Raw genomic sequence first — 72089 nt, forward strand, 5'->3', positions numbered from 1 at the left:
AGTTTGTGCATGTGAGCATGTGTACCTTTATTGAAAATTTTCCTAGAGCATATCAAGGTTATTGTCATTCTTCTGCCTTTGAAAAAGTCATCTTTAGTCTCTGATGCTGCTGTCCACTCAGTGCTGGTAATGGTATCTGTCACCTTTGTGCCACCTGATTATTCTTACCCTTGATTCTGAACAACTCCCTTTCTGTAGAAGAGGAAAACAAATATTTCCATAGTTTCCCCTGAATTTCTAAATTTCTTAACATAGCATTTGAAAAAAAAACTTTTCAGCTTTATAACGAAACAGTTATAATAGTGAGCTTTTATTCTGCTCTGATATTTGTCAATGTGTTACAGACACAGTGGCTATTTTTCTGTATTCCTAAGAATCTTTGCTCTTCCCCTTATGTCACATCTTATTTTAAAAGCATGTTCCTTGCAACAGTACTTTTGACAGGTAGTCCATGAAAACCACAATCTGTTGACAAGAACATTATGAAATATTATGGATTATGTTCCTTTGTTAGAGATACCCAAGATACGTTAACTACTAGGGTCTCTGAGCTGTTCTGGAGAAACAAAACATCCTTTTGTTTAATCCAGCTTTCCTAAACATACCACTATGAAACACTTTCTTTATTAAGCATTTTTTAATCTCAGAAAAATGGTTTTTCAAATTCTGTTTTGAGAAGCCTCTCCCTAGATGAATGCAGTCACTAAAATTATACTATGTATTCCCTCATTTTCATTGTTATAATTGCTCCACGTTTCTTCGTGCTGTGGGAAAACAAGGTGACTTTCTTGTAGTTGCCACATTCTGTCTTGTACTGACTTTTATGTACCCAGTGAGCTCACTTAAAGTAGTACTGTATTTTCTTCTTTGTCACTTGACATTTTCTAATATAGGATATATAGTGGATGACCAGTGATTATATTTTATATTTCATCATTTTTGTGGTACTGAAAATGTATTATTTTAAGAAATAAAATGTATTAAGACAACTAAATGTCTTTAAAATGGTCTGATATTACTTGGCTACATAATTCCTCCACTGACCATAACTTTCATAGTGCTTTATCAGTATCCCCATTTATGTGGATCAGTTTTAAAGACAAGAAATCACAGAACTAGTTTCAACAGAAAAGGATTTTATTTTTAAAGGTTATTAAGTGACTTGGTAGGGTTGAATAAAAAGTCTAGACTGAGCTGTCCAGAATGAATCATAAAGCCCAGCCACTGAGCTACCCAAAGCAGCTAATGCCACTTTTATAATCAGAAGCCACTGGCTTGAGAACAACCCCACTGAGCCATGATGAGGACACATTCACAGTCCAGTAGCTACTGTATTTCAGAAACCACAACGATCAGGAAACTAACTTCAGTACTGCACAATTCAGAACTTTGCCAGATTTACTTCAATCAGCTATCTCTAGTCTCTACCCAGTTCCAAAAATGATTATGGGATTCTTAAAACTTGTTTAATGCTGCTGAAGAAAAACAAAAACATAACAGGATTTCTCCATGATCATGTTTGAAAGTGGAAACAAACACACAGATGCTGCCTCACTTTCCCCTCTCAACCCTTTGCTCATATCTGGCAGAATATGAATATCACCTAAAATCCTAGATCTAGGAAGTTTAGCTCTTCTGCTTCTACTATAGAGAAAGACAGACAAAAGGAAGAGGAAATGGATGTTGGGGACAGTTCAGAGTCTATTATGGTGGCTAAAGATCTCTCATAGATAATGTCTTCCCTGTTCACATACCTGCTCACCTTTTATATTTGGTTTCCTGTTCCCATTTTTTTGCTCCCTGGAGAAATTGCAACTTTAGTTAAAAGTGAGATTTCCTTTCCCATGTAAAGGCACTATTTATTTCTATTTTCAGGTTTTAACTGATGCACAAAAACGTGAAAGTTGTTCATATTAATTAAGGTACCATGTAATATTGGTTACATATATAGTTCATGTAATGCTTAAATCAGGTTAAACATATTTATCTCCTCAAAAATCTTTTGTTTATTTTGGTGAAAACTTAAAATATCTTTTGTACCAACATTTTGAAATGTACAGTAATTATTGTTATCAGTATTCACCCTACTGTGAAATAGTGCCCCACAATATCCAGCTCTTATATAAAACTGTCATTCAGTACCTGTTGAGCAACATTTATCCTTCTTTTCCTCCCTCTTACTCTCCCTAGCTTCTGGTAAGTACCACTCTACTCTCAACTTCTGAAATAACCTTTTTAAAAAGTTCCACATAAGAGTGAGATCATGCAGTACCTGCATCTGGGCTTATTTCACTTAACATAATGATCTCCAGTTCCTGCTGTAAATGACAGTATTTCATTCCTTTCTGTGGTTGAATGGTATTCCATTATGTATATCTACCACATTTTCTTTATTCCTTCATCAATTGATGGATACCTAAGTTGTTGCAATTCCATAGCTATTGTGAATAGAGCTGCAATGAACATTGATGTGCAGATGTCTTTTCAACATACTGATTTCATTTCCTTTGGGTATATACCCACGCATGGAATTACTGGATCATATGGTAGTTTTATTTTTTGAGGAACCTGCATACTGTTTTCCATAATAACTATACTAATTTACATTTCCATGAAGGCTGAAAAAAATTTTGTACAACAAAGAGTAAAGCAGTGGCATGTTACCTAATCAAAATATGGTGGAAAAACTAGCATTTCATGAAGACATACTATCCTGAATGTTAGAAACACTATTGAATTTATTCTTAAATAACCATCTAGTTCTAATTTATACTCCTCAAGAACTATTTTGCAGATATTAATCCCATTTTACTAGGCAGAAAACCAAGGCACTTTGAATAATTATTTAGCAAAACTCACACAATCTGTAAATTTAGAACCCTGTGTTCTGTTCTTAATACTTTGCAGTCAAAGATTGTCTACAATTTGAAGCAAACTGAACTTCATTTTCACACATTTTTCCTGGAAAATAAAAGTAGAGAGTTTAAATTATAGCACAGTGTGCGGAGTCCATATTACTATTTCTGTCGTGGGACCTGTTTTGTGGTGAACAGCACAATTTCATTGATGCATACTAATCTATTCTTCCCTTATGGAAGGTGATGTTACATTCTCTGAACCTCAGCATCCACTGCAGCTTTTGATTGCTTTAGTCTCTGAGGTTTCATATTGTTGGTTAATTTACATGCTCTGTCAAGTCGTGCTAGAAAAATCACACACTTATTAGTTCAGCACAAAGGAAATTGATGTGATCTTCAAGTAGAAAATTCCTTCACTTTTATTCACTCATGTTGCCCTTACTTGTTAAATATCCATTCTGTATGATAAAAATGTAATTAAATGAAATGCCTGTCAGTACAATCTGTCATATTATGAATATACTCTTCCTGTATGTTTCCAAATTACACTAAACACCAATAAAATGGATATTGAACTGTGGATATTTAACTGCAGTTTAAATCCCTTTGCAATGCCATTGCAGGGTCAGGTGAAAGAATAATAGAGGATAAATCTCTTTTGAAATATCAAATCCATCTTGATAGATTAGATTATAGTTCCCAAGGATACCAAAATTTGGAAATCATTTAACAAGTCCAGTTATATAATTTTGCTATTTTGTATTGTACTTATGTACTCTGTACTCTACATGTACTTACTTAATCAAAAATACTTTCATAAAAATGTAGAAAAAATAAATAGCTCTTTAAACTAGCATAAACTATTGGTGATATTTAAGCACTTGAAAATACTTGTTTGACAATTAAATGTAAAATATAGTATGAAAACCTTTCTAGCTTCTTCTGAAGTCCAAAATTTAAACATAAAATTGAATCCATCACTAATAAGAGAACTATGAAATGTTATAAAATAATAAGATAAAATAAAAGAACAGTTAACATCACATTTTTAACAGTTCCTATTAAGTTAAATGAAAAAGTTAGAACTTTATTTTACTTTTTAATTTGATCTATTTTAAAGAAGCTATAATGACTTTATTTTTTAGTTAGTAATCATCTGGAAATATATTTTTAAAATAACCCAATTTGTAGGAGTGGAATTTAAAGTAAAATTCAGAGGTTTTTTTTTTTTTTTGGTAATTTTAGGTGAGGTATAAGCCATTAAATGCTACTAATAAGTCAATGTGTCTTATTTACACATAGTTGCACAGGGACTCATTTAAAAAAATATTTTAAGCCCTGCTATGTATCATATACCTCAGAAGGCTAAAGATAACTAGACTGAACAAGAAAATGATCCATGATCTCTCTGAATTTACAGAAAACAGTGAGAGCTATATTAATAATAATAAATATAACTAAATTTTAACTGTATTCATAATATAAGGAGAAACTACAAGGGCCATGAAAACATGTAAGTAGCATTAACACAATCCAATCAAGGCAGAAGATGATAGCAACCATATAAGGCCTCCCTTTATGCTCAGACTGAGGTCGTCAGGAGTTGCAGAAGATTCCAGGGGTGAGTGAGGAACACATGGACTGTGGATGGGGAACACTGTGAGGAAGAGGAACAGCTGAGGCTCCACAGACCATTAGCAGCCCATGACCTTGGAGAGAGGACTGGCGGGTTCTAGTCCATGTAGAGCTCGAGTCTGGTTCTTGGAAAACTTTGAAGAAAATCACCAGTCTACCTTTCCTTAGTCCTGTATTAGGTATGTATTATGTGGTATCATGAAGACTAAGGATGTTCAAGGGGCATAAAATTATCAATACATTTGATAGGAATGAAAAAAAATGAATCATTTCATTTTTATTTCTTTCTGAAGTTTTATAAATATTCTAGACCTGTTTTGTCTGGTCCAAGTGTCCTCTTAGAAATTACCAAGTAGTTTCCTAATCTGCCCATTGTTTAGGAATAAGCAATGCTTATTTAATGTTGGATATATTTAGTGTGGAGACAGGACTTGGAAGAAGAACCATCTTGTCTGTAAGGCTACAAGATTTTCTTTCTAAAGATTCCAAAACCAGTGTTATTGCACAACATTTCACTTTTTAGCAAGCCATGAGTTATCATTAGAGTTGGAATGACTTATACATTATTCTCTAAATTACTCAGAATGCTTAGGAGTTATTAAGAATTGTTTTTCAAATTTCAGAGTGAATTTTTATTCAATGCCTTGGGATAGAGTATGGGAATCTGCTTTTAAAAAGTGCCCTTGGCCAGTTATTTTGAAATGGATTAGTGGAGTAAAATTTTGACCTCCATTTCCTTAGAAGCAAAATGGATGGCAAAACAAACAAACAAACAAACAAAAACCTTCAAATGACTAATATAGAAAGAAAAATCCACATGACTCAGAAAATCCAAGTTTACCTTAGCAATTTGAGCCTCAGACCAGTCATCTAACTGAGGCAGTTAATTCCGTCTCAGCCCTCTTAGAAAAGATCTATGCCTGCAATGGGCTTTCTGAGGTAGCAAATGAATATACAAACTCCTAGAGTACATTCTAATTATAACTAAAAAGTTCTGGGTTTTTTTATTCATATTCCAGAGGGTCTTAAGTCTTTTTGGTTTACAGGGACCCAGGATATTGCTAGGAATCCTACAGTTAGTTGGCATACAGCTTGTAGCAAAATACCTGAATACTTGGCAATGTTCTGACTTTCTTCTAACTTGTATACTTTTTAATATTAAAATCTTGGACCAACACAGGGGTTTAGTTTAATTGTCAGATTAATCACTGGCCTTAACACATGACCTCCTCTGTCAGAACTGTCAGCTTCCAGACCATTCATTTCTTGTGTCCAGACCCAGAAAATGATTAATGTTCACAACAAAAATGGGGTTCATTTTTTAAAACTACAAGTGTCATTTCACATAAAGGATATTTGTTAATGCATGTACTATGTTTAAGAATTGAGTAAGTTCAGATACACTGTCACACTGAAGATAATTTAAGAATCAATCTTTGAGGTGCTACAGGAATGCCATATAATCCTGTAAAATTAATAGATATTTTGGTTGTCTCAAAGCTTTTTTTTCCTTTTATGTAGATTAAGAAAAATAATTGGGGTGTGTTTTTAATCTTTCATTACTATAAAAATAATTTTCAAACTGTGCTTATTAGATATGATGTAAGTAGACTTTGTAAAATAAATAACTTCTGTGAAATATTGGATGTTCTTACTCTACAGGATATTGATGTGCTGATACAGAAAACCAGTGGCTGTATTATGTGTTTTAGGTAACATCATGGGCCCCACTTAGATGTACTAATTTGTGAGTGATATTTATTCAGCATTATAAACGGTCTTTTGTGAGTATTTTTCTTTCAGACAAGAATCGAAGAATTAGAAAGGGATACACAAATGCATCTACATATAACCACCCTGGTGAGAGAGTTGCTGTGTATGGGGGTGGGGAGTGTGTTTTAGGTTAGCATTGAGTTCTTAACTTGCATACTAAAACTGCTAGATTCAACTAGATTTGTTTCCACTTTTCATTTTTAGCTATTATAATTAAAGATTGCTAAAAACTGCCCATAGACTAAATGTGCTGTCAGGGAATGTTAGCACCTCATCTCAAAATGTTGCTTTATCCCTCTACAGGAATTACTCTCTATTTCAGTAGGAAGACTATGAAAATGAAGGGGCTCTGCTACCATTTCCTTTAAAACGGAAAAAAAAAAGCAGCTTTAAGATAATAAGGAGCTGAAATCATTGTAGGGCATAGGACTGAAGGTAGTGTACCTATATGTCCCTACTAAGAACAAAAGAAAAATTTTTTCTGGAACTTACAGAATGTAATTATGTAAGACAGCAAGAAAATAAATGATATGATGTGATCGTAAATAATGAGTGAGGAAGTATGTGAAAAACTTTCATTACATAATTAGAAAATTATTGGAATAAGTAGACATGTGGAATTGATTTCTTCTGTGGAAGTGTGTGTGTAGAGAATAGGTATTTCTCCACCAAACATACTAGAGAAGAGATTCCTGCTTTTCATGGGGAAATAGGAAAAATTGCATTGAAATCTCTTATAGTTCTAAGGTTTGATGGTTCTAAAAATGTATCAGTATACTTTCTAGTACTGTGTTGAATTGATTTCTTTGTTACAGCTTGTTTGTTACTTATAATTTTTAAATAACTAGTTTTTCTGCCCTTTCAGGGCCCTATTCCTTAGCTCAGATAGTCATTATGTTTACTTTGTAGTAGTTTGAGAACCTCATACTAGTCATCTTGCCTCCATATTTTCCTCATTCAGTCCAAACCTGCTTAAAAGTTGTCAGTGTCCCACCTCCTGCATTTGTTGCAAAGGAAATATTAAATCCTTAGTACTTCAGTACAGAAGGACTTAAGGATCTGATCCTGCTTTTTCTTTTCAGTCTCACCTAATGCATTGCTTCTTAAAGGGGATGTTGTGGACTGAATTGTGTCTCCCCCAAATTCAAGTCCTAATGCATAATATGACTGTTTCTGGAAATAAGGTCTTTAAAGAAATGATTAAAATTAAGTGAGGTTTAAGTTGGAAGCCTTAACCCATGATGTCTAGTACCTTTAGAAAAGATGAAAAGAGACCAGGGATGTTTTTGCACAGGAAAGGCCATGTGAGGACACAATGAAGGTGGATGTCTATAAGACAATGAGAGAGGCCTTGGGAAAATATGAACCTGCCAACACCTTGATATCAGACTCCAAGCCTCCAGAATTGTGAGAAAATAATTTTCTATTGTTTATGCTACCAGTCTGTGGTAATCTGTTCTGACAGCCATAGCGGACGAAAACTCAGGGCCTGTCGCATACCCCTCCTGCAGATATCTGGAGACATAGTTTATTCTCTCCACTCCAGAGGTGCCACTGGCATTGTGTGGGTAGAGGCCAGGGGTGCTGGTACAACATACAACACACAGGACAGCCCCACATATGCTCCTGCCTCTGAACTACCTCTGCCTCTCCCTCCACTCAGCCCCGGGGTGAAATAAACATCCTGCTCATGCTTCCTCCTCAGTGAAAACTTTTTCATCTCCTCAAATTGCCTTCCAGCTTCTTCAATTTCTCTGTGAACTTTTTGACAATATGTTTGCATGAATTGTTAAGCTTTATATTCCTTATACCTGTTAAAGTAATGTTATGATTTAACCGAGTATTTTTATAACTCTGCTGACTTTCAATGATTATTTCCCCTAGTGTTAAAAATAGAATACCTAGTTTCCTTTCATGTACATTCTGGTTGACTAGGTTCCCTGGTAGGTTCAAAGAGCCTAAAAAAGCACATTTTTAATAAGTAATCAGGTAATTGCAACAAACTGGCAGACTAAGGAACAATAATTTTATTCAGTCCTAGTATACAAAATAGCGTGTATGTCAGAGATAGCTAATAAATTATTATAAAATCAAATGTGGCATCTGAAAAAATTTGGCAATCATAAATTTTATAGATTTGTGGAATGTTAAAGTTATAGCACTACGTTAAAATGTGAAAGTTGCAGCACACAAGGACTAAGACTTAATTATAGTCACAAAATTTTCTTAAGACCAAATCCAATCTAGTGTTCATTTGTAGTTTTCATGTGAAGGAATCATCAGAATAACATACAAATATAATGCTCACTCATGTCTTAAAGACAATCTATTCTAACCTCTTATTCTGTAAGGAAGCTTAATTATCAGAGACTTCAATGAGCTGACAAGTCATTCAGTTTCTAAGTGTGATGTCTAGGCTAGAGTGCTACATATTCTTCCAATCATCATTTCTGTTCATATACTGAAAATTGTACTGTCATATCCACCAGGCGACCAACATGCTGGTTTCATTAAAGAGGTTCGGGGCATAGAAGTTAACTAGTGAGATCAAAATAAACACACAGACTCAATTGTCTTTTTTCTATGACCAGGTCCGAGACGGCTCTCACCTCTCTGGCTTTCACCTCCGAACTACCAGGTAGGGCAGCAAGGTTTACTCAGGGCTAGCAGGAGAGAGAGAGAGAGCACACCAGGGAGTAGCCTTTTATTGGGGAACAAGAAATTCAGGGGGAAATTCTATCCAATGAAGGTTGAGGGGGGCAGCATTCCAAGGTCAGGGTCAGTGATTGGCCTAAGGGTCAGTGGTCAGTCACACCCCCACATGGACAGGCTCTCACACCTGGAGAGGGTGGGGATAGCTCCGACACAGTTTGACCAGAACGCCTCACACCCAATCCGGGAGGTGCCCAATCATGTGGGAGAATGGCTTCCCATAGTCATATATGTAAAATGTAAGTTAATGTAAAAATTTTCAATATTCACTTACTCTAAATATGAAATTGTGGAGATGCTTGAGAAGAGTAATAATAATACTTATTTTGGATTAAACAATAACATTCTACATTTATTAGTCTCTAATTAACACATAAATGTGTGTAAGTGGTCACATGTATGCATTCACATGTATGTATGTGTGTGTTTTATTCAGTGTGCTTTCTGGAATGAAATCAGTGTTGAAGATTAGGTTACACATGGATGCCTTTATCAAATAACACAAGACAAAGTTTCTGACAGAAATATGTTGCCTAGATTATCTTTCATTTTCATAGGATTTTATTTTTAATGTTTGGAGTGAAAATTGATTAATATTTGATATCACTGCTCTCTATATTACTTAAGAAATTTTCAGATTGTTTTAAATTTATTTTTAGCCACCACAAAAGAACACAGAAATTTTACCTATTGGTAAACAAACTTGTTATTTTATTAAAAAACGTGTTATTTTAATAACATGTTACTTCAATACATGTATACATTTGTATAATGTTCAAATCCATTTAAACATATTTATCTCCTCAAATGTATATCACTTCTTCAAGGTAAATTTTGTCCAAATCATTTCTTCTAGCTTTCTGAAATGTGCAAGTATATTGTTGTCATCTATATAACCCTAATGTGTAATAACATACCAAAACTTCTTGCTCCTGTCCTACTGTAACTTACAAGCCATTGTTCCATGTCTCCTAATCCCTCCTTTCATCGTACTCTCCCCAGCCTCTGGTAACCACCATTCTATTCTATAAAATAATCAACTCTTTTAGATTCCATTCATGAATAATATCATGTATTACTAGTCTTTCTGTGTCTGGCTTATTTCTCTTAACATAATCATCTCTAGTTCCATCCATGTTGTTGAAAACCACAGGACTCCATTCCTTTATAGGGCTGGATGATGTTTCTTTTCTGTTCAACAGTTAGTGAACACTTAGGTTGTTTCAGTTTCTTAGCTCTTTTGAATAATGCTGCAATAAAAAAATGGAGGTACAGATGTCTCTTGAATATACTAATTTCATTTCCTTTGGGTATATACCTCAGAGTGGGATTGTTGGATCACATTTTTAATTTTTTGAAGAACCTCCGTACTGTTTTTCATAATGGCTCTAATAATGTACAGTTGCATCAAGAGCATTCAAGGGTTTCCTTTTCTCCACATCCGAACCAGCATTTTTTTATCTTTGATGTTTTTTACAGTACCCCTTACTGGGGATTAGGCAAGATCTCATTGTGGTTTTGACTTGTAGTTCTCTAATGACTAATAATGTTCAGCATTTTTTCATGTATTTATTGACCATTTGTTTTTCTTCTTTTGAAAAATGTCTACTTAGATTTATTGTCTAGTATTTAAATCAGGTTATTTGTTTTTTGCTATTGAATTTTTGAAATGCCTTATGTATTCTGGATATCAACCCCTAGTTGAATGTATAGTTTGCAAATATTTTATCCCACGCTGTGGGTTGTGTCTTCACTCTGTTCAGTATTTCCTTTGCTATGTAGAAGCATTATAGTTTGATATATTCCAACTTGTCTATGTTTGGTTTTGTTTTCTATGCTTTTGTTCAAAAACTTCTTCCCTGTACCTGTGTCCTAAAACACTTCCACTATGTTTTATTGTGGTAGTTTCATTTATTTTATTGAAATCTTTAATCCATTTTGAGTCAATTTTTATGACTACTAAGGAAATAACAGTTTAACCTATAGGAATTTAAACCTATGAGCATTTATTTTCTTAAATGATAATTATCAGAATGATTAGTAGTAAGCATTTCTACAAGCACAAATCACCTGTTATAGTTTGAATATGAGATGATGCAGCAATGTTCAGAGGTAAAATGATCAAATTTTGAAAGCCATAACCTAATCAGTGGATTAATCTATTTGATGAATTAATAATTTGTAATTACCACATGGTGGTTACTCTGGGTACTTGGGATGTGGCTGCAGGAAGTAGGCCACAGGGGACATGCCCTTTGGTTTATATTTTGTCCCTATTTCCTTGTCTCTCTCTCTCTCTCTTTCTCTGCCTCTCCCTCTCCCTCTCCCTCCCCCTGCTTCTGGGCTTCCATGAGCCTAGCTGCGCTGAGCAGATTTTCTCCACCATTCCCTTCTGCCAGGATGTTATATTCTGTTCAATGGCATCAGGCAGCCATAGATGGAACTTCTGAATCCATGAGCCTACATAAACTTTTCCTCCTCTATGTTATTCTTGTTAGATATTTTAGACATCGTGACAAAAAGATAACTAACACAGTATCAGAAAGTAAGTTTCATCTCCAAACTATGTCATCTTCATTTTGAACGGGAAATTAAAGAATAGAACCAAGAAAAGAAAGGCTTGTTCAGATAGCTGCTTTCTCTTAATGGATTTTTCATTAAAAATCACTGGTGACATCCACTTGCATCTCATTGGCCACTTCTAATATGAGGGGAGGCTAGAAGATGTAGTCTTTCAAAGGAGCCATTGTCATCTGGAATAAAATGGCGGCCTTATTACTGAGAGAAAATATATACATTGGCTACTCAGTTTGTTGTCATTGCCAATATCTTCTTTATTGTTATTTTTGATTCTCTTTAGCAGTTTTTAGCTTTGATTAAGAGGATATGTTCATGAAGTCTCATTTGGAATAAGATGTTTCAATCATTGGTTACACATGTTTAACTCTAGAATGCAATAGTGAAAACATTTGGCATTCACCTCAAGAAGATTAACTGGAAGAAATGGGGGAAAAAGTATCAATTCTATTACTAAGAAAAAAAATTTATCTAAATACCAGTATTGAGTGGGACACAGTGGCACATGCTTGTAATACCAGTGAATTAGGAGGTTGATGCAGGAGGATCACAATTTTAAAGCTATCCTTGGTAATTTAGTAAGACCATGTCTTCAAATAAAATATAAAAAGGCTGTAGATTTAGTCTAGGGGTTGTTGTGGTTTGGATGTTAGCTATCACTCAAAAGCTCATATGTGAGACAATGCAAGAAGGTTCAGAGGAGAAATTATGAGAATCTTAACCCAATCGGTTAAATTAATCTCCTAATGCAATTAACTGAGTATTAACTGAAGGTAGGTAGGGTGTGGCTGGAGAAAGTGGTTCACTGAGGGAATGCCTTTGGGGTACATATTTTGTATCTGGTGAGTGGAGTCTCTCTCTGCTTCTTGATCATACTATGAGCCTCTTTCCTTTGCCACCCTGTTCTGCCATGATGTTCAGACTCACCTTGAGCCCTGAGGAAGGGGCCAGCTGTCTATGGACTGAGACCTCTGAAACTTTGAGCACCCAAATAAAATTCTCCTCCTGTACAATAGTTCTGGGCCTTTTTAGTCACAGCAGCAAATAAAGGAACTAGAATAGCAGGAGAGTTTCCCTGGGTTCAATCATTACCACTGCAAAAATAAATACATACATATATATATACATCCATATATACATACATAAATACAGACCAAACACGGCAGCTTGGTGCACTAATCACAGTATGTAATGCCAAAATCCTTCATTTCTAACATGTAAAATCTAAATCATATAGTTTAGAAACTGATTATCTACAGAGGAATCTGTGGTAAATGTCATTAATATATGATTTGGTTTATTGGTCAGATTCCTTTTTTTTAAGTTTAGTTTTGCGCATTATATTTTTTGTTTGTTTTGTTTTCAGGAACTTGGTTTGAATGTTTGGAACAAAAATGTATTTTGTAAATTTAATATCCTTAAATACTATTTTCTAATGCAGCCTGTATAACTTTATCAGGTGTGCCTATTTAAAGTCAGCTGAAGAAATCATCAGGATCCTTTTTAAATCATGATGCTTTCTCACAGGTATCTTATCTGATGTTCAGTGGTTATATATAAAAGTCTCCATTTTTCTTTTCTGGCTTTTCATTCTATGAAGAATATAAAAATTAAGACTTTTAAATAAAGGAAGCAGAAGAAAAAAGGGGTGAGAGAAGCCATATTTTGAATGAGGCAAGTAAGTTTTCTTGTTGCAGATCCTTTTGCTAGTAGACCTCAAGGTTCCCATCCTTTAGGAAGAAAGGGCGAATAAGGGTGTCTTTCAGATGAGTAGCACCAACTAGGTTTATGTTCAGCCAGTGGCCTGTTAATCCCCTGTTCAAGGTAGTGAATATTCTCTGTGTATTTCCTCTCCTACAGTCAGGCTGTGCACGCATGATAATAGAAAACCGAAGGGATTAAAACTTCTTTTTATGCCTTCTGATCCTATATTTCTGTGTGATCAGCCATCCAAATATTTCATTAAATACTATTCTTTTTCTAGGGCACTGAGAAATGACTAGTATGCTTCTTCCTAAGGATTTTTGTTTTCCTTTACTTTCACCCAAACAAGAAGTACAAATATCTTTTACTATAGTTATTAAGCAAATTTGATATTTTATATCATACCAAATATATACGTTAAAAACAGTTAATGAAAGTTATCAAAATCACTTAATTGGAATAAATACTGATGCAAGTTTGCACAATTACTCCCCTGTTGTTTAATTTAATTATTTTAAATATTCCAGAGATTGAAATCTTCAAAGTGACTGAAAAAAATTTCAGCCCAATATTACTTACAATATATTAAGAAAGGAAACTTCAAGTGGTTAAATACATATATTAAATGGGGTGCTTTTAATAAATTTTTACATACAACGATTTCACATTTGGTAAGGGCATATGTAAAATTAATTGAGCTATACAGTCAAGATATATTTACAAAATGTCTGTTATATCTCAACAAAATTTAGAAACAGATAAGTTATTCCTTGTGGAGTATTTTTTTTTCCTTCATAAAACACATGATATGCTCTGTGCAGTGACACATACCTGTAATCTCAGCAACTCAGGCAACTATAGCAGGAGAATTTTGAGTCCAAAGCCAGCCTCAGGAATTTAGCCAGGCCCTAAGCAACTTAGTGAGACCCTATCTCAAAAATTCAAAATTAAAAAAAAAATGCTAGGGATGTATCTCAGGGATTAAGTGCTTCTGCTTCTGCACTCAATTTCTGGCACCAATAAAATAAAATAAAATAAAATAAAAAAAAGATAAGTTGTACTTATCTGCTTATTTTTCTTGTTCTTGTTAAGGAAGTGGACTTTTTTCAACTTTTTTAATGGACTTTTTTAATGTGTTCTAATTAGTTATTCATGACAGTAGAATGCATTTTGACACAATGTACACATGAAGCACAACTTTATTTCCTCTGGCTGAACATAGTGCAGAGTTATACTGGTAATATAATCATACATGTATATAGGGTAATAATGTCCACCTCATTCCACTGTCCTTCCCATACCCACATCCCTTCCTCTCAACTCACTTCCCTCTGCACAAGCCAAAGTTCCTTCACACTCCCCCCCCCCAATTATTGATTAGCATCAGCTTATCAGAGAAAACATTCAGCCTTCAGTATTTTGGGTTTGGCTTATTAAGCTTATCATGATATTCTCCAGTTCCATCCATTTACTGCAAATGCCATAATTTCATTCTTCTTTAAGGCTGAATAATATTCCATTGGGTAAATGTACCACATTTTCTTTATTCATCTGTTGAAGGGCATCTTTGTTGGTTCCATAGTTTAGCTATTGTGAATTGAGCTGCTATAAACATTGATGTGGCTGTATCACTGAGGAAGTATGTTGATTTTAATTCCTTTAGCCATAAAATGGAAAGTAGGATAACTGAGTCAAATGGTGTTTCCATTTCAAGTTTTCTGAGGAATCTCCAGACTGCTTACCACAGTGGTTGCATCAATTTGCAGTCCCACCAGCAATGTATGAGTGTACCTGTATGTTTGGTATATGGATTCCAATGGAGGCTTCAAAAATGTATGCTTATTGAAAGAAGGAAAACTTCATTGAAAAAAAAAGTTGTAATTTTTTATTACCATCAGTTCACAGATTATGTACAATATATCACTTTCAGACATGCCTATTGCCTTCAAAGGGCTTAAAATATGCTCATTTATGTGAAACTAATTTTTCTTTATAGTAAAATTTCTACAGAAATTTGGGTTTTATTTGATACTTTGAGAACTCTTCTAATATTTCTTAAAATATTATTTTGAAATAATATTTTTGCAAATGCTTCTGTTATAGGGTCTTTGCACTCTTTTTATTATCATTATACTTTTAAAATTGAGTATACTTTGCTTTAAATGATAATTTTACCAAACCAAGAATATGGAAAATATTTTGTTATGCTCGAGTTCAGGATCCTCAAAAGACCACCAGAGACCAAGATCGATGTAAACAGCAAAAAGGCATTTATTTCGAGCTAGCTCAGTCCTCTGCTCACACAGCAACTGGTGACCCTGAGAGGCCACAAACCCAGGGTTTGCAGCAGTTTTATACACTCTCTGTGGAAGGCAGGGACTTTACATGCATCATAGCCTCTCTTAGCAAATCATCACACACCACGAGAAAATCATAAAACAACTCTAAAACATGATTAGCACATTCACTGGCAGGAACAAGTTGGGTAGGGGTGATTTGTTAGTACAAGAGGGGGATTCCTTTGAACTGATTGATTTAAACCACGAGGGGAGTGCTGAACTACATGGTTTCCCAACATGTTATCAACCACCATAAACTACTGGGGGGTCAGCTAGCATCCCAAGTATTTTCCCTGTCTCATGCTGATTGGAGGTTGCTAGAGGGTTGCTATGGGTCCTCACCCAGCCTAACTGAGTCAGGGACAACACCTGGACACCTCTCCTGCTATTTACAGACAAACAACTCAGTAGGGTGGCTATCTGCCTAGAAGTGCTCTGTGGGTTTTTCCAAGGACAAGGGTCACGCCCCCTTCCTTGGACAGGCTTTGCTCTGAGGTAGAGGCTGGTTTCTCAAAAATGGAGTCACATCAGTTTCTCAATTTTCCTATCCATATACTCATCTGTCTACTTTTTACATTTCTTTTAACTATATCCATCTATAAAACTGCTACTTGAGAATTAAAAATAGGCTTCCCAATATTCTTTATCAAAGCCTATCCATATTATTCATAGAGAATTCTCTAAAATTTTTAAAGTGTATTTGCTGCTCATTCATAATTTTAACACTTTATTAAGTTTTCAAGCCAATGCATTTAGATAGTATCTTGAGGTTTCCCTGGAAATGCTTGACCAGTGATGGAAAGATCTACAGCAGTATGCCTGATATATAGTGAGTGGGAAAATAAGGTAATGAGAAAGATAGTTGGTGGCCTCAAGGATTCAAAATGGGATTTGTCAAGGATGAGGAAGTGGTTCTTTGGAGAGGTAAAGTGGATTTGTGGAGATTCGGGTCTTCACCTTCACATGAAATATAAATTACTGTTCAAAGAGGTGATAGAGAGTGGGACTATTAAAAAAAAAATGTTAAGTACCAGTGTTATCACTGTTTACGGGTGAGAAGTCCTTGCTTCCCAGAGAAGCACACTGAGGCAAGTGTGGAGTAGAAAGTGGAAGGCTTTATTAAAGGACAGCAGAAAAGCCTTCTCCCCCAGGAAGAAGGGGACAGGAATTCATGGAAGTGGGAGGTCTTCCTTTTTTATAACTAAGGTCTTCTTTTAGTCCTCCCACATTCCTATCCTTTGTTTCCCTCTAACCTGCAGTGATAGAAGGCAGGTGGGAAGGCCAAAAGGTGGGAGATAGTTGGGCTGAAGGAGTTATCTGGGCAGAAAGGGCCTGGGGTGATTTGATTAGCACCTCCCTGTTTGCTGGGAGCTGCTTCTTTAACAGTTCCTTAGGATGGGGTCCAGGCCTTGGAGACATTAAGATTTCAATTTCCCCAGGTGTTATTTCTGGTTTCCTGGACTCCATTTTCAATAACGGTCTCCATTTTCTTTATCTTATTCAATAATAGACCCAATTTACCTAAGTATATTAACTACCTATCTTTAAATCTGCCTTCACCAGATATTATCATTGAAAAGTCTGAACAAAATAGCTTGTAGGGTTAAAGATCCATAAGTAAGCCTAAAGTATTGAATAGAATCAACTTATTTTTCTTAAGTGTTTTCTCAATTTTTTAAGTATTTGTTCACTTAATTCCATGTCATTAGATTAAAAGAAAACCTACAACTTTATATTCCCATTTTAAGAAGTTTTGCTAATGGGGAGAAATTCATTTTGCCACTAATCAATGTTTTTTTCCCTCAAATGTTTCTTGATATTACATCTACCTAAAATCTACCTCAGGAATTATTTTATCTGACATGGTTTGTTTTATGATGATACCAAATTTACACATTTATATCACATATCAACATACTGAATTTAATTCTATGGATGTGGATAAGAGCACATGAAGGGAGTTTCTCATTTTATCATCTTCAGCTCAATATTATATGTAATTATATAGTCTTCAAAAAGTTTTGAAAGCACATTTCTAAGCCAATATCAAATTTCAACTCAGTTAAACATTTTTAAATAAACAGTTATATATGATTATTTTATTTATTAGTTTATGATAAGTATACTGCCCTGATAATCCCTGCTGACGTCTCAAACCAATTTAATGAATGACTACAATTTTCTTTTCCATAGTTTATTTTGTCACCTCTTTGGGTCTAGGTAAAGGGTTTTCTTCCATGCTTTCAGAATATAAATGTCACCTGTTGTCAAATGGATCTACTCTAAATGTTTTGAATATTATAATTCTAAACCTCTTATCCAACCTTCACATTTCCAGGATTATTAGAGGTAGTTAAAGGTCAATATTCATAACCAACTACCTACTTCTAGGAAAAGCATTATACCCATGTCCAACTTGGAATGAAATCCATATGCTTCAGTGGTAAAGTGGTGTGATAACCACTACCCTATATTGTTGGGACCATTTAAAGCATCATGTATGGCTCCGAATCTTTTACTATCCAGTTAAATAAAATTCCTGCTACTTGCTTTAAAATTAAAACACTATGTATAAGAAAGGTTTAATGATGGACTGGGCTGTAGCTCAGCAGAAGAGTGCTTGCCTAGCATGCATGAGGCAGTGGGTTTGAATCTCAGCTCCACATAAAAAATATACAAATAGGGGCTGGGGTTGTAGTTCAGCAATAGAGTGCTCACTTATCATGTGTTAGGTGCTGGGTTTGATCTTCAGCACCACATAAAAATCAACAAATAAAATAAAAACATTGTGCCCAACCATAACTAAAAAATGTTTTTAAAAATATACAAATCAAATAAAGGCATCCTGTCTATCTACAACTACAAAAATTTAAACACCAACAAAAAAAGTGAATGAGAATTAATACCTCTGTTGTCACTGAGGTTGATCTTTAATTCTAGTGGCTAATTAGTTAAATCAAAAGGGCATTTCAATTTTTCAATCTTTTCCAACTATATGGAATGGAACATAGAGATGTAGTGACCTGAAATGACAAAAATGCATTTCAGGGAGATGATATCACAGAAGTTTTCAGGGCAGAATCTTGGAAATGTGGGAAAAATATAAGCACATACATATACATTTATATAGAGAAAAGATTAATGATCAGTGCATAAATGTGGGTGTGAATTCAGTATGCCACATGCATTTTAGGTAGAAAGTAATGATAACATTCAAAACATGAAGTAGTAATTAATGTGATCGAGAAATCTATAATTGTGGGAAACATTACTAGCAATTTAGTTAAAAGAAAATAAAGCTAAATCCTTCTGGCTATGCCTCTGTCCTCTGTTCTTCATCCAAATTTGATTCTCTTAAATGAATGTAGGTGGGTATGATGTTTTCTGAATTTTTGTTTTGTTTTTATATCAGGATTTTATCAGCTATGTCCTGTAATGCCCTGTCCTTAATTCACTTTTATAACTCTTTTATGACCTGTTCTGGTCTCCAGAGGCAGAAACTCATCTCACTTATTCTGGGACATGAACTGAGTTTTGTCAATCTTTGCAAACAATGTTTGAAAGAACAAGCCTATTGGAGGGTCTTTCATATCATGCAATATGGTTCCCATATCCCAATATGGTAGCTCCCTGTTGGGTTAGCACTATCATTAATATGATAGGGACTTCTCTGTCTGCTTTATGTTGAAGGCCTCAATAACACAGAAAAGAAAGATTTGTGGTCACAAGATAAGGAATGCTACAAGCCATCAGATTTGATAAAATGCAAAAAAATATTTTTCTCTTAGAGCCATTAGAGGTAGTATGGCCCTTACATCACTTTGATATCAGTGCACTCACAGTCATTCACACTGAAAATCTTATATTTAAGTCATTCATAACTGGAAGAGAAAAAATTCTGGTTATTTTATTCAAATGAGTGCCTAATGCTTTTATTATTTTGCAGTAGTAGAAAATCAGGCATTATTGCAAATTACATCTCCTATGTTATCAAATTTCCATTATGATAATGTGATCAGCATTAAGTAGTAGTTATGAAAAATTGACCAAAGCTACTGGAAAACATGATTGTGGCTTCACTGACTTTTCTGAGAGTCAGCAACAGCTTGATCAGACAGCCTTTAATTTCAGATTGATAAGTAAATGTATTCTTTGCTTTAATACCAGCTTCCTTGTGATGTGAACTACATGGTGTTCCATCAAGAACCTATTCCCGTGTGCTATTATCTATAGTGACCTCTTTGCCTTCAATTATTTCTGGTAACTTCTGTTTTAACATTTATTTTCTTCTGAACCTAATCCCATTAGAAGACACATTATTTTTTGTAACTAAGAAGACTGATTTCACAGAAAATTTTCTAGTGTTATGCATTTCTTGAACATTCTTATTTTACATTTTGGAGGTTGGCTGATAGCTTTTCAGCTTTCTTTCCTACTCAGTTTTAACCTGAGTATTTTTTAAATCTATTTTTTATTTATTCTAATCAGTTATACATGACAGCAGAATGCTCTTCAAATTGTACACAAATAAAGCACAAATTTTTGCTCTGGTTGTGCATGAATTACACACAAAGTAGGGTAACACCATGTATTAAATCATACACGTACCTAAGGTAATGATTTCTGTCTCATTCCACCAACTTTCCTACACTAATTTCCCCCTTTCGTTCTACAAATCCAAAGTTTCTTCATGTATCTCATGCCTCCTCCATTATGGATTAGCATCCACTTATCAGAAAAAAAAATTTGACCTTTGGTTTTGGAGGATTGGCTTACTTGACTTAGCATGATATTCTTTAACTCCATCCATTTACATACAATTGCCATAATTTTATTCTTTTTAATTATGAGTAATTTTCCATTGTGTATATATGCCACAGTTTCTTTATCCATTCTCTATAGAAAGGCATTTAGGCTGGTTTTTATTTGGCAGTTGAAAACCTGGGCATTTTATTGCCTGGTTATTCTATCATCTCTTGCATTAAGTGAATATGGTTTGGTCAAGGGTTCTATTCTCTAGTTTTCTAGCTTATAGATATTGGTGTCTTCTAAGTTTCCCATCAAACCTTTGACTATTTATTTATGTATTTATTTATTTGTTTATTTATTTATTTTTTGTGGTCACAAGCTAAGGAATGCCATTTTATTTAGAGATTAGGCCTTAGTGAGTTGCTTTGCATCTTGCTTTTGCTGAGGCTGGCTTGGAACACATTATCCTCTTTCCTCAACCTCTTGAGCTCTTGGGACTACAGATATGTGCCTCCTCTCCCAGCTAGATCTTGCATCTTTTAAATTGATATTATGAAAAACTTGTATATGCAACTATATTGCACTTACAGAAGATATATTTCATCAGAGTATATATCTATTGATGTGATAACAAAATTTTTGTGTAATGTTTCTCTATGATTTTTTTGTTTTATTTACTAAAATAAATATGTGATTCATCAAAATGTTAGTTTCATCTCCTTGAAAGAGTTTCATATTTAATTTTTTAACCTATGTTGTAATTAAAAATAAATAAGCTCCATATTTCTCTAATATTGTATGATTCCAATGTAGGTAATTTAAGATAGACTTTTTAGAGCAGATTAATGACAAATTTTGCATTCATTAAAAAAGTGAAGTGGATTTATCTAGGTCATCATCACATCTTAAAAGCCTATAAAAGTCATAAGAGTGTGACTTATTCTTAGTTGATTTTGAGTCATTTCATTTTGATTCTGCTTAGTAGTTAATGTGTCACTGCAATGTGTCCCTTAGAAGCATAGCTCATAAGTCACTCATAATATATTCATTAAAATATGATTCTTTAAGAGAATTTTCAGCATGACACCATGAAGAGATCCATGAAAGTTCAGCAAAGAAAAATTGATGAACAGAAAAACAAGGGCAACAAATTCAAACTATTTATATTCTCTCGTCCAGAAACAGAGGAAATTCTTTAAGTAAAAGTAAAACAAGTAAAAGTGAAAAAAAATATAAAAGGAAATCGAAATACACATTTTTTCTTTTTTAATGGATCTTGAAAGCAAAAATATAAAACTGCATATATAGAAATGTATGTACCTTGGACCACAAAAATAAAGATAGAAAGATCTCACACAATGTGGGAAGGATACTCAAGATTCTTCATTGTCTTCTTTGAAACATCTATTTAGATTCATGATGAAAAACACATAAAAGAATAGAAACTCTATTCAGATTCAAGTGTTTAACAAATTTATTAATCACCAATACACATATATTTGGCTTGGTTCAGAAAATACCGGTTTAATTTTATGAATGGTTTTCAGGGTACACTCAAAGCTTCAAGACTATAAATTCTCTATATCAACAAACTTAATTCAAGTACTGATTAATTTATTTTATTTTATTTACTTTGGAAATTAATTTAGTAAATTAGTGGTTCTCTCCCTTACATTAGATAGTTGCTCTTATTTGTTTTTAATGATTGTATTTCTTTGTTTTCATTATAAAACAATTTTTTTTATTTTATTCTTCTTATTCTTCTTCTTTTTTGTACTGGGGATCAAACCTAGAAGTGCTCTATTACTGAGGTATATCATCTCTGGCTAAGTTGCCCAATTGGTCTTGTTATTTATTTATTTATATATTGGACCAGGGATTAAACTCTAGGGCACTTAACCACCAAGTCATATCCCAAGCCTCTTCCCCCTTTTTTATTTATTTATTTTTTAATCCTGAGATGTATAACCATTAACCACATCCCCAGATCTTATGTTTTTATTTTGATATAGTGTCTCACTAGGTTGTTTATAGTGTTGCTAAGTTGCTGAGGCTGGCTTTGAAAATGCAATCCTCTTGCCTCAGTCTCCTAAACCACTGGGATTACAGATGTGCCACAATGCCCCGCTTATTTTTTTTTCACTTTGAGACAAAGTCAAACTAAGTTGCTTAGGGACTTGCTTAATTTTGAGGTTGCTTTTAAACCTGAGAACTTCCTGCCTTCGACTTCTAAGCTGCTGGAATTACAGACATGCACCATCAGGTGCATTTATGTTTGGATGGCCTCACAATTTCATCTTACTAAAATTATAGATATACACCACCATGCCTGGTTTAATTTCTTTTTAAATTCATTTAGTACTTATGTGTTACCTTCTTATTTATTTATTCCATCATTCTCTTTTTAGAATTAATTGGTGGTTCTTGTGGGCAGCTCAAGGTATACTTTAGGCCGTTTCTTGACCACTGAATGTAACTATTTTGATCTGATTAAAAAAATCTGAAGGGTTGTGCTTTTAGCTCAGGGGTAGAGTGGTTACAACGCATGTGTGAGGCACTGGGTTCAATTATCAGCACCACGTATAAATAAATAAGAAGCCAGATACAAAACTGAATTTTTTTATTACTTTATTACTAAATTAATATTCACTTGTGGTTATTGACCCTGTGTTATTATAATTAGTCTTCATGGCTCTGGATAATGAACAAAAAGAAATGTATAATTTCTGGCCTCAGAGGAGTACTATTCTTTGGTTATTTATTATGTTTGTGATTTTTGACTTAAGTTATCACCTTCAAATAGGAAACAAAAGTGAGGCTAAAGAAGGCATAGGTTAGGGGCTGGGGCTGGGGTTCAGCATTAGAATCCTTGTCTTGCATATGTGAGGCCCTCGGTTTGATACTCAGCACAGCATAAATAAAATAAAGATATTGTGTCCATCTATAACTAAAATATATGTGTGTATGTATGTATATATATATAAATATATTAAATATAATATATATATATATATATATATATATATAAAACTGTAGGAAGAACTCAGTGCTGATTTTGTAATTTAAAGGACAATTAGATAATTCATCAATTCAACTTCACAAAATTGCAGGAATTAAATTGTGTGGGGGGGCATTGGTCATGAACCCATTGATATTTTACCAATGAGTCAATACCTGAGCCCTTTTTATTTTGAGTCTGGGTATCACTAAGTTGCTGAAATTGGACTCAGACTCACAATCCTCCTACCTCAACCTTCCATGTTGCTGGGATTACAGATGTATAATAAATTGTCTAAATTGGGGCTTTGTGTATTACTCATATTACCAATGTGCAAGTAATAGGGCAGGGATCTTTATGCTCAAGTTCTTATTTCTCAGCTTTCATTTTATCTTCAGTGAATACCATGTAACCCCCTTCCTTTACATCCATCTGAGTGTCCCTTTGAATAGTTTCTTCTCTTTGAAAACATGGATATAGATGAAGGTGAATTTTTTGTTATTTTAACATAATACTGTGCCTTGCTGTTCTAAACTCAGAATCAGGGCTAGTGCACTAGCACAAGTAAAGAGATTCTCGTACTCAGGACATATGTACAGCATAGGTAAGGGAGATTTGTAACACTGAACTAGAGGTAAGAAGGAATGAGGAGGCTGAGATGGTCAGAGAACTGAGGACTCTGAGACTGAGCACACTAATCAGCAGGCCAATTAAGTTTGAATTCAAAATAAGGGCTGGGGATGTGGCTCAAGTGGTAACACGCTCACCTGGCATGCACAGGGCACTGGGTTCAATCCTCAGCACCACATAAAAATAAAATAAAGATGTTGTGTCCACCAAAAACTAAAAAATAAATATTAAAAATTTATCTCTCTCTCTCTCTCTCTCTCTCTCTCTCTCTCTCTCTCTCTCTTTCGCTCTTTCTCTAAAAAAATTTTAAATACAATAAATAGGCAATAGAACAAAGCACATGTGTGAAGGAGAAGATTATGGTTAATAATGGGGAATTTTTACTCACTAATATAACAGCAACAACAATCATAACAGTGTTAATTAGGATGTGCTAAAAGTTCACTTTAACAATAAGAAATACATACAATGAAAATAAATAATGTGTCATTAGATATTCTTTTAAAATAAATTAATAGCCAGCCATGGTTGCCCATTTATTTAATCTCAGAACTTAAAAGGCTGCAGCTGATTTATAAATCTGAGGCCTGACTAATCAAATTAGCTAGACCCTGGGTAACAATAGCAAATGAAAAGGATTGGTAATGTAGTTCAGTGGTAAAACTCCCCTGGGTTCAATCCATGTTACAAAACAAAGAAAACAAACAAACAACCACAACAAAAACAACAAAGAGAGACACAGAAAGAAACACACACATACACACACAAAGAGAGAGAAGCAATCAAGATTAGAAATGTACATTTGTATTTGGGATGTGACCAAACAGTAAAACATTTGCTATGCTTATGTTTGATCTCAAGTACTGAAAACACACACACACACAATCAAAAAATAATGCATATTAATTATGAAAGTATAGTAAAATCTTGACAACTTTACAATTGTAGTTTGCATACAGACATATTTTTCTCATATATTTATCACAAATTATAAACAAGCAATAAGGAAATAAAAAATAATCATCATATACATATAGCCACAGCATATTCAAGTAAATGTAAGTGGAAGCCATAATAAAAAGAAAATCAGTTACATTTTTTTTAGATCACTTGGAAGTCATTTATTTTTTTTTAATTTTTTTTTATTGGTTGTTCAAAGCATTACAAAGCTCATGATATATCATCTTTCATACATTTGACTCAATTGGGTTATGAACAACCATTTTTACCCGAAATACAAATTGCGGAATCACATCGGTTACACACTCACATTTTTACATAATGACATATTAGTGACTGTTGTATTCTGCTACATTTTTATTTCCCTATTTTACTGGCTGGGACTGTGGCTACTTTATTTATTCCTCAAAAAATTTATCTGTTCTAGTAGTTTCTTTGTAGACCCTTTTCGGTCTTCTAGGTATAGAATCATGTCTTCCACAAATAGTGATAATTTAAGTCCTTCTTTTCCTATTTTTATGCCTTTAATTTCTTTCATCTGTCTAATTGTTCTGGCCAGTGTTTCGAAAACTATATTGAATAGAAGTGGTGATAGAGGGCATCCCTGTCTTGTTTCAGATTTTAGAGGGAATGCCTTCAATTTTTCTCCATTCAGAATGATGCTAGCCTGAGGCTTAGCATAGATAGCTTTTACAATGTTGAGGTAAGTTCCTGTTATCCCTAGTGTTTTCTAATGTTTTGAACATAAAGGGATGCTGTACTTTGTCGAATGCTTTTTCTGTGTCTTTCGAGATGATCATATGGTTCTTATCTTTAAGTCTATTGATGTGGTGAATAACATTAATTGATTTCCGTATATTGAACCAGCCTTGCATCCCAGGGATGATTCCTACTTGATCATGGTGCACAATTTTTTTTTATATGCTTTTGTATTGGATTCGCCAGGATTTTATTGAGAATTTTTGCATCTAAGTTCATTAGAGATATTGGTCTGTAGTTTTCTTTCTTTGATGTGTCTTTGTCTGGTTTCGGGATCAGGGTAATGTTGGCCTCATAGAATGAATTTGGAAGAGATCCCTCTTTTTCTATTTCCTGAAATAACTTGAAAAGTATTAGTATTAATTCTTCAATTCAGCAATGTGGCAGGATATAAAATCAACACGCATAAATCAAAGGCATTTCTGTATATCGGCATCAAAACTTCTGAAACAGAAATGAGGAAAAACACCCATTCACAATATCCTCAAAAAAAATAAAATAAAATACTTGGGAATCAACCTAACAAAAGAGGTGAAAGATTTATACAATGAAAACTACAGAACCCTAAAGAGAGAAATAGAAGAAGATCTTAGAAGATGGAAAAATATACCCTGTTCATGGATAGGCAGAACTCACATCATCAAAATGGCAATATTACCAAAAGTTCTCTATAGGTTTAATGCAAAGCCAATCAAAATCCCAATGGCATTTCTTGTAGAAACAGATAAAGCAATCATGAAATTCATATGGAAAAATAAAAGACCCAGAATAGCAAAAGCAACTCTAAGCAGGAAGTGTGAATCAGGCGGCATAGCGATATCAGATTTCAAACTATGGAGCAAGAGTAACAAAAACAGCATGGTACTGGTACCAAAACAGGCGGGTGGACCAATGGTACAGAATAGAGGATACAGAGACTAATCCACAAAGTTACAACTATCTTATATTTGATAAAGGGGCTAAAAGCATGCAATGGAGGAAGGATAGCATCTTCAACAAATGGTGCTAGGAAAACTGAAAATCCATACGCAACAAAATGAAACTGAATCCCCTTCTCTCACCATGCACAAAAGTTAACTCAAAATGGATCAAGGAGCTTGATATCAAATCAGAGACTCTGCATATGATAGAAGAAAAAGTTGGCTCTGATCTACATATTGTGGGGTCGGGTTCCAAATTCCTTAATAGGACACCCATAGCACAAGAGTTAATAACAAGAATCAACAAATGGGACTTACTTAAACTAAAAAGTTTTTTCTCAGCAAGAGAAACAATAAGAGAGGTAAATAGGGAGCCTACATCATGGGAACAAATTTTTACTCCTCGCACTTCAGATAGAGCCTTAATATCCAGAGTATACAAAGAACTCAAAAAATTAAAAAATAAGATAACAAATAACCCAATCAACAAATGGGCCAAGGACCTGAACAGACACTTCTCAGAGGAGGACATACAATCAATCAACAAGTACATGAAAAAATGCTCACCATCTCTAGCAGTTAGAGAAATGCAAATCAAAACCACCATAAGATACCATCTCATTCCAGTAAGATTGGCAGCCATTATGAAGTCAAACAAGAAGTGCTGGCGAGGATGTGGGGAAAAGGGTACACTTGTACATTGCTGGTGGGACTGCAAATTGGTGCGGCCAATTTGGAAAGCAGTATGGAGATTCCTGGGAAAGCTGGGAATGGAACCACCATTTGACCCAGCTATTGCCCTTCTCAGACTATTCCCTGAAGACCTTAAAAGAGCATACTACAGGGATACTACCACATCGATGTTCATAGCAGCACAATTCACAATAGCTAGAGTGTGGAGCCAACCCAGATGCCCTTCAATAGATGAATGGAAAAAAAAAATGTGGCATTTATACACAATGGAGTATTACGCAGCACTAAAAAATGACAAAATCATGGAATTTGCAGGGAAATGGATGGCATTAGAGTAGATTATGCTAAGTAAAGCTAGCCAATCCCTAAAAAACAAATGCCAAATGTCTTCTTTGATATAATGAGAGCAACTAAGAACAGAGCAGGGAGGAAGAGCAGGAGGAAAAGATTAACATTAAACAGAGACATGAGGTGGGAGGGAAAGGGAGAGAAAAGGGAAATTGCATGGAAATGGAAGGAGACCCTCATTGTTATACAAAATTACATATAAGAGGTTGTGAGGGCAATGGGGAAAAAAACAAGGAGAGAAATGAATTACAGTAGATGGGGTAGAGAGAGTAGATGGGAGGGGAGTTGAGGGGGGATAGTAGAGGATAGGAAAGGTAGCAGAATACAACAGTTACTAATATGGCATTATGTAAAAATGTGGATGTGTAACTGATGTGATTCTGCAATCTGTATTTGGGGTAAAAATGGGAGTTCATAACCCACTTGAATCAAGTGTATGAAAGATATGTCATGAGCTTTGTAATGTTTTGAACATTACAAGTAAAGTATGGGGCTGGGGTTGTGGCTCAGTGGTAGAACACTCACCTAGCATGCATAAGTTACTGGGTTTGATCCTTAGCACCACATGAATTATAAAATAAAGGAATAAAAATTATAACATTTTTTTAAAAAAGTAAAATATGCTACCATTTTAATGGGGTAATATTTTAGATTTAGGGGGAATTTTACATCTTGGTACTGATGTACACAAATTATGAGTATCATTGTACCTTTTATGTTTTTTTTATATTTATATTTTGTCAAATGCTACAATTTTTCTACAAATATATGCGTGTAAAATATTGCATGTGTGTGTCATCTACATAAAAACTAGATAGTGTTTCACAATATTTGTCAAACAGGATACAGTATGATGAAAATGGGTTCTGGAAATCATTTTCCTCACCCTTTTCTTCTTATCTCTTTCCCAGTATACATTGCCTTTTCTTTACGCCCTAGGTTTTATCTCTTTGGGCCAATGCTACCACAGTCTTATATGTTTTTGTGGTTCATATATTCAGTGATTTTTATAAGCATATGCTTCAGCTATGAAATAATCATGTATTTTCAATAGCCAATTTCTTCAAAAAAATATAAATTTTCACTCCCTCTTCAGTTAATGAGAATTTATTTGTTCTCTAGGCTTACTGATAATATTTAATTTTGTTTTACAGATTTGATTTTATTTTGTTTTTTTTTGTTTGTTTGTTTGTTTTCCCTTGGTACTGAGGATTGAACTCAGGGACATTCCACCACTGAGCCCTATTTTGTATTTTATTTAGGGACAGGGTCTTACTTAGTTTCTAAGTGTCTCACCATTGCTGAGGCTGGCTTTGAACTTGTGATCCTCTTGACTCAGCCTCCCATGTCACTGGGATTACAGGTGTGTGCCAGCGTTCCTAGCTTCAACATTTTTTTTAATTTATAAAAATATAGAGTGATTTAATTATTATTGAATACTTGTGTGTGTGTGTGTGTGTGTGTGTGTGTGTGTATGTTTTAATGAGGGGGCCATTCAAGTCTTCTCTTTTCCTTTTGTTGGTATCAGGGATTGAAACCAGAAGTGCTGAACCACTGAGCCACATCCCTAGCTCTTTTTTATATTTTATTTTGAGATGGGATATTACTAAATTGGCTAGTGCCTCAGTAAATTGCTGGGTCTGTCTTTGAACTCCCAGTTCTTTTTTTTCTGTGTCCTAACCTGCTGGGGATATAGGCATATGCCACTGAGCCAGGCTTTCCCTTATCTTCCTTGGGGTCCCTGCTTTTCTTTTAACTTTCTTTTCTTTATTTATTTTTATGGTACCTATTGTAAAATCCAGCATGATTAACCAGTGTGCAATATCCTGTAATCTTCTTCTTCTTCTCTCTCTTCTTTTTTGTTTTGTTTTGAGACAGGGTCTCATTAAGTTGCTTTTGTCCCTAACAAGTTGCTGAGACTAGTTTTAAACTTGAGATTCTCCTGCCTTATCCTCTTTCTTTTCTGTTTCAAAGTATTTTGTTATATGTGAGGCAGTCACTTTCTTCCAACCTGTCACTTCAGCTTATATTCTTTAATGGTATCAAGTGTGTGTGTGTGTGTGTGTGTGTGTGTGTGTGTGTGTGTATGTGTATGTGTGTTGGGACCTCTGCTGACCATGGAAGTGCAATTGCTGGGGAAAGAGGAAGAAAAACCACTGTTGGGAAGTCCCCAGTTTTGTGATTCTGGTCTTGTGATTTTCCATGTACGTGAAGGTTAGAGCTTGAGAAATGGCTTCTGTATACATGCCTGAACAGCCCCAAGATATGGCTCCTGCAAACACAAAGAATAACTCCCCAGCAACAGGGGCACACATACCTAATGGGGTATTGTTTCTGTAACTAGGGTAGCGGGGCTCTGTTTCTATAACTGGGTTGACTAGGCTACCCCAACCTGGGGGACTCTCTGATCTCTGATTGGCCCCTGCCTTTGCCCCCCCTTTTCTTCTTTCTTCCACTATATAAGTCCACCCCCTCCACAATAAAGTGCAGATGCTGCGCCATCTGGACTGACTCAACTCCCAACTTGGTGTGATTTTTGCCAGGATGGGTGGCTGGCCTGGTCGTCAACACTCACCCTCTCGCTCAGCCTGGAGACACTAGCCGGTCTAGTGTTTCTCCTCAACCCCTGTCGGAGGGAGGTTCTGACATGTTTGTGTGTATTTGTGTGTGTGTGTGTGTGTGTGTGTGTATGAAACTTACTTTAATATTCCCAATTTTGTTGTAAAGTTAGTATTTAACTTTGTAAAAAATAACCATCTTTCTGTATTATTAGTATTATTCTTTTGGGTAATTGAAGACAGACATGCATAATAGCCACATTCACAGTTTTTTCTAAAGTTTATTTTGAGTAATCTTCTGCCTAAGTTGCTCAAGCTTAGCTTGTTCCTTCAATTTTTATGATATTTTTCTTCCAAGTTCCTGGTGTTATAGTCATATACCACTATATACACTGTTTAAATCCCTTTCTTAATATAAATTTGTTGTGTCTTCTATTATTCTTTTTTATTCAAGTATTTCTTACAAGTGAATGATCTATTGAGTCACATCAGGAGAGAATACAGGAGCATTTTGTGTCATGCAGATACTCTATTTTCCCAGGAGCTTTCTTTGAAAAGGATGTAATTTTTTTTCTATTACTGCAGTGAGTTTTCTATCTTTTATCATCAATGATGCACTTCATGTACATTAATATATAAATACTAACCTAGGTTTGTAGTGTCTATAGCATCTAGAATTGAGGCAGGACTCTGAATCATTTGCAAAATAATATAATCACTTTATGATACATTTTTCAGAATGTATCCCCATCATTAAGTGAAGCATCATTATATAAAACTATATATGTTAAATTGAATAATATATAAATAGTATGCATTTTTTTCTTGTGAAATTTACTAGAGCTTTTGCAATTTTATCTGTGTTATAAATACAGCACCTGTCTTTCCTGATACTTTCTTTGGTATGTTCACAGTTAATATATTTAAATTTTGCTTTTTTGCCTATTATTTGCCCTTTACTCTTATTTGTATAAAAATTGCCTTACCCAAAATATTGAAACAAATATTTAGCTAATGAATTGTTGGTTTCATTGTAAATTTATCTTTTAATAGTCTGATTTTTTTAAAAAATTTAGTTGTAGGTGGACACATTACCTTTATTTTATTTGTTTATTTTTTATTTATTGCTGAGAATCAAACCCATGACCTCACATGAGCAAGACAAGGATTCCACTGATGAGATAAAACCCCAGCTAATGTGTGATTTCTCCTTAATTTTAACTTAGACACATGGCATATTTTTCAGGAACATACAAAATAACTAGTATTTCTATCAGAAATACAACATTAATGATTCTAAGAATATACCATCATATCTTCTTGGTTTTGGTAAGAACTGTTTTGTCACAACTAGGTATCTTAAAGTATTATCTCTTTTAAAAACAAAGAAAAAACAGAATTGAGACAATTTCTTTATTTAATTGTACCAAAAAAGGAGGTAGACTAACAGTTTCTGGTCTAGAAAACCAACCTGACCACAGTCTTGTATGATGCTTTAATGTTGGAGTAAATGTGAGGGTAGTCCAATGATCAGAATCAAGAAGAATAGCTCAGAATGTCAGAGTTGGGGCACTGAGAGTGTGGTTCTGAAAGTTTACCTGAGAAAAAGGATGAATGGGATGGGTTGTAGAAAAAGAAAAGCATGGATGTGGGTTACTATCATCAAGCTGGGGACCTCAGATGCAACAGGTCAGAAAGTAGAGCAACAACATATTTAAGTTAAGTTGTTTAACATATTAAATTTTTATCACCAACAGAAGATTTGAAAATTGCCATTGCTTAACAAGTTTGTAATTTTAAGACATTTTGTTTTATTAGATTTCTTTCTTTTTGTTTTTGAAAATTCATATTCATTTTATTGTTGAAGTTCCATCTTAGATGTGTCATCCAGGCCTTTCGGATACTGTCTCTCTGAGGCTTTTCTTTGGTAGACAGCATAGAAGGTCTCCTGGCCCATGCACACGTTAATCATGATCCACTCCATTGTTCCTCCTGGGCCCTGGAGAACATGCTCGATTGAGGTTGTGGCTCTGGGTGCCATGGAACCAGGTGCGACTGAAGCTGAAGCCGCCCTGCCCGTCCTCGCTGGGCTCGGCGACCTAGGCGATGAGTGACCCCAGCCGAGTCACTGCCCAGCGGCTGCAAAAATTTGGGAGCTAAAGCTGACCTCCAGGCCTAGATCCCTGTGCAGCTCAGCCAATCAAACTGTTAGATTTCTTTTTTGCCTTTTTATTTCATGTTTTCCTCCTGATGGATATGCAATAATGTATTGGCTTTAGTGTTAACTTCTCTTGGTAGTAATGACTTATACTCCTATTTGAATATTTCCTTCTTTGTGAAATACATTTACAAATACTTTCATTGTGCTTTACTCTTTTGGTATGTCTTTTTTCCTTACAAATATAATACTTCATTTATTCTGCAATAAAAATATTTTGCTACATATGCACTTTCAAAATATTCTCTCCCACTTCATGCTCCAGCTTTGATAACTGGATGTACATTGATTTAAAATTTTAATAAAACATGGCCTTCAGAGATATCAATACATAAAAATTTACAGGGAAATGTCTTAGAAGTTGAGTAACAGTGATACCTGGTATATGTAGATTTCCCCTTCACAGTATTCAGATAAGCACCATGCACCTGTATTGTAAGAGGATGAATAAGGTCATGCACAAAGTATAAATAGAATATTAATTGGAATTATCCAAAATGATTGAAAAAATTTTCACATTCCAGGCAAAACATGATAAGACTGCTCTCTGGACATGATTCTGTCTTTTGTTCTGCATCAGAGTTTCACTCTCTCCAATGAATGCACTTATATTTGGTGATCTATGAATTTTGTCTTTTCAGAATTTTTGAAGCAGTATATGATACCACTCTTTATTCATCTAACATTTGTGGATCTGTAACCTGTCCTGCTCCATTCTGCTTGCCCAGGGTCCCCTCACTTTCTTTATTCTCTTGGGCATGAAATTTCCTTTGCTGTAATTCTATCAATTTGTGCAAAGATCAGCCCATTAGAGGATCTGCCATCTATGATGCTATGGCTTCCAGATTCTGTGATGTTTGAAGGTTGTAACCTGTTGCAATACCATCATGTTCTACCGAAAGTTAGTTTGTCTTTATATTTTGTAGGCTGCATCACCATGAGCAATACTTGTGACTATAAAACAAGGAACACAAGCAGTCACTAGAAGCTCTCTTCTAGAGCCTCTAGAGAGAATGTGGCTTTTTAACACTTTGATATTAATCCTGTGTCATGAAAATAAAAACATCCATAACTATAAAAAATGAATTTCTGTTGTTTTAATCTGTTACTTAGTAGCAATAGGAATTTAGATTTTTTTTCAAGTTTACTTGGCTACATTACCAAATGGAATTATGCTAAAGTGATAGGTATTTATAAAATATTGTTTTTCCAAAAACTAAGTGGAATGTGTTCTATTATTTGAAGTGAGCAAAAAAGTAGAGTTGATTATGACAGAAATTTTCTGATCAGAATTGTTTTTCTTAAATTAGCAGATTTAATTTTTACTTCTGTTTTCTACGTGATTTAGAACAGAGGATTTGCTGGCTTGTTTTTTTAACACTTGTTCTGAGTAAATGTGTTTGTTTCTGGTTTGTGGTTGTGTCTTTTTGTTTTTGAATTGCAGGTAGTACAGTCTGTGAGATTCCCACCAATGTTTTTGACTTGGTCAAAATAAGGTATACTGTAGCTTCCTTGTGTCTCTTGCTGTCTTAATTTTGTTCTTTCCCCAAATAACAGAGTTTCCAAAGTGGATATTTTCAAGGTCACAAAAAATTAAGTATGTAAAAGTAAGAAAATGGGAAGGAATGGAAAAGCCAACAAAGCACCTGTGCTTAAGCTTGTGGCCAATATGAATAAGGTGATGAGTTTGTGCTTGAATGATCTTTAAAGTTAGTTGTCATATGTGTGGATAAAAAAGTGAGAGTCAAGACTTAAATTAGTTTGACTATTTACACATAGAACTGTTTTTCATCTTTAACTTGCCTGAGGGTTTTCATCAGGGATATTAAGGGGTCCGTGCACTTCTTACTTTATAATGTTCAGTGACATTGAACTTATACTTTAATTATCTTTTCTATAACTTTAAAAAGCTGAGAGAAAAATATTCAGAGAACAATAAAGAGTCAGTATAACAAATAATGTATTCTGCTATTTAAAAGTTTTCTTAGGCTATAAATAATAACATTGAAAATATATACCTAGGATTATGTGGCATATAGGAAAGAAAATCTTCCATGAAGTACCTATCAACTAATATTTTAACAAAAAAGTCACTAATATATTTTATAATTTGTCAGTATTACCTACTAAATTCTGTACATGGTATACCATTTTTATTGTTTTTACCTTTCTGAGTTTTATAATATGTTAGCATTTTTTAAAACCAGGGATTGAACTCAGTATTGCTTGACCATGGATCCACATGCCTAGTTCTTTTTATATTTTTATGAGATACAGGGTCTTGCTGAGTTGCTTAGGGCCTTGCTAAGTTGCTGAGTCTAGGTATGAACTTATGATTATCCTGCCTCAGCACCCCAAGTCACCAGTATTATAGGCATGTGCTTCTGTGCCTGGCATATATTAGCAAACCTATAATTAATACTTCTTCCTCTTAGTATTTTTTAAACATAAGATTATATTGAATAAAAATTAAACAGTATATTTTTGATTCTATAATGTGTAGATAAATATTTATAGTAGTTGCACAAAGGATACAAGAATCTAAACAGTCTCCAGTAAGGTTTTTTATATATTTTGTACTTAGTAAACTCATATAATATTGACTCTAATTAAATTAAAATATTAAGATGGAAATTATTCTTATGGCAACCAGTAAAAATGAAATATTGTGTCAATGAAATACTAAGAAAGAATAAACTGAGTAGAATAGTTATTTAAGAATAATTTGATTAAAATTTTTGTTTAAAGACCAGTAGTACTAATGATCCAAAATAAGAAAAACATAAGAAATAACTCAAATGTTCTTAAATCTTGAAATGAAAAATTGGTAGTGCATCCATAAAATACAATAGTAATCTTCACTACAAGGGAACACATTACTGAAGCACACATGCTGATTGACTCTCACAAATACTGCATGGTTCAGCTTTGGATTTAAAATTATATTGTATGATGTCAGGCAAAATGAAAGTATGATTAAATAGCCAGTATAGTATCTTCCTTCTGGGAAACAAAATGTTGTTGGGAAAAAACATAGTTTTCTTGGGATGATATAAATATTCTCTGCTTAAAAATGGTGATTTTTTATTATTCTATTAGTCAAAATTCTACATTAATATATGTGACATTAAAGGCATAAGACCTCACCAAAACTTAATATAGAAGTAGTGGGACTGGTCTATATTGGAAAATTGGTAGAAGCATAGAAGAAATAAAACATGTCATGTAATAAGCAGATGTTGAATTTGGATAACTGGTATATTTTAACATTTATTTATTTACATTTTACTTTTATGTAATAAAATATTTCTATACTGGTTTATAAGATCTTGGTTGCTTTCTGAGATCAAAGATGAAGAAAATGTTTTAGTCTGTCCTGAGCAAGGGTGATTCAAAATGTGTTAACTTTGGGATAATTTCTGAACCTTTACAGGATGTTTTGTGTGTTTTTATATGTATAACATATTTACATGGGAATTTTGAATGCTATGTGTGTGAAATTATTAGGTATCTCAAAATATTAGGAACAGGTCTGAGGTTTTGGCTCAGTGGTAGAGGCTTCACCTGATACGTGCAAGGCCCTGGGTTTGATCCACATAAAAATAAATAAAAATAAAGCTATTGTGTCCAACCTCAACTAAACATAAATATTTAAAAAGGATATTAGGAAAAATTTGTAATTGGCTCAGTACAATTTTTTTTTTTTTAGTTGTCAATGGACATTTATTTAATTTATTTATATGTGGTGTTGATCATTGAACCCAGTGCCTCATTCATGCTAGGCAAACAGACTTGCCAGTGAGCCACAACTCCAACCCCTCATTTTGGCTTTTAGTATTTTATTATTTGCAGTCAATTTTCCATGTTCTAACACTTGAACATAAGACTTTTTATTTTAACCACAATTTGACAAACATTATATTATTTATTTATTTATTTATTTATTCTCAGTACTGAGGATGACACCAAGTTGCACTTTACCACTGAGTTGTATGATTTTTATTTTTTATTTTGAGACAAATTGTAATAATGTAATAAGTAACTGAGCATGTCATTGAACTTGCAATCCACGTGTATCAGATTTCTTAGTTGCCAAGATTATTAGCCTGCACCACAACTCATGCCTTAACACATTTTTATAATGATTTTTTTTCCAAAAAAATTATTTTGTACAGTGAGGTTGTTCATGAAAAAGGTACTTAGAACTGTGTCCTTTGCATGGTGTATTCTCAATAATTTTTAATTGGGTTTAGTGAGAAAAAAAAGACTATTGGAGACCAGTTTATGCAAAGGATGTCAATTAGACAATGCAGGTGCTCTGGCTTGGGTAACTGCCACATAGTGAGTGGTTCAGGTATTAAAGGCTTGGTCCCCAGGGTTTTTGAAGTGGTGGGACCTTTACAAGGTAAGGCATGGTGGAAATTTTTTAATTCACTGCAGAGTGTGTACTTGAAGGTAGCTTTGGCCCCCTGGTACTTTTTTAGTTTTGTGTTGCCATGAGCTCCTGCCATAATATGCTGCCTCACATCAGGCCTAAAGCAATACCAATCACTTATGAACAAGGATCTCCAGAACTTTGATTCAAAATAAGATTTTTTGTTTATTATATGATTATTGCAGGTACTTGTTATAGTTAGTAAAACCTGACAAGAAATTGGGTGAGCCTGAAATGCCCATGCCATGAGCAAATGTCTTATATGTATTTGCTACTCATTCATCAAAATATATTCACTTAAAGAAATGTTTTTTAGTTTCACTAAAAAAAAGAGGGTTTAAGTCATTCAATTTCAGACATGAACTTAAACTCACATGATAATTATTTCCAAATCTTTGATAAACACAGAAGCTTAGGTCCCTCTGCAGGGATATGGATTACATTGTTTTAATGCAATTTGTATTCTGTGAATTTGAATAGCACTTCAGGTAACAGTACACTTCATCCAGAACCAGGAACCATTAGTTAACAGTTGAAAATGCATTAACACTGTGTGCTTTATATGTGTTATGTGTGGATGTGCCCATTTTAGCCTTTCAGGTTTGGGTTCATAGAAAAGAGATTTGCCATGTTTAAAAAACCAAAAAGATAATTTTCTTACAAACTAAGCTGTTTATACAAAATGCTAGAGGAGGAAATATCTTCTAAGTATATCTATCTTGGTCTTTTGCTTTCATATTAAGATTTTTTTCATGCAAAAAAAAGTCTAGGTATAGTCTAGGTTAAAAATTGTACATAAGCTGGGTGCAAAGGCACATGCCTGTAATTCCAGTGGCTTGAAAGGCTGAGAAAAAAGGATTTTGATTTCAAAGCCAGCCTATAAACAGCAAGGCACTGGCAAATTAGTGAGACTCTGTCTCTAAATAAAATATAAAATAGGGCTGTGGATGTAGCTTAGAGTTCAAGTGTCCCTGAGTTAAATCCTTGGTACCAAGAAAAACAATTGTAGACTAAAAATACCAAAAGAAGGAATGAAAGAAGTTGCAATTATATTGTGTTATGCACAATTTTAATATTATCACATGATGAGAAATTAGAAAATGAATCATTCAGCCTTTATTTTCTAAACATAGCCCAAGTCTATTTACCCAGATTTTTTTCTATTTTAAAAGTCACTTGAGCATTCCTTTTTAAAACACTTTAATAATAAAAAATAGTAAAGATATGTGAAGCTAAAAAAGAATTTCGCTTCTATTGCAGAGGTGGAATTCTTGAGTTACTTGAATTCCTAGAGAAGTTGCATAATTATTTTGACCTAGCAAAACTTTGAGTTTTTGAGGAAGGAAGTAGTAATTATGATTCCCAATCCTGACTAGACTCTTAGTACCTATGGTTTAATACAATTTTATTAATTTTAAATAGTCACACAAATGTTATCTGAAAGAAAAGAAAAAAAAGGTATGAATTGCAAAAATACTTCTAATTCTTCATCCTTCTCTGTATCCAGGAAATTGACAATGTTCTTTTGTAGCTGTTCTTATTGACAGGTAGGGTCTGTTTTCCAATACTTTAATCTAGAATGGCTTATATTACAGTAAGTAAAATACAGTAAGTATAAAAATGTACTAGTATTATGCCTTGGCCTAAAGTGTCTTGAATGTTTCCTGATTTTCTTTGTATACCCCACCATCTCAAGGAGAGAAGCTAATATGATGATGATTGTGAAGAAGAAGAGGTCATGTGGATGAGAAGAAAAATGCCACAGTGGACAGCCATCTCTCTTCCAGGAGCAGGGCTACCATGTCAAATAGCAGAGCATATGCAGAAAGTTTCCTAGCTGAAATCAGAATAACACAGCTTAACCCAGTCTAAACAGGGCTTTCTCATACACTGATCATTTCAATCATGAATTTGTAAGTTTGGTGTAGTTTCTAATATTTGATAGCTAATCAACAAATATATCCAATGCAAACAGTAAACCAGAGTTCAAGACTTGCTGATTTCAGAATCACTATATTGAATTGAGCATGCAAGAAGTACAGATTTTTCCCCCTGATTTAATATAGGAAGTCATATTAGATGATTTTGAGTTATGCAGAAATGTGTGCAGACATGAACTTAAACTCACACCATACTCCTCACCAGAAGATGAACCAGACAACCTTAGTCAGATCACTAGAATCAAAGCCCAATGGCAAGATAAAAAGTTTTAATTTTTTCCTTCACATCTAAATTCTGATGTCAAGGTGTAGACACATGTGAAGACATAGAAATCCTTCCCCTTGTTCACTTTCTAATATCTAAAAAGCCTGAGATTTTTCAGGTAGTCATTTGGAAAGATGGATTGCCTTTGTGAACTCTCATCTCATAGCATCCTCCTGTGTCTAATAGAAATCATTTCTTGTTCATTTGGTCTAAAGGAGGGATATTAAGCAGGAAGACATAAGATAAAAACTAGGGTTTAAGTCATTCAATTTCCTGTGGTAAGAAGAACCAGAGCCCTCAAACGTACACTTTCAATGTGGTAGCCATTTGTCACATGTGGGTAATGAGTTTTTGGAATATGGCTGATATACATTGAGAAGTATTAGAAATGGAAAACACAGTGAAGATTGAATGTTTATTGAGAAATAAATATAGTTGGCCTGGGGTTGTGGCTCAGCAGTAGAGTGCTCGCCTACCACATGTAAGGCCCTGGGTCCAATTCTCAGCACCACATAAAAATAAATAAATAAATAAATAAAGTTATTTTAAAAAATGTTAAAAATATAGTTAAAAATTTTTATTAATCATATATTAAAATGATAATATTTCAAGTATATTGAGTTAGAATTATGATTCACTACAAATTATAATCAGTTGTATTATATAATAAAATTTTATGATATTTTATAATTTCTAAATTACTATGAAGTATCAATTTTGTGACAACTTATAAATTAAAAAAAATTATAGTAATTTGTTTAAATTATTATAATTCTTTATTTTAATTATTTTACTTATGAACTCTAAAAGTTTAGTTACACATATATTTTTCACTTATTTTTACTTTACTTTGCTGCTGTAGAAGATTGTCTACTTTTTTCAAGATCTGATGCATCTCCAAAATTCCAGCATATGATCTGGGTGTGTTGGTGAATACCTGTAATTCTTGTGACTCAGAACACTTAGAAAAGTTGATTACAAGCTGAGGTCCAGCCTCAGTGACTTAGGTAGACCTGGGCAAACTTTTTGAAAATAACTAGGGATATGGCTCAATAATGCATCACTGGGATCTATCCCTGGAACCAATAAAACAAACAAACATAAACCTCATGAAGCCCAAGAATGAAGAGTTTAAAAGCAAAAAAAAAATGTAATTTTTTATATATACTATTTGCATTTGTGAATCTATGTTGTTGATATTATTGTTATTGATAATTATATAACTTTATATTCACCTTAAATATAAATGTTCCCATGCATGGCCAAGTCTTCTTCCACACAGAAAGCTCTGTCTGAAAAAGAAAATAACCAAGAACCTGTCAATCATTGATGCAGCAGCCTGAGTTCTAATTGTTTCACCTGTCACTCAGAGGGGTCTGAGGCAGGTATTTTGTCCATTCAGTTAAAAATTATCCAATCAGAGGTGATTGTGATGGTAATTATTCAATCATAAACAACCAAAGAATAGAGGACAAGTTTCAAAATTCTGGGAGATTTTTATCTCTGGCTGAGGTAAATCTCTAGATCCATCAGGTATTGTGATACCTGGTAGGTTCTGTTACAGGTTCTTTCACTCTGAACTTCAGGGGCTAGAGTATTTGTAGAAATGATAAGTCTGCAGGGCTGGGCATTATGAAACAGAAGACAGGGGCTGGTTGAAAATAGAACTAATTGTGGGAAACTGAACTTTCCTGAGGTCAGATTTGGAGTCTGTTAACCCTAGTCAAATTTTGATAGTGCTCAATATTCTATCACCTCTGGCCCACATAATGAGGCTTGACAGGATACTACTTTTATGTTTTGTGCCAGATTGTTGGCCTCAGCCTTGGCTTAAACTCTCTTTACCTCCTTGCCACACACCTTCAAAGCATGTATTAAATATATAGTTATGACATGAGAATTCTGACTGATGTAAATAATTCATATTTGGGAGTAGTTGTGGCCCATTAGATATTCAATTTCTTTTTATATCTCAGATGTTGTCCACTTTTTTGGGTATTTTCCAATAGTATAGTAAGCATGAGTTCCCTAAATGCCATCTTTTCTCAGTTAACTCAGTATACTATGAAGTATGCTTTTCTATTGTACATTTCAAATAACATAACATTTTAATTCCTCTTTTTCTCAAAGTTCTGGATAAATTTTTTTAAATAAAATATGTTTGTGTACATTCACAGGAGAGAAAAATAGGATTATAACTTGAAACTGTAAAAAAAAAAAAAGTTTGGCATCTAATGCCATGTGGGAAAGCATGGCTACAATTCCAGTAACTCAGGAGGTTGAGGCTGGAGGATCACAAGTTTGAGAATAAAAAATAAAAGGGAGAATGTCTCTCAGTGCTTAAGCACTCCTGGGCTCAATCCTTGTTACCAAAATATAAAATTTTATAACATCTTATCTATTTGTCTTCTGTAAGCATGGATAGAAGGTTTAGGGCCCCCTTAAAAAACTTTAGAGTGTCATGTGCCTTCAATGAATGCCATGTCTTTTACTGGTCCTGAGTGTCAGTTTAGTCACCTAGCTTCTGGAATTAAAGAGAAAGGGAAAAATGATCTCTATTATTTTTTATTTTACCCATATATGGAGGAAAGATTAAAATTTCTAATAATGCAGAAGGAAATAAACTATGACAAAAATCAGGAAAACAATTCTAGTCTATTTGTGTAGGAGTCTTTAAGGGAAAACTCACTACATGCAGATAGGAAGGCATAGTGTATTGCCTCATAGTCAGGGTGGTCACCAAATATTTAAGCCAATAAGATGCTGGATAAAAACTGTCTCATTTTAGTTTTACTTTCTCATTAGCTAGGGAATGTAATTTATGACTAGTGTTAGAAAGATATAAAATTTTTTTCTAAGAGTAAAGATAGAGGTAATTTCAGAATAAAATCATACACAAACTAAGGTCAGTTAAGTTAGTTCTTAATAATATATGTGGCTATATTTTTATTGTTGTGGAGCTATTTATAAAATATCAGATTTTATAAATAACAAACACAGATATGCATAATGAATGAATTTTAAAAATTTTAAATGGATATTGCAATAATGGGAAAGCATCAAATATAAGATCTTGATGCATCCCAAAATTTAGCCTGTAAATGGCTTGGTTTTAGAGGGAAGTGTAAAAAAAGAAGTTGAAAGGGGAATGCATCAAATATAAAATGCATCAAATGTAAAATATTCATACCCAACTGGCATATTTTGTCATTCCAATAATTACAACTACTGGGAGGTTAAGGCAAAAAGTTCACAAGTTCAAACTTAGTGGAGAAACTTAGTAAGACCTTGTCTCAAAAAATTAATTAATTAGTTAATTAATTAAAAAGACTAAGAATATATTTCAGTGGAAGATTGCCCCATTATCACAAGAATAAATCAAAATTCAAAATGAAAAAGTATTTTACACAAAAGCCAACCTATACTTAGGAGATTAAAAAAAAAGTTGTGTATGTTGCTATAGGCTGACATGACATGGTTTAATGTACAAAGGGTAGAATATAGGGAAAAAATTTAAGGTAAGGTTGGATAAAAAATATTTTGTTCTGATCACTAAATATGAAAGTGTTAAATTAATTGGTTTTGATGGCAAAAAAATGGAAATTTTGCAGTGTGAGTGTCTGAATCACCACAGTTTAAATAGGGAGAATTTTCTTAATGATGATGGTAAGGGAGATTTTGCTACTGAAGCAAATCACCAAAACTAGAGGGTATTTATTCAACCATCTATTTCCTAAAATTTTCTATGTGCTCTATTTCCCTCTAACATTTGTCATGTTCTCTATGTATTTTCCATTGTCAGCTTCCTGAGTTTCATATTTTATAGAAGCTGGTATGTATAATAAATTGTGTTTATTTGTTCTGTAAGTAGTTAGTTTTATTAGAACATGTAACTTGAGTGTGTCATTGTAGAGACCCCAGTTTATGAAAAACTCATCACAAAATAGATCTTATTCTGGGGCTTGCAACTAATAACTCAGATTAGTGAAATTCGACAGGAGTGAACCCAAAACTTGTGGCATCTCTACTAAGTGGTATCAGTGTTGAATTATTAGACTACTAGTTGTTGGAATATTGGTTGTTGGGCAATTTTACACATTTGGTATTAAAAGTGGTTGCAGAGCCAGGGGGATCAGGTACACTTGTAATACTACTAGTTTGTAAGAATGATTCAGAAAGACGTCAAGTTTGAGGCCAGTCTCAGTAATTTAGAGAGGTCCTAATCAAATTGGTAAGTCCTTGTCTCAAAAAAAGTAGTAATAATCAAAAGCACAGGGGATGCAGCTCAGGGGTAGGGTGCCCCTGGTGAAATTCCTAATTTCATTTTTTAAAAATTGTTATTTTTATTTGTTATTAGCATTACAATAGATGAATTTTAACACATTGCATACAAATGGAACATAACTTCTCATTCCTCTGGGTATATATAGTGCTCAGTCACAGAACTTGTGTAATCATATATGAATATAAGATAATGATGTCTGTATCATTGTATGATCCTTTCCATACCCCACCCCAACTCCTCTCCTCACTCTTCTCTACATAATCCAAAGTTCATTTATTTTTCACTACCCCTCCAACTATGGAATAACATCTGCTAATCAGAGAAAATATTTGGCTTTTGGTTTTTTTGGGGGATTGGCTTATTTCTTTTTAGCAATATATTTTCTAATTTACATCCATTTACCTGCAAATGCCATAATATTATTTTTTAAGGCTGAGTAATATTGCACTGTGTATATGTAGCATATTTTGTTTATCCATTTATCTGTTGAAGAGCATCTTGGTTGTTTCTGTAGTTAAGCTCTTGTGAATTGAACTGCTATAAACATTGAGGTTGCTGTATCACTGTAGTATTCTGATTTTAAGTCCTTTGAGAATAAACTGAGGAGTAGATAGCTGGTTCAAGTGGTGGTTTCATTTCAATTTTTCTGAGGAATTTTCATACTGCTTTTCATAGTGGTTGCAAAAATTTGTAGCACCAGCAATGTATGATTGTACATTTTTTCACACATCCTCATCAACACTTAATATTGCTTGTATTCTTGATAGTTGCCATTCTGCCTTGAGTGAGATGAAATCTTAGATTTGATTTGATTAATCACTAGAGATGTTGGACACTTTTTGTGTTTCTTAATCAATTGTATTTCTTCTTCTGTGAAGTTTCTGCTTAGTTCCTCCACCCATTTATTGATTGGGGTATTTGTGGTTTTAGTGTTAAGATTTTTGTGTTCTTTATGTATCCAGAAGATTAAGACTATCTGAGGTATGTGGTAATGATTTTATTATTTTCTGTAGGCTCTCTCTTCACATTATTGTATCCTTTGCTGATAAGAACATTTTTTGTTTGAATCCATCCCATTCATTGGTTATTAATATTTCGACTTGTGCTATAGGAGCCCTTTTTAAAAAACTGAAGTCTTAAGTTAAAATGATAAGTGTTTGGGCCTACTTTTTCTTCTGTTATGTGCATGTTTTTGTTCTACTCCCTAAGCTTTTGGTTCACTTTGAGCTGACTTTTGTGCAGGGTGAAAAATAGTGGTTTAATTTCATTTTCTTACATATAGATTTCCAGTTTTTCCAGCACTACTTATTGAATAGGGGGTCTTTTCACTAATGCATGGTTCTGGCAGCTTTGTATATATAAGATAACCATATTCATTTGGGATTGTCTCTGTATTTTGTACTATTTGTCTGTATTTCTAATTTTGTGCCAATACCTTGATATTTTTATTACTATTGTTCTGTAGTGTAATTTAAAGTCTGGTATTGTGATGCCTTCTGCTTCATCCTTCTTGATAAGGATTTCTTTGAGTATTCTGGGTCTTTTATTTTTGCAAATAAATGTCATGATTGCTTTTTCTATTTTTATGAAGAATATCATTGGAGTTTTAATAGAAATTGCATTGTATCTGGATAATGCTTTTGGTAGTTTGGCCATTTTGAATATATTAATTCTGCTTTTCCAAGAGCATAGGAAGTCTTTCCATCTTCAAAGGTCTTCTTCAACTTCTTTTTAGTGTTCTATAGTTTTCCTTGTTGAGGTCTTTCAACTGTTTTGTTAGATTGATTCCCAGTATTTAATTTAAATTTTTTTCTAGTTGTAGTTGGACACAACACCATTATTTCACCCACTTTTATTGAGGATCAAACCTAGTGCCCTGCACGTGCCGGCGAGCACTCTACCATTGAGCCAAAATCCCAGCTCTCAGTATTTCATATTTTTGCGGCTATTATGAGTGGGGTAGTTTTCCTAATTTCTCTTTCAGTGGATTCATCATTGATGTATATGGGAATGTTTTGATTTTGGGGTTTTGTTTTTATATCTTATTACTTTGCTGAATTTCCTTAATAGTATTAGAAGTTTTCTGGTTAATTTTTTTGGAACTTTTAAATATAGAATCGTGTTGAAAAAAAGTGATACTTTTGAGTTTTTCTTTACATATTTGTACCAAATTAATTTCTTTTGTCTCTCTGATTGTTTGGCTACAGTTTCAACTGTGTTTAATAGAAGTTGTGGGGGAGTGCATCCTTGTGTATTTTTAGTTCTTCATTTTTTTTTCACCTAAATGATGTTGTCTCTGGGTTTATCATAGATAACTTTCACAATATTGAGGTACGTTTCTACTGTCCCTAGTTTTATTTATTTTTTATTTTTGTTTGTGTGTTTGTTCTAATTCTTATAGTTAAAGAAACATCTGGGGTTTCATAAATTGACTTCCAGAACACTAGTATGTAATCAAATCAAACCTTTATTGAAGGTCAGCCCCGAACAATTGCAAGGGCACTACTTTTAAGACTTAAAACCACAAAAGAGACATTTGTGGGTTTAGCTAATGCAAGAAAGCCAAGATACAGAAGTGGGAGAATGCAGTCAGGTGGCCTGAAGCTTAGCCAATCACAACTAGTCCTGTCACCTCAGTTACAGAAACAGAGCCCCATTACCCTAGTTACAGAAACAATGCCCTTTAGGTAGTTCCATGTTCTTAAGGTTTTCTATAATAAAAGGAATAGAACAACTTGCCCCAGTCATGACCTTTCTATTCAGCATGACTGTTTTACAAAATTGAGTTACTAAACAAAATGGAGTCACTTTGGCTTGGCTGTCACATAATTAGTTATACATGACAGTAGAATGATCTTCCATTTTTTTATATACAAATTTTCTCTAATTTTTCTAGTGTTTTGAACATGAAAAGGTGCTGTGTTTTTTCAATGCTTTTTCTGCAGCTATTGATATAATCATATAATTTTTTTTAAATCTATTGATGTGATATATTACAATTATTGATTTTCACCTGTCGAATAAACCTTGCATCCCTCAGATAAACCTCACTTGATTGTGGTACACTATATTTGTAATACATTTTTGAATGTGAATTTTCAGAATTTCATTGAGAATTTTTGTGTGTATGTTCATAATGGACATTTGCAAATTGTCAGAAAGACATGTAAAGGTAAAAGAACCATTCAAAAATGTTTTCTTACCTGGTTAGTATTCCCTTACTCCCTACTTCATAAAGAACCATGTGGGGATAGAATTTCACAGTTAAAGTGGTTCCTCAAATCTGGGATGTTTAACCTGATTTGTCAGTTTTCTTACAAAATGTGGTATTAATACTCTATTCACCTAATTTGTTTTCTATTGTTTCTTTTGTTATATATTTATGCAATGTAATTCAAGTTTTCCCAAGGGGAGACAACCACACTTCCATAGATTCCACATCTTGGGTCCCCTTCTTCCTCTGGGAGAGGTCTTTTCTGCTGTCCTTTAATAAACTTCTAATTTGTACTCTGACCTTGCCTCGGTGTGTGCTTTCTGGTGTTATTCTTCAACATCAGGGAAGCCAGGACTTCCAACCAACAGCGGTAACATATTGGAGGTCCCAGACCGAGATTCTACACCGAGGTAAGTGCACGCACTCCATGTCTGTTTGAGGTGCATCTTTCTCTTTCTGGAGGGTAAGGTGGGCACCCGATGGCTACTTAAACGCAATTAGTGCAGCCGCCACTCTTCAAGACTCCGGTGAGAGGTTTCCCAGCCTAGGCAGCTCTCAATCACCTGTTCGGTACAGAGCAGGCATGTTGGGTTCTGTCAAAGCCGCTTCCAACTTTTCTGTCTGGGCCCAGAGAGCAATTGGTGTGAGTACACAGTGTCCCAAATCCCGATCTGCCTCAGATGCCTGGAGGTAGAGGAAAGAGTTTGGAACAACTGCGGAATTCCGGTCTGGGCTACACTCAGACGTATTCCTAAGGTTCCTTTCTCTTGAGCCCCCTCCTGAAAGCTCTCAGGGGTATCAAGGGTGATCGGTAGATGAATGGCACTGAGGGAAAGCCCCAATCACATTTGCCTCCATATGGGCTATGCAACACTCCCAACCTTGCATCCATTCCTCCTGGATGCTCCCCTTCCTTCGCAGGTCAGAAATGTTAGCAATTCAGGTTGTAGGACTGAGAAAGGCATGAGATAATTAGTAAAATCTGCCCAGGTTCCCTAAGGTGAATAGGTAACTTTCACTAGTCTGTTTTATCGCCCCAATGTTTAAAAATGTGCTGTGGCGATTCCTTTAGTCTACAGAGCAAAGGCAACAAAAGAGCACATGATTCTGTTTTGCAATGGGTTTTTAGTGGCTGGGAGGATAAGCAGTAATGCCCTTAAGTCTGAATCCTCTCAGGGTCTCTGGCACAGGGCAAACTGAGACCCTAGCACTTTGCTAAAGGGGACCAGAAACCCCTTGGCAAAGCAAGGTGAGAGATGGGTTTTCTGGACCGTTTAGGAAGCTCAAGCTTAGGGGGACGTCCCTAATGAGAACAGTTTTCGCCGGCGCAGCATGGGCGCCTGAGTCCTGTTTTCTTCTCACTTAGATGGGAGCTTCTCTCTCTCCAATATGCCAGGTGCACCACTAGCCTGCACATTGAAAAATTGGGATAGATTTGAACCACAGATGCTCAAGAAAAAGCACCTCATTTTCTTGGCCTGGCCTCAATACAAACTCTCTGATGGAGAAACCTGGCCACCAGAGGAAAATATCAATTTTAATACAATTTTACAGTTTGATAAAATTTAGAAAAATATTATCCATTCCTCTCATACTCTTATAATTTTAAAACAATGATTTGGAAAACTGATCAGTATACTGTGCCTTTTTTGCCAGTAATTAATCTGCTTGCTAAATGTATAGTTCCCATCCTTTCTTAAGATATCCCTTGCTTACATTTTCAGAATGCTATCACCTAAATTCCTTCATCTGTTTCTTTGTCTCTTGCTTTCTCTTTTACTACTTTAAAATATTTGAGCTAAGATAGTCTCCCCAACTGTCAATCTAATGGTATGTTTGGGTTAATGTGACTCACATCCATCATAAACAGAACAGAGCAATGAACACTGAAAGATAGGAGAGTGATTTATCTGGGTTCTTGAAAAGCTACTATACTGAGATTCAGTGTTCACACTTTAACAAGCATAGGTGATTAACAGGTACAACCTCAGGTCCCTTTCAGCTTTCTATGTTCTGGAGATCTAATTCTCTGTATTTTGCTGTGACAGGCTTGCTATACAAGTTTCATGAGTAGACAGAACAGGAAGCTGTCTGTAGTCTTCAGTTTCCCAATACTAGGACCAAAACACCTGACAGAAACAACTTATAAGGAGGAGAAGTTTGTTTTGGCTTATGGTTTCAGAGGTTTCAGCCCCTGATTTATTGGCCTGGTTGCTTTGGGCCTGCAGTGGCACCATATATCATGGCGGGAACACGTTACAGAGGAAGTCTGCTCACTTCACAGTGGGTAGTAAAAAAGACAGGAAGCAGCCAGCAACCAATATCCCTTTAAGGGTACAATCTAATGACCTAACTTCCTTCTATGACAGCCCACCTTCTAGAGGTGCCACAGGCTGGTGACTAACCCTTAGCAGCTGGGTCTTTAGAGAACATTAAAGTTCCAAAATATGACAATGATTCAGTCAGTAGCTGGATATTATGGCCCATGGACCAATCCAGCCTACTTCCTATTTCAATAAAGGTGTATTCTTTATTTTTTCTTTCTCCCTTCATTTTTTTGGTAGGGGGGTGGATTACAGGGATTTAACACACATCTACCACTGAGATGCCTTATTTATTTTTTTATTTTGAGACGAGGTCTTGCTAAGTTGCTGAGGCTGGCCTTGAACTTGCAATCCTCTTGCCTCAGCCTCCTGAGTCACTGAGATTACAGGTGTGTGCCACCACAACTGGCTCAAATAAAGTTCTATAAGAACATAATCAAACCTACTGGTTTACATATTTGTCTATGTCTGTTCTGTGTTAACAACAACAGAGTTGTAACAGAGGTTATATAAGAAGCAAAGCTCAAAATATTGGTCTTCTGCAGAAAAACTTCACCAATCCCTAGTGTAAATAATGTACATTAAGGTGTGTGACTTCCTGCCTAAAGAACTCTTCTCTGTTCCCTGAAAAAGACCTATAATTTCACCATCAGAATAAGACCTATAATTTCACTATCAGAAGTTTTTGAAAAGTACACACACATACACACACACACACACACACACTTTGGAAAAGTAAAACACCTTAAACACTAAGGCAGGTAGTCAAATCATTTGATTCCCACCTTAGTGGGAGCCAATATCCCTTTGCTATACAAATTATCCCTACATGATGCATGGCAGGGTAAATAGAAGGGCTTCAGGACGCCAAAACAAATTAATCAGGCACGAAAATAAACTTGATTCCATCCTAGTTTGGGCTGGGTCTACCATGGAGAAATAAGTCTCCAGATCCCACATCCTGAGAGCAGAATTGTGAGTTCAATTTTCTGACCCCGAAATGAGTTTTAATCTAAACCTACTTACTTTCCTACCCTACCTCCTTACATCCAACAACCAGTCCCTGAAAGATAGCTGGATGACAGGTACAATAATTAAATAAAACCAATAAATGGTCTGTCTGCATTATTACCACTTGCAAGCTTTGATAAAATGATGTGCTTGAGTATAATTTCCCCTTCAGGGTAGCAGATAAGAAGGGAAGAGAAAGAGAGAGAAAAAGATGGGGGAAGGGGAGACAGTCCTTAGAGACAGTTCTCTAAGCCCATTTCCTTTATAGGCACATTCTTATAACAAGGCCTCAGCGTAGGACCTAATGTGTCAGAAGAAGCTCAAAAGCAGACAATAAGGAAAACATGAAGTGATTTATTTTCCTTAATTTGTGTGTATATATATGTATATGTTTTATTAGAAAATTAAGAACACAGAGGAAATATTCCACAATATGCTCACATGTTTTCTAGAAATCTCTGCTTTATTTAAATTATATTAAATTTACTCTAATTTTCTACCAAAATAACTATAAATTAAATTATTTAAATTGGATTAAATATGATTAAATTAAATTATGTAAAGTATTAAATATTGCATTAATACAATATTAACAAAATTTGTATTTCCAAAAAGAAGTCATTAGTGTATACTATCTAAAAATAACAATAGATAAATAAAAATAGATTAAAAAATAAAGGGCCATGGTGTTCTTAAATAGCACACAACACTCCTACTAAATAAGCTCCAAATTTATAACTCCTGAAATATTTAAATCACTCTGCTTCTTGGATAGGCTATATTTTTCAAAGAGAAGTTTAAAGACAAGCACCTTACTGATATATTAATCCTCACTTAAGTTGCTTGGTTGTAGTAAAGCAATCTCAAACTAATCAAAAATTCATGCTACTGAGACAGCTCAAGGACCTATGAGATCAATTGAATGAGCAAAGTTAAACTAGAGGGGGAAACATGTTATTCTAAAATTAGTATAGGTCTACAATTATCTAGTTACTTTTCACCTTAATCATAGAGGAAAACTAGATTCACGCTTTAAAAGACCCTAGAGGTCAGCTAGTGGAATCCCTTCATTATCCAAATGAAGAAACGGCATGTCACTGAGTATAGTCTGACCCTAATCATTCCAGCCAGAGAGCACATTGAACAATTATGACCCTACCCCACTTGTTTCATACTGAATGGCCTCAGCAAGACCAGCAACTGCAGCTACAGGTTGCAATACCCTTCTCTTATAATGGTTCGTCTGCCAAAAACTCTTCCAACTCTTATAATTGCCCTGTTAACACATGCTCACTCTTTAAGATTTAATTGAATCTTAAATCTTTAATTGAATTAACTCCTCCAAGAAGCATTTCTTGAACCTGAGCCTTGAGAGTTAGTTAAATCTTTTCTGTTCTTCCAGAATATCTGATGCATTTTCCTCATTCATTCAACTGTTCAAATATTGAGTGTCCATTGGGGGACATTAGGCTGAATGTTTGGGATCCTAAGATGACAAATACAATTTCTGTTCTGGGGGAGCTCCAGTTTTGGTTGCTGCTGATACTAACCCTCAACACACCTATCTATTTTCTCTTAGGGATCAACTACAAACCGCTTTTGTAGCACCAACATATATGGCATACAGGGGCTCAATAAATCTTTCTTCAATTGCACTTTTGTAAGAATTAGAATTTAAAATTTTCATGTTTTAATGAGTGAAATGATCCATAAGCAAATCTTAATCTTTAAAGCAATGGCAGATATATTCTAATAAGTATCTATGTATGCTGTACTTCTTTTACCAAGGTATGGGTGTTTATGAACTGTTACCAGTTTTGATATTTATTAATTATTCTTCAATTGATGGCATACTTGTAATAGTTTGTTATTCTGTGAATGAAGGTTAATTTAGAGGATCCTCTCTCTCTGAGAAAATTTCAGAAAGGAAGAGATGTTCATATTTCAGAAGGTATACCCAATAGCTTCTCATCAAGAGACAGTCATATTTCCACATTTCAGCTTCCACTGTGTTCATTCAGAAATCATTTGTTAAGACTCTAAGTATCAGGCCCTTTGATGGTGGGGAGCAGCCAATAGGTAAGGACTCAGTGATGAGGAAAATAGACAATGCTCTTATCCTAATAATACTTCCATACTACTGTAGGGTTATGGATAAAGTTTCATCCTATAAGCAAAAATAATATGTATTGTGATAGTCCACTTTGTATTATTATAACAAAATACCTGACATTGGGTACTTTATAACAAAAAAGCTAAAATGGCTCATGATTCTGGTGTCTAGAGGGTCTAAATGGCATGATGCCAGGATTCTCATGAGGGTCCCCTGGCTGCATCACAATGTGGGAGAGAAGAGGGAAAAGGATTGATTGCATGCAGAAGTGCATGGGGTGATCTCATTTTATAACAATCTACTCTAAAGAAAACTAATTCAGCCTTCAAGAACTACATTAGTCCTTGTAATGCTGAAGGTGGGGTGCCAATAACCTAATTACTTTTCAGTAGGCCCTACCTCTGATTTCTTTTTGTTCTTTTTTGGTACTGGGGATTGAACCCAGGGCTGCTTTACCACTAAACTACATCCTCAGTCCTTTTTATTTTGAGATACGGTCTCACTAAATTGCTGACAACAGTCTTGAACTTGTAATCCTCCTGCCTCAGCCTTCCCAATCACTGGGATTACAGGCATGTGTCATCATGCAGGCTAGGCCTTACCTCTTAAAGATCCACCATCTCTCAATATTATTACATTGAGGGGCCAAACTTCTGCACAGCAAGTTTGAGGGAACACACTCAAAGCAAACATGACGTGCATTAGCCAAGGATTTTAAGAATGGAAAGACATGTTAAGCCCTAAATTTTAGAATTGCTAGGTTTCTTTCTTGACTTCTATCTGATTTTCACCTTTTTTTTTGGTAAGTTTTAAAACCTCCCAAATTCAGTCTGCCACCATTCTCTCTTTTCTTCTCAAAAGTAAGCTTTTAGAAGGAATCACTTCTTCTTGCTGCCTCCATTTGTTTCCTTGACCTTCACTTTTCAACCTGTAGCAAACTGGCCTCCAACTCTACAACTCTATTAAACCCACTGCAACAAAGAGTATCACTAATATCCACACTAATATCCACACTAAAAGTCCAGAAGATGATTTTCAGCGTTCACCCTTACTGGCCATTTTGCTACTCTTGATGTAGCTGTTGGATCATTCTGAGTCCAACACCATGGCTTCCAGACTGCTCCAATCTTTCTGATCTCTGTTACAGGCTCTCAGGCCCTGCTTTTCCCAACTTGGCATTGCTGCTCAGATTTCCATCTTTGTTCTCCCACTGTCTCTATGGAGACTCTACTCTCTCCTGCCAAAGCTCATCCTATCCCAGCCTGGACTATCCCCCAGCACTAAAGTCTCTCATAAATAAATATTTTTTAAAACATTTGGCCATAATCTCCCTCTTAAAATTCTGACTTATACAGCCAACTTTCTGCCAAACATATATACTTCATGATCTCACAGGATCCTAGAGGTCACGTTCCCATGTGAAACCCATCATCATACCATCTATAATCTACTCATCCACCAGAATTCACAATTTCAGTTAGTAACACTCCCAGACAGAAACCTAAGTCATTTTTTCCTAGTCCTCATTATGCATTTAATCACTAAATCATATTAATTTAGTTGCTGGTTTTCCCCATAGAATCTACTAGTCCCTTTCATCCATATTCCCATAACCTGAATGTAGATTATCATCTTTCCTTGAACAAATGCATGAGCCTTCTAAGCCATTTCTCCACCCCTTCCTGGTCTACTTTAAACCCATGATTTATGATCCAGAGGAACAAATAGACTGAGAGATCCTGGAACCGAATGAACAAACAGCTAGAGATTACACTTTTGATTATATGTATTTTAACCCAATAGCTCTTAAATCAGACTAAAACAGAATGACCCAGATTGGTTTGAGCAGGGTATGGGCAGGAGTGTGAAAGAGACAGAAGAGTGGGTGAATAGGGGTAAGATTGGCTAACTGAAAAGAACTCCCTTTTTCAACACATTTTAAAAGCTTCTCAGTAGCAAAGCACTTCCACAAACTATTAGAGAATTGGTGCTAGTTTTTTAAACTCCCATGAGAACTTTGGAAGCACTGGAAAAGAGGAGCATCATGCTTAAGATTGATATAATCAACATTTGGGCTTCCCACAAGCGATGCCTCATGTTGTTTTAGCTGGTATTGACTCACTGTCTCACCAAGCATGACACAGCTTTAGATTCTCAGGACATGCCTGCTTTTCTCTATTACATGTGCCAACAACTGGCAGAGTGGGAGTCCTCCAGTGTGGAGCTTTCTGCAACTAAGCTCAATTCAGACATTATTAAAAAAAAAAAAAAAAAACAGTTGTCAAGTCGACCTTGTAATCCCAGAGCTTTATAAATGAGGCATAGAGGACTTGAGTGTGTTAAAAATCACAGGCCTAGGCATCCTCTGTTTTCCAAAACAGAAATTGCGGAAAACTTTCAGTCAGCTCTTTTCCCCATTAATTGCTCATTCTATTGAGGTCAGTAAATGTTTTTCTTTAAGATGCCAATGAAAAGGCAAAGCAAGTTATGTTTTCAAGCCTCTCAGAGATACTCTTGGTGAGATAACATACAGAGCTATAGCAGCTCTGGAAAGGAAGCAAAGGAAATGCCATTCTCAAAATCCACCTCAACCCTTCTCTAGTTCTACCCTTTCATGCTTCCCAGTCTGGAGGCCCATCTTTCTCCCTCTGAGTGGCCCCTGCTGTTGGCCTGACTGAGCAAGGTAGGCCAAGGAACCAGCTGGAGTGGATGCTGCTGTGATTGGGGCAGGTGACCGAAATCAGTAGAACAAAATTCAGAACCTGCCTCAACAGGTTCCTTTTTCCTGCTTCTCCCTAGTTCACCTCCCAGTTGAACCACAGAGATTGCTACTTGCTGTCCTCATTCATGACTGGTATTCATGAAGCCTAATCCTCTCAGCAACACACTCTGAACTCCCCAGCTGGTTAAGAAGAGGGAGAAACACGCCTAGAGATGTGACAGTTGGCCCAGACCACTGTTTACATGTGACTAACATGACTGTATGGTATCTGTAGTTCTTGTTTACTAGGAACTGAAATTTACCAAAGTGAATACCTAGAAAATAAACATAAGCAACCAGAGACTAGAGGCCATTCCAATTTCTGGCCTCTACCAAAAATTCAAGGCCAGGTCAGGAAGGACCCAGGATTAGTTGTATAAATGGAAATCTTTGAAGCTCATTTTAGGTCAGCACCATCTGTGACCTTAAGATCACTGATGGGTAAGGGTTGTGCAATGCTCTGGGGTCCAGATTTCTATAACCTATCCTACTTTTTATTTCCCCCAGGACAGGTTCTCACTATGTGACCCAGGCTGGCCCTGAAGTTCTGGGCTTAAGTGATCCTCTCACCCCAGCCTTCTAAGTAGCTAAGACTACAGATCCTCACATAGCACCCTGCATCACCCTATATTTTTGAGCAAGATATAGAATAGAATTGATCTCCACAAAGTCATAGTATAGAACCTAATTTGGTCCCTTGGTTGGTTCCAAATCAGGATGAAGTAGAAACCTGAGGAGGAAGGCCCCATTTATTCTCATAGAATACTGCCTCCTCTCAACTTGCATTAAAATTTCTTATGTTATTAATCATATGGTAAGGAATTAAATGAAAAATATGTTTTAATCACAGAAGTTTGTCCTACAGCCTAATAAAGCAATTAATAAAACTGAAGGGAGAAATCCTAAAATCTTGTTACTAGGAACATGAACCTAAGGATTACAGGATAAAAATTGCCCTTCCCCCTTCTACAATTGGGGAAAAAGAGCCACAGAAAGATTTCCATTTAATGATTACTTAGATCTTACTTTCCTAGTCATTCTTGCTTGGATCTTACATTCTTGGTCAATCTGAACGACTTGAGCAAATTTTGTCTAAAATATTGTTACCTAAATAAGACTGCATGAAGGGCAAGAATATAGCTTTGAAACGGGGCGGGGGTGGTATAATCCTATTACTGAAGTTCCTTCAAGTGATAACAAAATTGCACAAATGAGCTATTTATATACATGAATATGTAACCCATTCTATGCTTATTCCATCAAAATAGAATAGAAAGTTTTGCAAAAGGAAAGACTAAATCAAAACTGAGTATTTATAAAATCTATTATGTGAAAGTTGCTATTGCTGGTGCTAATGGGGACATGAGATGAAACTGTACATGCTCTTAATAAACCTACAATAAAATTAAAGCATAAAAACAATGTCTATAATATATTAAACAATGTTACAATTTAATGATGGGTTAAAAGCACCAGTTTTGGCAGAAGGCTGAGTAGGATTCATGGCTCTCTCATTATCTTGCTGTGTGGTCATGGGCTACTTTTCTAGCCTGAGCTTCTTCTCATGCCACAGGACTGTTATAAGGATTAATGGGATAATGCATGTCAGGCTGGTAGTATAGCGTTTGGCCCCTAGTAAGCTCAGTAAAATCAGGTGTGTCTGTCTGTTTTTAAATGACATCACAGGACAATGATGACTAATTGCCAAATTATAATTATATTGGTAGATTGTAGTTTATTACGACAGCTAATAACTGTTCTGAGTAGTACTATTGTCAAGGAAACCTTTGGAAAATAAGGTTAGCCTTACTTCTAGGATTGCATTTATTTTCTCTTATTTTATTTTTCATCTCTTGCCCCTTAAAGATGGATTTAATCTAACCACTGATACATTAACTTGGGTCACTGTATGAATTTTTTAAATGTGGTAGTGAGAGTGAGGGGAGAAGTGGGAAGAAAAGGTATCATCATATAATTAGATATAACATAAAGATTAGTTATAATTTAAACATGTTTAAGATTTTTTCCAGATTTTTCTACTGATCTGAAAAACATAAATGTATGGATGGATCTTTATATAAATGCAAATACATTAGTGAGTATTTCTTTAGTGGCAAATGCAAGGGTCAGTGTTTTCTACATTGAGCTTCATAAATGAATAATTATCAGGAAACTTCAAAGGAATCTCTACCTTACACATTACAGATATACAAAAGAAAAATTTTGTGGCTGACCACAGAGTTTACCATAGATATAAAGATTTGTCTTCATATATATAAGATAATCAATACCACAACTTAGAATGACTGAAATAGTACAAATAAATCTCAAGTGTTTGAAAATTCAAAAATCACTACACACTACTATATCCTTGGTGTGTGGTGTCTCCTTACTGTCTTTTGTGTTGTGTTTGTGTGTGTTCATCATGTATTCATCTGAGGGATTGGAAATGGAATGCACAGACTTAATTAGTTTTTAAGAGTAATATGAGCCACACAGCTGGTTCTCTAAGTACGCTGAGTGTGTGCTCTCCCACCCTTGGAATTATAGGGCACCTCATCCTGTCAAATGGATGGCTTATCCATAATATTCATTTATTCAAGAGTGATATAATTGACACTCAAAGAATGCATCAAAACTCTTTTTTAAAAGATGAATATATAATAAATTATTTGCTATTTTCTTTACTTCACATTTTAGAGACTAAAACACCTTTAAGATTTTGGATATATTGTTATTTTGTTTTGATACACATCCTCCAGGAATCACAAAGAAATGGATAATTTGAACTTCATGTGATAATAGTGAGTTACACAAAACTCATCAACTCCAATAACCTGAAATCCGAAAGAAAATCAAAGCAAGCAAACTAAAAATATCTCCAAGAAACCAAAATAAATAAATTCTATCAAATTCTTCAACAAAGATTATACACTGTAGCCCTTTGAACAGCATTATCTTTACCTATAAGCTTGGCTATCTGATTAAAAGTAAATTCCAAGTTAAAAGTAATAATATTAGAAATTTTTTTAAAAAGCAAGTTAAAAAGTTTCAGGGATGCCTAAAAATAAGGAGGAAATAACAAAAAAATAAATAATAAATTATAGAAGAGAAAAAACAATATGCCATATAGGTTATTTACTAGTAAGGCAAGCAAACAATATCTTTAAGTATCTTTACTATTGCACTTTAATCATGCTCTTTATGATGACAAGTCTCTAAGGTTAATGTCTACACTATTTAAAGGTATGCCTGACTTTGCATTTTCATTCAAAGTGGCTTAAAAACAATACAAAGCTAACAACTGAGCCAGATATAATTTATTCCCAAAATTTCCTTCTGAGAAACATTCTATCCACCTCTTATGTTTTGCTACAATAATAGTTTACTTTTATTCTTGGCTAGAATTCATTGAAGTAAGAGTGTGTCAATTATTTCAGAAATGAAATTGTTTGGTTTGAGGATGGAATGAGAAGAAATTCTGATTATATGTAAATAAGAATGCTTACTTTAGTCAAAATACATTTTTCAGATGTTCATGTAACATCTCAAGAAAGTGTTTTCCATCAGCTACCAAAATACTTCTAAGAAAATAAGATAGTCTCAGTAATACTCTCCAGGAAAAGTAGGATTTAAGAACAACCACCCTCTCTTAACAAAATATTTAATTTATTAATTTTCTGATTCTTTCTTTCTCTTAACCCTCTAATAAAATTTTGCTTCCAAGAATTCATGGAACTTTGAAAATTAGGGAATTTACTTTTATAGTTTTCATGCATCAGACCAGGCAAAATTAAGTCATTTTATTGTCCCTTGTATCTGAACTGAAAAGAACTTTAGATTTAAATAACTACTGGTGCCCATTTACATTTGGTTTACTTTCTAAAGGCGAAGAACATAAAAACAATAAAATCTTAAGGAATGCTGATTGTATATTTTATTGTATGTAAAATAAGTCAAACTAAAAGAAAATTTTAAAAGTCATTAGCCTGGGCAGTGGTGCACTCCTGTAATCCCAGTGGCTCTGGAGGCTGAGGCAGGAGTATCATAAGTTCAAGGCCAGCCTGACCCATCTAGGGAGACCCTATTTCAAAATAAAAATTAAAAAGATCTGGGGTTGTAACTCAGTGGTAAAGCTAGTAGGGTTCAACCATGAGCACACATACACCCCCCAAAAAAACACCCTTAAGAAACGACAGACAGTAATAAATTTTACTGGCAATATCCATAGATGGTTGCTAAAATTAGAAGAGGAAAATCTGAGAAGAGGATATTTGCATAGTCTCAAAGCATGAAGATAATTATAAATTACAAAGGGGGAAATAGTAATTTCATAGCATGGAACCTGGCAGACACCACCTTAACAAGGTAACCAAACTTACAATCAACATTAAAACACATTATCATCATGTACCCACTGGTATGATGGGCCAACATCACTTCTGCAGAATTTTCATCAAAAATGCATAACTTCAGTCTAATCATGAGTAGATATCAGACCAACCCAAATTAAAGGACTAGGTCCTGCAAAATCAGCAACCAGTCCTCAAAAAGTGCCAGAGTCACAAATGACAAGAACAAACTGTTACAGATTGGAGAACACTCAGGAAACATACCTAAATTCAGTTTGGTATATTGAATTTAGCTCTACAACATTTTGAAAATTCCATTCTAGGAAAAAAAAAATCTGGCAAAATCAGAACACAGCCTGTACTAATACTATTATGCCAGAAGTAGTTTGTTTAGTTTTGACAATGATAACTCCAGCTATGTAAGCCATTGATATTCAGGAATCCAGGTTAAGTTTACTTTTGCAAGTTTTCTACAAGACTAAAATTATATCAAAATAAAAAGTTAAGAAAAAGTTGCCATCTTCATCCACATGAAGGTGATTCCACAACACTCTTGAATTCTCTGGATTTTTTGTAAATACATTAGTGATTAATGAGCAGGGAGAAATGAGCAGGTTAAAAATGGAAAGTGCAACTGACCAAATGTTTAGTCAAATGGAAAGATCAAAGGAAATGTACCAGATGTTTCCCAATAGCTCTACACATGGAGGTACCTAGGCTCAGCAGGGATCCCACTGTAAAAAGAAACCAGAGACTCCAACTCTGGTTTCAACCACAATATAAAGAATGATCTATAAATTCCTATTCTCTCCCAAGAATACTATTTCCATTACTATTTCTCAATCCTCTAGAACAAATATACCTATAATCCCCCGGAATTTAGTTTCTCTTTATATGTATGCATAAATTCATAGAGATTTAAAGTTTAATGTAGCAAAAGTTTGCATCTTGAAATAAATATCTTTCTTAATGAATTAATTTCAACACAGAAAGTTACCAAAAAATACATCACTAAAAGTTTCTAAATGTAGTTCTTCCTCAAAATAAGATATTTACTTCCTAATCATCATTGGTTACAGTTTTCATCAAATTATTATTATATAAATAGTTACACTATTAAAAAACAACAATCCCTTCAAAAAGTTGAAACACTGCTGTAGAGGGAGAATTCCAAGGATGACCTTGGTTAGTGTTTAAATTTGTTTTTGAGGAAGAATTGCTTTTTTTCCTCCTCTATTTGTGTCCTCTACCAGGAAGTTTATGGTATAACTAGATAAACATCAGAATAATCATGACCATTTTATACTATACATTCCTCAAAAACTGTTGTACACTCTTATTTCTATATAATTAAGGAAATCTTTGAAAAAAAACCCCAGATATACAGCTTTATTTTTAGCCACTGCTTCCAAGTGAAATTATCTTGAATATATGACAATATTCTCAGGATTTTAAGTAGAAGCTCTGCCTTTCTAAAATCCTTAAAATTCAGGAATCCAGGTTAAGTTTACTTTTGCAAGTTTTCTACAAGACTAAAATTATATCAAAATAAAAAGTTAAGAAAAAGTGGCCATCTTCATCCACATGAAGGTGATTCCACAATACTCTGAATTCTCTGGATTTTTTTGGTAAATACATTAGTGATTACTTTAAAGGCAATTTCAACCATTTATTTTAGCAAAACTGAGAATTCATAAAATCTTGATGGTTCTCTTGCCTGCTCCAAAGAAACAACTTGAAATTAAATGTTACAAGTATTCAATGTCACAAGCACTCTCTATGAAGAGTAACAACAAAAATAGACTTTGTAGAGTTCCTTTGAATTAATTCCTAAGAAAATTTCAAAAGGCAAAAATAATGTGAGGATAAGAATTAATTAAGAGAATTAACCAAATCTATCCATCCTTGAGCACTGTCAGAATCAAGGAATATGATGATAGAGATTGTAAGAAATACATTAGAATTCTTAAAGAAACACGGGGAGAACAGCCCAAAGGCTCAAAGGAAATATAACAGTCTTTAAATGATCCAATGGATTTCCAAGCAAATACAAATAGCAAAAACAGAAGAACAAAGAAGCATTAACTGTTCTTATTTACTGGCACAATGTATCCTCAACTTATCTGAGACTGCATCAGGATGAGATGCACAAAGTATAATCTGAATATTAAAAATCAAGATATTGGGGCTGGGGATATAGCTTAGTTGGTAGAGTGCTTGCCTTGCATGTACAAGGTCCTGGGATCGAACCCAGGACCACAAAAAAAAAAAAAAAAAAAAATCAAGTCATTAACTTATCCACATTAAATATTGATTTTTTTAAGATTTATTTTTTAGTTGTAGTTGGACACAATACCTTTGTTTTATTTATTCATTTTTATGAGGACGGAACCCAGGGCCTTGCAAGCGCTAGGCAAGTACTATATCGCTGAGCCACAAATCCAACCCTGAATATTCATTTTTAAAAATGAATTTAAACCTGGAGAGGACTATTGTCAATCTAGCCCAACCTAAAATCAATTAGGGACCCATAACTCCCTCTAAAAGCCATGCATTCACATGACTGGAGATGATTTCACTTGTTATATCCCATATAGTTTGAACCATTGATCAAATGAGATAAGAATGAGTGATCCTTTGAATCCTTCCTAATTCTGAAATGGGAGACATAAAACTAAGATATTTGAGTTTTAAATGGCCAACTTTTTTTGAAAAACCAGGCTCTCAACCCTGTTTTATTTTCCCATTTCCCTGATAGGGATACAAATACCAAAAATGTTTTACTTTTCCCCTTTACATACATTAACACTGTAATTAACAGGATAGCAGTCATAATGCAACTAATAAGTACATATGGGGCTTCCTTTGGGTGGATTCATATTCTAAGCAGCTTAAATAAACTGCCAAAAGCCACAGGGTAGTAATTGGTATAGTTGATGGTCAAAATCTGGCAATCTGATCCTAAGCCAAAGTAAATGACAAGTACAATTTACTGGCTGCTTACTTCATTGAAATATAATGGGCAGCCCCAGGAGAAACTAAAAAAGACACTCCACTTCAGTGATGAAGAGCAATCTGGACAGTGTAACAAACAGGAGCTCCAACAGCCCATATAGTGGAACAGCTGTTACTATTACTCAGCCTCAGACAGGTTGGAGTTCCTAAATCCTTTGATGAGTTTTTCATTGGAAGTTGGAAATACAGATTTATAACTGAAGCCTATTGATTTATAAATGTTGCCACTTATTTCAACTTTTTTCCTAAAAATCCCACTGGTCTGCCCACATTTGGGGGGGGGGCAGGAATTATATCTCATTTTTCTTGGTATCTCCAATGTCTAATATGTTACTGGCACACAGTACATGCAAATAGGTTGAGTTCAGCTGTTAAAACTCCCACCATTTTATCTTGGCCATTTTTTTAATCTTAGTTGGAATTCATTAATTTATTTAAGACATATTTATTGAGTACTATAATGTATAGAAACTACTCTAGACATTTGGAACACAATAATGGGGGGGAACAGACAAAATCAGAAAGAGAGACAATATATTGTATTTTAGTGAAAGAAACAGGCAAAAAGTATGGAAAAAAAAAGAAAAAGAAAAAAATCACATAAACTGAGGTGTTGTGAAGGCCTGGAAAAGGTTTACTTTGATTTGAACTTATGCTACAGAGAGCTAAAGAATGATGATACTTAGAAAGTCAGATACAATAGTATGCTTTTAGGGACATACTGGTTATTACTCCACAAATAGGTTACAAATATGTAAGCAATTTAAAGGAAAGGGTGTTCTTGAAAGAGAGAGTGCTTTCTTCAGAAGTAGAACAATACCATCTTGCTTCTTGGCTTGAAAGGAAGTATTGATCAGTAGTTAGTGAGTCAAAGGTTAATAACTTGGGGCTGATTATTTCTGTTATCAGACTCATGATTAATGATGAGATGTCCTCTGGCTCCTTGTAAATACAGGAACCTCTTTTTTAGTGCTTTTACTAGGGACCAAGGAATTATGTTATCCTCTTTTGATTCCACTGTAGGGGGAAGGTCCTGTAGAAAGTATAGGGCAATCATCAAAACTGCAAACTTGGAACAACATAAATCTAATTGGCAACCTATGGTAAAACACTAGCTATGACATGCAACTCTCTTGCTCTCATGTATTATCATTCCAAAACACTACATGCTGAGCTAATAAAACTTCTCCCTCCAATTTGCTTTGGAAACGGATGTAGTTTCAGATATCTGGCTGGTGCTGCTAGACAGCTGCTGGCACTTACAAATAGGACAGTTACACCATAGCCATTTTAAAATGCACAGACTTGACCCATTCATCTCACCAAATCACTTATATCTATATCTATTTCATAACTTGTAATCTAAGTAAAAATAGTCCATGTTGACGCTTCTGAAAATAAAATATGCTAAAACAATTGCATCTTTGTATCTTTGAGTAGGCTTTAAAATAATGCACTATTCCTAAAGCTGGAAAGAATACATTAATTTCTCATTGTCTTTATATAAAAATGAGATTTTACTCAACCTGCTCTTTTTGAAAGAAACAATACTTTCTTTGTTAGCCAAGCCAAACACAGATCTCATGCCAATGTAGATAGTTCCTCTCATGGATATCAGTCAAAAATATATTTTGAGAAATAAAGTTACAAATCAATAAAATTAGGAAACAGAAGTAATTATTATCACGTAACTAAAGATAAAAATGTGGAAAAAATCAATGAAAATCAATGTGATGAAATAAAAGCACACCACTCAAATTGTGCCCCTGAAAGAAAAACATTCAACTTATCTACAGCAGATAGTCATATTAGACTAAATCTTCCCTAAATGTGTAGCTATCAAACCATATGATTCACTCAAATACTTTAGTCTATCCATCTAAACATTTTTGGTTTAATCAGTGGAAGTTTAATTGGCCTTGATCTTGTATCAAATAGATGAACACTGATAAAGCAATTTAACACAGATCCTTGATTTACTAAATCTAAAATGCACATCGTGAGATGGTTGCAGATCTCTTTTGACCCAAAGAAATAAGTAATAATTGCATTTACAGTATAAAGTAAACATTAGCAATAATCAACAGCTCACACCAATATATTTATATAATTGTATAAATATATTTATTTATAATCTATGTTAAAGGATTTTGACATCTAGAAATGAAAATTTTTTTAAAAGTCTACTGAAATTTACTTTTTAAAGTGTCTCTCAACCTACTCTTTAATTTAGTTGGCATGCAGTTACTAAAGAAGCTTTCAATAGTTATTCTGAGGATTTAGGATAATGTCATTCAGTATGGGTTTTTTTTTTCTTTTTTGTATGTTTAGTTTTAAATTATATTTTAAAAATCTTCCATACTTTATAGGTAACTTTGGCAGAAATGATATATATGTTTTACTTATCATAAAATTGCATCAAGCCTATATATAACTCCACTGCTAACCTCTGCTGGACAAGCTTAAGCCCTGGGTGGGGAGATTCTTGCATTTCGCACTCCAGTCAGGACAATACAAAGAACAGTCTCACTCATCTAGTCCACCAAAACTTAAACAACAATCAAGTCACGAGTGGTGTGTCCCAGCAAATAAGTGCTGCAGAATATAACCTCTGCACCAGCCCAGCCAGAGAGGGCTGCCCTCCAGAGTGTAGTTCCCCTTACCTGCTGAGAGGGTGACTGGCGGCGGACCAGGACGCGCAGCGCTGTTCGCCGCTGGGCTGCTGGGAGCGCGCGTACGAGTGATAGGCGGTCAGCACCACGCCGCCGGAGTCCTCCACCTCCATCGTCAGCCGCTCATGTCTTGGCGAAGGCCCCAGAACAAAGACCGGGACTAGCATGGACCAGCGCGCCGGGAGCCTGTCACCAGCCCTGCCGCGCGTCCTTGCGCCGAGACTCTCTCCGCGCTGTCAGGCCGCCGGGGCACTATGGCCCCTCCCGCGGGGCAGGCAAATTAGCATACTCTGGGAACCACGCCCACTGGCAAGGGAGCAAGTTCGCATACTTTGAAAGCCACACCCCAGGGCACCCTGCAGACTATTTAACATATACTGGGAACCACGCCCATGGGCCCGCAGGCGGTTTGGGGGAGGGGGATCCCTGCTTCTAGGAAACTGGAAACCTGCCTGATACTTGGGGCTCTTGCCAGCTGCTCTAGTAAAGTTTGTGTTTTTCTTTCTTTATTTTTTTTCCTTGTCTCCCCCTTTCCCCTTCAAAGGAGAAGCTTATCCTGTGGCTAGGAAGATTTCCTGCCTGGCAGCCAGAAGTAAGAGAAATCATGCTTTAGGTGGAGAAGGAGAGAGGCCAGGTCTAAAATGTGTGCTCCTGGAAGAAAGGGAGAAAATGTGACACGCTCTCATTTAAAGCATTCACATCAAAAATTGAAGAACCCGGTTACATTACTGTTTACTTAGTCGAGTTACAATAAACTTGATTTCCTATCGGGTCAGGTAATTCCCTCTACAGCAAGGGAACACTTCCCTCCCAGGCCCTCAGTGCCACAATAGACCCTTACCTCACCTTTTTCTCCATCCAATCTTGATCTTATTCACAGATTCTGTTTCCAACTTGCCTGAAAGTTAGACCTGACTATTAGGGGGGAATGGATGTTATTTCCAAGGGTGTTTGTTTTTTTGTTTGTTTGTTTGTTTGTTTGTTTTTAATGAGAGGGGAGAGGTAGGGGCTAGTATAAACATATATAGCACAAACAGAAACACGAAATTCTTAAAACAAAAAGATAATTGGAAGTTTGCTAGAAAGAGACCACGTGACTTGGTGTTTCACACACAGAATGCATGTTTTATCCATTGTCTCCCGTACACCTCTCAGGTAAGGTGAAGTGGAAAGAGAAATTAATTTGCTCTTTAATGGAAGGTGGCCTGGATCATGCCACTTAACAATCTCAGAATCTGATCCTTCATCTGTAAAACAGGGAAGTACCATTCATTTCATGGGGTCAGAAGCACCAGGTACATGTTAGGTTTCCATGAAACATTCCTTCTCTCCACTACTTCTTACATTTGTCAAGAAAGAAGACATTTATTTAGGCTGCACTTTCAGAAGCTGAGAAATGTTAGTTTCATCCAAAATGCTTTTTTAAACCATTTTGCTGATTTAAAAGATGGGATAATAATGACAAACATTTACTAAAATATATATGATATGTAAAATCCAATAAATTAGTCCTTTACACAGAATGAAGTAGGTGGTAGTATTTGGTAGTATTATTGCAAATTTATAAATACAGGCACTAATCAAGCATCAGTGTATGGAAAGGGCATAAAGAATGCTTCATTCTCTAAAATTTTCAGGTAAAAAGAAGACATCTGTTTACCTACTGTCCTTCCAAAGAGAAAAAAATTTTAAATGTTTCTTAAAACATAATAGAGGGTTGGGGTTGTGGCTCAGCGGTAGAGCGCTTGCCTAACATGTGTGAGGCGCTGAGTTCCATCCTTAGCACCACATGATAATAAATAAATAAAATAAAGATATTGTGTCCAACTACAACTTTAATTAAAAAAAAAAACACCACATATAATGGAGAAATAGTATTAAGTCCACAATCCTTCACCCTTCACCTTAAACCTTGGGGTCAGATGTATTTCAAAATTAAGCCCCACCCCACCTTTCAAAATGCTGTTTGAGTGATTTCCCTGGAACACAGGCCATTCTCTTTTCAAAAGCCCTCAATTCTAACCCACTTGCTGCAAATAAAGTCCAAACATCTTAGTGTGACCTCTCATTAATCTGTATCCATCTCCTAATACTGCATCCCCCTTCTAGTCCCTGCACCAGCCTGTCATGTGCTCTTGCTTTGCCTTTCTCCCTCCCTACCATGTTCCTGCCTGGAAATACTTACAGCCTCTATCACCCTAAAGCCTCTTAGGTATTCCTAATTCAAAGTAACCCCTCCTCTGGAAATTGCTCTTATTTTTGTTACAGGAATAATTTCATTTTTTGCTCACATGTCTACGTGAGACACTGCTAATAGGTCATAGTAGTTTGGGTTTTTTTTTTTTTTCCTACTGAGTCCAGATAGAGCCAAGAAATCATTCTCAAAACAGAACCCCAAGCAGCAAGAAAGCTTCAAGATGAAAACTCTTTGCTAACCTAAGACCATGTTATAATTTTCCAACAAATCAGTGTTTGGATTTTGTTTTGTTTGGTTTGGTTTTGGTTTTGGTTTTTACTAAATCTGTAAGCTACTAGAAGGGCTGGTGTCTTTATATTGTATATTTATATTTTTGTCTTTATATCCCAGAGCTCATAGTGTTTTGCAGGGTAGGTACTCTGCAAAAGGAATATTTGTTGAATGAATGAATGTATAAATCAATGAGTGAACTGATGAAAGTGAGATGACACATTTCTGTGCAGTAGTTCCAATCTTTAAGGGTCACCAAAGAATGCTGATGATTGGCTCTTAAGTCTATAGATTTAATAGCATCAAGACTGCCAAACAAAACACACACCAAAAAATGTTGCGTAGATATTTGTCAATATTTTTCAAAGGTATGCATATGCTGTGTGTTGACAATAAAATAAAACTTTTGTGAGCATTCTTGGGTTTTCTGTTTTCAGAAAGATAATGGAATGCACATATTGGAGATGATGAAATATACTGTATGAAATATTTCCATTTGCCCTCCAGGTCCACTTGCCACCCCCAGTACCCTCCTAGGTGCCCCATCTAGGGACTCCTTGCCTCTAGTTTCAGGTAATCTATAGCCAAAGATAGAACCAGCAGAGATCTGGAGGGAGGAGGAAAGCTTTTTTCCCCCTTGGACTTCCTTCACTGTTATGTGCTGCTGCTTGGATCCTTTTACAGGAAACCATAGTTCCTGACCAGAGCCCTCTCCTCTCCTGCTATCTCTGGATTCTCATAAGTACCATCACAACCAGGCCCTTCTGATCTAGGAGTGGTAATGGCTCCTGATACAGCTAATAACTGTTGTACACCATACCTCTTTGCTTCCTTCACTCCCACCACACATTTATTCATAGGTCCTTTACTAAATTCTCCTCATCCACCTTGGCTGAATGCTCCATTTCCTTCTGTCAAGATCCTTACTGATATATATTCCTCTGCCCTGAGATTCAGGGCAGTATCTAAGAAGTGAAATCATTAAGATGGCTGCAGTAAACTGCAAGATTCCACACATCAGGGACAAGGGCAAACTGTGAATAGCCGAATGTCAGTTCAGGTGTTTTGTCACTGAACAGATTCAAGTCTGAGCAGGTTTTGCAATCAAGTGAGTCATGGAAAATGCTTTCAGATTTGAGAGTCTTTGGATTTCAGAACTACACATATGGCAATGTGTACCTGTTAGAATCTATTGACATTTTGATGTACTAAACACTGTTGGGAACCACTGGCTAGGGATGACAGCACAAGACAGTGACAGGCAGCTAAGCAGTGGAGAAAGTTGGGTAGGGAACCCCAGGGAAGATAAACTTCACCTACAGTAAACAGTGGAAATTTAGGGCACAGAAATAGCACTTTCAGTTTATTTGAAATAGGGGAAAATTCTAGTCTACTATGCTGTTCTTCTCTGGATACCCCTGCAGTGACCAGCACTGAACTGAGAATTGAGACCTGGGTTGTCAGGACCAACCCCACCACTGGCAGAGTAGGGTTCCCTAAGCAAGCTGCTGAGCTGCTGCCCAGTTTCTTAGCATATCAAAGAAATACACCAGTCAGTATTTATGGAATACTTAGCACATGCTGATTCTGTTCTTGATGTCAGAACATCCACTCAGGAAATACTCACAGCAACCTTCCAAGATGAGATAAATATCACCATTCACCACTCCATTTTACAGTAAAGACAGTTGGGTTGCAGTAACTTGCCCAAAAACAGCCAGGCCAGGATGTGGCAAAACTGGGATTCAAAGGCAGGCAGTCTGGCTCCTGAATCTAGTCTCTTAAGTATTATATTTCTCTTTCCTGAAAGGCTTGCTCAGACTCAAAATATAGCCCTTTTAATATAATGTAATGAAAAGAGTAGGATTTGATTAATGTTTCTAATAGCTTTTCATAAATCTGCTTAGTATACTGGAGGATAAATATCATAGCATACAATAACTATAATGAAAAAATTGATAAATGAAGTGGGAATTACATGTATTTTTAATGTACAACACTTTTTATACGTGTGTTTGGCTAATTACTTTCATTAGCTGCTCTTAGAATGAGTTGAAGTCTAATGTTACTTTCATTCTGCCTTGTAAATTTACTACTGGATATACATAAATAAGGCTTTAGAAAGTAGTAGAATATGTGAACCACAGGTGCACAAAGACTGCACTTTTCTAAATGAACAGAGCAGGCAGAGAAGAAGACAAAACAAGGATCAGACAGTGGAGTCTGAGTCTGAATTATGAATTTACTTCTTACTGGCAATGTCACTTTAATTTCTGCTTCAATTTTTCAAATGAGAACTAATAATATCCCCTCCAAGAGTTGATGGAAGATAAAGTAAAATCACATCTTTAAAACACTGATCTTAGTGCTAAGCATATCACACATACTCAATAGATATTGGTTCCCTTTGCTCTTTTTCACTATTCTCTTGTCACCAGGCCTCCATCTGGGCCCTTCTGAAAGCATTGTTTTGAGTTCAGTCCTCAAGAATAAACAACCTGGACCTAGAGATTCCACAGGGATTTTACAACCTTTACTGGGAAATGAGTCAGACTCAATTAACACAATGAAACCTACTTGGGGAAGCCTCACTGGCCCCCAATACCTGCCAGTTCTAAGGACTACAAGGAATGGAGATTCCAAAATAGTCAACCTGACCAGGAAAGGCCAGAAAACAGAATGCTTATGCAAAACCTTAACATGACAAAAGAAAACTGCCTCTTAAGGCCTTGGCTGTTTATCTGGCAGAACTGTTGCTTGGATAATCATTTAATACTAGAACAGGAAAACAGCTGCCACTGCATGAGATTTTATAGCCACTGGCTGGCCATCTCTTAGCAAGAGATTTGGAAGCAACAGAGTCACTGGCCCTAACTTGCAGGAAATGAAGGCACAGTTCTTACCAACTGAGAGTATCATGAAATTCTGCTCAAATTCACTTTCCATATATTCTATTTAGACTTTATCACTGCCCCCAAATCCTCTGGAAAGACTGAGTAGAATTTGGGGGGATGAATTCATGATTGCATTTATATAAAAACGAATTACTTTAATAAGACAAGTATTTTTAAAAGTATCTGAAAAGGTAGCATATAAATCCTTCATCCTTGGTTCAGCAAATAATCCTGAATTCTTACCCTGAAATATTTTTAAAAATATAGTGGTCTTACTTCAATTATATAAATTTATTTTGAGTGGTCTCAAGATGACACAGAAGCTTCAGGCCATGCTGATTTTTATAAAGCTTTCTTAGCATCTATTTTGAAAGAAAAATCAGGGTTATTTTTCTTAATTAACTGTTTTGGGCTCTATGATCAATTTGGCAATTGGGTTAAGCAGATTATGTCACCAAGAGAGCCAGTCATCCAGGTCAAGACTTGTATTATTTATGTGGTGGACATAACTGAGTCACGTAAGTGACTTTTATAAATAAATTGAATTGTTATTGATTGGAAATGAATCACTGCTAACAGACTCAGGCAGGGTGGGGGAAGGGAATAGTTGGGCCATAGGCATGAAGCTTTAGTCTAAAAATACTTGTATTATGGGATACTTCCTACAATGCTACAGTTTGCAATTATATAAGAGCATTATTCATTGATTCTTTCTTTCTTCCATGTAACTATCCAACTAGCCAACCAGTCACCTCAAGAACCTACAATTATCATTAGTACCTTTAAAATAAGGAGGAGGGATAACAAAGATGAATAAGAATTTGAAAGCAGAGTTTAACCTGATCTCTGCAGGAGGGAACTGAAGAAGGAAATCATGAAAGAATGCACTTCTAAGAGGAGGTAAGGCTAATCTTAAAAGATGAATAACAATTGGGTAGCTCACAAGTAGGCATGGGTGGTTGGGAACATGAGAGGAACAGGGGTACAGAAAGAGGTAGTAAACTGAAAAAAACTGGTACAAATAAACAAATGAAATCTTCAGAAAGTATCTTTAGCTTTGCTGGAGAATAAGGTATAAAGGAGAGAATACTGGAGACTAAGCTATAGAGACAGGTAACAGCCAAACCTTTGGTGGACCTGAATGCCTTATGAGGAGTTTAAACTTTATCCCTGAGTTCATATGGGGAAATCTACTGAAGGTTTCAAACCAGATAGTACAGGGATCACTTAGGGCTTTAGATCACCCCCGTCCAGCCCCAAGTCCCTGCACAACCTGGTCTTCACTCCTCTTCTGACACATCTCTTATGCTTCCCAACCTACTTTGGAAGCCTCTACTGGAGCGTGGGAAAGAATAGAGCCCACTATCAATGGCCCGATGCTGAGTCCCAAACTGAAACCTAAGACAAAGCCCAAGATTTAAATAGTTGTTGAAAAGAAATTTAGTTTAAAGAATCACACAGATTTCAGAGGTAGGAGTGGGGGTGAAGACTGAAAAAAGGACTTTGGCAATCCCTCTCTGTGTCACTAGCTCATTGTTACAGATCAGCTGCCTGCCAGAGTGGTTAGCAGTCACCTGGGTGGGACAGGCCACCTGACCTGTGGTCTGTTAGTGAAGGAAGTACAAGAGAGTGAGCAGCTCAGGGAGAGAGGAGTTGCAAAGAATCTACCAAAAAGGAGGAGAGTTCTTAAGTTGCAAATCACAGAAACATTTCTGATTAAGACAGGAAGAATGTTTCAGAACAATCTGGGGAGCTGCACAGGATCAAAAGTCAAAGCTGAAGAATGAGGCTTGGAGCAGGAATAAGAACATGATATTGCCAGAACATAATCTTGCCAGGATTGTTCTTACAAAAGTAATCAATTTTAACTTTTCCTTCCATCCTTGCTTCTTTCTTCCCAGAACACATAG

This window comes from Urocitellus parryii (genome assembly GCF_045843805.1).
Source record: "Urocitellus parryii isolate mUroPar1 chromosome 13 unlocalized genomic scaffold, mUroPar1.hap1 SUPER_13_unloc_10, whole genome shotgun sequence".
Classification (NCBI taxonomy): Eukaryota; Metazoa; Chordata; class Mammalia; order Rodentia; family Sciuridae; genus Urocitellus; species Urocitellus parryii.